Source organism: Bidens hawaiensis, unplaced genomic scaffold (genome assembly GCF_021521415.1).
Source record: "Bidens hawaiensis isolate Kalapana, Puna unplaced genomic scaffold, B.hawaiensis_p1.1 tig00002866_1, whole genome shotgun sequence".
NCBI lineage: Eukaryota > Viridiplantae > Streptophyta > Magnoliopsida > Asterales > Asteraceae > Bidens > Bidens hawaiensis.
This window is the reverse complement of record NW_027491154.1, coordinates 2213645-2285733: the sequence shown is the minus strand read 5'-3', so window position 1 is coordinate 2285733 and position 72089 is coordinate 2213645. Positions and strand designations below refer to the sequence as shown.

The 72089-nt window shown below is 35.2% G+C and overlaps 1 protein-coding gene and 3 pseudogenes across 3 annotated transcripts; 2 read left to right on the top strand and 2 right to left on the bottom strand.

The window, feature by feature from the left end:
* Positions 1-26398: 26398 nt before the first annotated feature.
* On the top strand, positions 26399-30924 carry LOC143621534 (uncharacterized; annotated as a pseudogene). Its single transcript, XR_013151538.1, has 4 exons — positions 26399-26876; positions 26997-28084; positions 28181-28519; positions 28619-30924. The product of XR_013151538.1 is annotated as an uncharacterized LOC143621534 (transcript).
* Positions 30925-41476: 10552 nt separating this feature from the next.
* Positions 41477-46742, bottom strand: LOC143621533 (ABC transporter C family member 3-like; annotated as a pseudogene). Its single transcript, XR_013151537.1, has 9 exons — positions 44397-46742; positions 44195-44281; positions 43412-44021; positions 42877-43330; positions 42570-42779; positions 42154-42458; positions 42004-42067; positions 41663-41882; positions 41477-41575 (listed from the first exon to the last, which is right to left on the bottom strand). The product of XR_013151537.1 is annotated as an ABC transporter C family member 3-like (transcript).
* Positions 46743-54993: 8251 nt separating this feature from the next.
* Positions 54994-59051, top strand: LOC143621475 (universal stress protein PHOS32-like; annotated as a pseudogene).
* Positions 59052-64830: 5779 nt separating this feature from the next.
* Positions 64831-70128, bottom strand: LOC143621532 (ABC transporter C family member 3-like). Its single transcript, XM_077092938.1, has 8 exons — positions 67755-70128; positions 67582-67668; positions 66784-67389; positions 66024-66698; positions 65625-65930; positions 65477-65540; positions 65159-65398; positions 64831-65072 (listed from the first exon to the last, which is right to left on the bottom strand). The coding sequence occupies exons 1-8, from the start codon at positions 70071-70073 to the stop codon at positions 64948-64950; spliced, it is 4422 nt and encodes a 1473-aa protein (XP_076949053.1). The 5' UTR covers positions 70074-70128; the 3' UTR covers positions 64831-64947.
* Positions 70129-72089: the final 1961 nt, after the last annotated feature.

Here is a 72089-nt window from a genome sequence, read left to right as displayed (position 1 = left end):
TCTCTATATATATATATATATATATATATATATATATAGGATCAGGATTATGTGATTATTTTGAAATTGAGAATCATTTTGGACCATAAAAAACCCGAAAATAAAAAAATCATAAAACAAAAAAAAGACAAAAATGAAAAAAGTAAAAAAAAATCAAAATTCTTATTTATCATCCCGGTTTCAAAAAAAAGTGTCAGTTTAGCTAAATTATACACATATGTATAATATGTACATATATGTACATACGTGTTTATGTACATACGTGTTTTTATACACATATGTACAATTTAAGGTAAATGATAATGTACATATGTGTACTAGAAATTAAATAAAATTATACACATGTGTATAATACGAAGGATTTTTTTTTAATATGAATCCGGAATAAAATATAAGAATTTTGGTTTTTTTTACTTTTTTAAACTTTTTTTAGCTCAAAATGGTTCTCAAAGGTCTTAATTTTCAAAGGGTTCCCTTAGAATCCTTATCATATATATATATATATATATATATATATATATATTAAATATTAAAAATTGTTAAAGGTTTAAATAATAAGATTTAAAAAGTTTTTTTTAAGTTTAAAATACATAATTAAAATACTAGTAGAAGAGCCCGCGCGTTGCGGCAGGTGTCTCCATTGATGTTCGACTCAGTTTTGGTGTGTATTACCGGTCAATCCATTTCTAATTATAATCCATCCATCCATCCATCCAAAAATAGCTGCAGTAGTCTGTATGACACATATGAGATTATGTCTAGTATGTTTATTCCATACATAATTAAGCTCTTACGTCATTTGCATATGATTTAGTCGGTATAAAGTTGACGATTTCATTATATACGTCCTATATGAAAAGAAATTCTAAATTTCTAAATGATGAAAATGTAATTTTCATAAGACGTTAATCATGTCTAAGTGCAAAAAAAAATCTATAATATAGTTATTAATAACATCTCATCATAAAGACATGTTTTGTATTGTATAAAAGAAATAATTGAAACATTAAACATGAGGGTTTACAAATTGATTTTGATGGTTTAACGGTCTACAGTCTGTAAACAATAAAACCTCAAATTATAAAACGGTGTCTTGTGGCTCGTGGAATGACTAATGACTGATTTTAACCCAAACTAATTTTATTCAAACGTGTATTGATCCAAACGTTTTTGATCCATCATACCTATCTTCCATTTTGGTATCCTGATACAAAGAGGGACATAACAGTTGTTCCCAGCAGCCTACTTATGCTCGTCACTGCAAAGGAAAGACTATGGTTATCGCTTATCACTATCTTGGGTGTTTGTATGATTCGTCATCCAGATAGTGAAGTTCTAACAATTGCTAAAACAAAGATAAAAACTATTTTGATGCATGAATTGTCTGAACAAAAATCAATGGTATTAATTCAATGCTACTTAATAAACCTAGTAAAAATGAAAATAGTGTTACTAAAAATTACCTTTAGCCCAAAATCGTGCAGAATGATATTAATAATCATAATTTGTAAAAATCTATTACCATATGAGTTACTGTTATACTTCATCTTTATATTGGATACAACCGGTTTCCAAATGAACATTGAATCATTAATCATATTACCTCATGATGGTTTGCATATATTTGGCCTGCAGTGAACTCGGATTTTAGAACAATATCACAAACCAGAACTGTAAATGAAAGCACTAAAAGTCATATAAAACACGGACTGCCAACGCAAAAGCACTCGAACATAAGAGGTAGTTAAATAAATCTGAAAACGAATCTTATGTGATAAGTATTCCTTGTGGCCACATAGCCATGTCAGGTAAAAAAAACTTTTAACATGGCCAACAAGCTTAAATTAACACCCTGAATCACCGTAATCCTTCATTACATGCATAACGAATGTAAAGTAATACTAAAGAATGTTACATGTAAACCAAATAAAGATGCTAATATTCATCAAACGTAGAATATGTGTTGTGGGGGTTAATAATAGCCCTGTAAACGTACCGAACGTCTAGTGACCCAATCGGATTGAAGTTCGTTTACGTTCGTTTATTTAGTAAACTAACAAACATGAACAAAAAAACATTGTTCTTTTACATAAACGATTAACATGTATTCATGTCTTGTTCGTTCATTTAAACTCTTTTTATGTTTGTTAGTTTAATTTCGTCGGATAATATATTTACCCGAGAGTGCTACTGATCGACACAAATCACATGTTGTTCATATCTAGAACAATGTTTCTAATACATTAAGTACAAAATAAGTTAGAATCTAAATGCACACCAAAAGTATTCAGAATTACCTATAAAGAAAGAGTAACCTTGACTGAATCATAGAACCGGTTTGCATTCATTGGCTCACCAACAAGTACTGGTGACAAACTTGAAATCAAAACTGCAGATAGCTAACAAATTGACAACTTGAATATGATAATGCAACATTTACCTTTAGCCCTTACGCACTACAATCTGAAATGGGCCAATCGTGGACTGTGGTTGAAAGTGCCCAGGCGACTTTTGAAATGTGACGGTTCGAATAATTAAGATCACCATGGCAGTTATCACCTTTAACTCCCAAAAAGAAAAAAGAAAAAGATTAGAAAGAAGCAAAAATAACTACATTTGGAAGAAGCAAAGATTACCTATGACTTCTTTACATACACGTGTCCTTTTTTCAACATTTTACCAAAGTCTTCAACAAGATTTGTAGCAATAATCAATGTTTTCAGACCCGGCCCGGACGTCGACCCGGACGCCTTATCGGGTCAAAGGTCAGACCGACCCGGGAGGGCGGACCGGTGTTTGACCCGGATGATGTCATAAATAATTTAAATATATAATTCCATATAAATATAATTCATATACATATAAAAAATAATGATAACCAAAAATAATAATAATAACAAACTTTAGTGTTTATCTATGTTTTATAGATTGTTTTTTAAATATGTATGATTTATGTTTGGTTATTAGAGACATCAATAATGCTTGGTTGGTTGGCTCATGGGTAGTTATTAAAGCTTATATCTTCAAAAAGACCCAAGTTCGAATCCCGGCATGCACATTACATTTTGAATTTAATGAAAAAATAGGTTTTACCGGGTCAACCGCCGAGTCAACCGGTCCAACCGGTCACCCGCAAAACCGGCCGGGTTTTTCGAAAACGGGCCAAATATAGTGACCCGGCCCGGTATAGGGACCGGTCCGACCGGCCGGGCCGGGTTTCAAAACACTGGCAATAATTGCTTGAATGGTGAATGTAATATCCCATAAGGTAACATGGAAAAGTGTCACATCTTCACACATGCATTGCTGTCTTCAGCAACATTTTAGACACAACATATATAGCTCTATTTTCAGTTATGTTGTCCGTTTACTTACTAAACCATTCGTTTCAACTGTTATAGAACAGACATAAACGAACCCAGGCACGCATTTTCTTCCCTAAAACCTTTAAGAATTTGTCCCCTAAATATTCCCAGGTTATAAATTCATCAAATTTAATGAAACAACACAAGATTAACATCAAGGATATGTGGCATAAACTCTGCACCTAGTAAACCTGAAGACGGGTTTTTCCACATAATTAGTAATTCTAATTTGCATTTAGCAACTGCACTAAATAATTAAACTCGAGTATAAGTAAGTCAATAACATAGAAAAATAATTTGATGCACACAAAAAAGATGCTCTAATGATGATGACCAGTGCAGACCACCAATTCAAACATTTCACTATCATTCCTAAAAACCTATTAATCCCCTATAAAAACCGCTAAATAACTATAAGAATGGCTACAAAATACAACAGTCTCAACTTTCATCTTATCAAGTGCTAACAAAAAATTAGATGTGAATTAAACATATGCGGTTCTACGCAATCGTCATATCCGAATTAGATACACATGAACAATGGTTGTTGCCAAATTAGATGCAAATTGAAAATTATTTATGAATTTGAATTGAAAGCTGCATCCGAAAAGCATTGTGATGTACACCTTGTACCAATGTCCTCGAAGTTATCATATTTCCCGGTTTTGTCGCAATATTGTTATTTTAAATTATTTGTATTATAACATATAACAAGTGTATACCTTTACATTGAGAAATAGTACTCCAGGTTAAAAGTCCTTCATCTGCAGTATTTTTAGAAAAAAATTGTTATATTAACGTGAGTGGACATATCTAATTTAAAGTAATAATGTACCTCCAACCAGCGGTGCGGTGTTAGGTTTTTATTTTTTTTCTAGGTGCAGGTTTGACTTGGCTACTTGTTTTTCACCAAAAAGGAAGATGGTGTAGTGGTTAACTGGTTACTGGTTTGTACAAGAGGTTATCAGGTAAAAAAAGAAAGCATATTGCTTATTTGCTTTTAAAAATGGTGTATTTGCTTATCATAGGACAAGATTTGTTAGTTGGACCTTTGTGTATCTTCACACATGCTGATGTTTTGCCTTTGAATCCACCTATAATACACCATAGAGAATAAGATTAAAGTCAACATTAGTATTTTGAAACTCAAAATAGATAAAGTTCATTCACCTTGTTAACATCCAAAACATCTTACAAAACTAAACATTTAGAAGATCAAGAGAGGTAATTTACCGTCAATATTTGATTCATACCAAAAGCATTAATGAGTTTGACCGACCCTTGAAGCACAAACACAAACATAATTATATCACATCAAAAGTAAATTTTTTTCATTAGAAATCAAGTAAAACATAAATACCTCGCAACCTCTTTAGAAGGATGCCCGGATTTTGAACTTTCTGCACACATCAATGAACCGATAACCATTTAACATAAGCCAGTTCTTAAACCCTAAAATAAACACATATTCACCTTGCTAAATAACCCATCACTAAATCAATAAAAATAAAGAAATTGAAAAAAGAAGCTAATCTTGAGACACTAAACTTACCAATCAGGCAATGGACCATATTCACTCTTGTAATCAATCACCTATAGTAAACCCAGATAAATCTGAATAGCAAGAAACAACATTTAATTGATTTTACAAAATCATTTAGAGCACTAACCTTGAGGGGCAAGAGTGGGATTGATGACCTTTGAATAAAGGAATCGATTACGGTTTCATGTGGTGGTCGATTGAGGCCGTTCGAAGAAAAAAAGGATTGCGATCAGGAGTTAACTACGTTATTCTTGGGGCACAGCTACCGTCTCCGGCTGAGCTATGTGGTCGGCCAGCATAAGAGTTTAATTAGTCATTTAATTTAAGAGCACAAGAATGTAGGTTGATGAAAAGTTAGTCTATCTCTATTTTATTATAATGTAATATAATAATTACATGTATGGTCGTTTTCCCTTTTTTTTTTGAGTCACTACATTTTCTTGATTTTTAAACGGAGGCTTCTCATGTATTTGACGCGAATTCATGGATATGGTTCTAATCAAACCCATATATTTCTTAAACGAGTTATAACATCTCATTAAATTAAAAACTAATCCCACTAAATATTTGATATAAAAATCCTATAAAATAGGGATATACTTAAGATTAATATATTATTTATTTTAAAAAAGATATATATTATTTATAAATTATTATTAAAAAACCAGTTTTATAGTGAAAAAAATAAACGGGTCTTGGGTCTCATCAAACTATATATCTTTTAAACCGGGTTATAACATTTCATTTATTTGTGAAACATTTATCATCAAACCATAAATATATTATTAACTTTCATACAATAAAAAAATAAAAATTCAAAACATAAATAAATATTAGAACAAATATTATAAAACAACCCCCGTAAATAAACGAAACATTTAAAAGCTTTATGTTTGTTTCTTACATTTACTCAAGCCACTATATTGTTTTATTTGTAAATGAAGACTTCAAGTGCATTTGACCCGAATTCACGGTATGGGTCTCACCATACCTAGATAACCTTAAACGAGTTATAACATCTCACTGTTTTAAAAATAAATCTCACCAAGTATTTGATATGCAAATCTTATAAAGTAGGGATATACTAAATATTAATATCCAGTTTTTTAAGAAAAATATATTATTTATAATAAGAAACAATTTTATAGTAAACAAAATAAGCGGGTCATGGGTCTCACCAAACCCATATCTTTGAAACGAGTTATAACATGTCATTTTTTGTGAAAACTATTTCATCATCAAACCTAAGTATATTATTAACTTTTTTATAATACATAAAATTAAAATGAAAACAAATATGAATATTAGACACGAAAAAGAAACACAACCCCCGTAAACCATAGATTAAAAGCCCTCAATCAATTTCAAAAGAATTGAGGGATTTAATGTTCAATTTAATCAAAATCAATCTAGGATTTATGTTGGAAACTAATTTGGGGCTTTTCAATTACATTAAGAATTGACCCGAATTAGCTTCGGACTTTTCAATAACTTTTATAATTAAGTTTTGGACGGTTGGATCCGGATTCGACCTCGTAACGACATTCGGATCGGCTACAACCGAACACTCTTTTAAAGTTCGTTTTCTTTAATTTTAAGTTTAAAATCAGATTTTATTATTAATTTTGGTTTGTTTTGGTTTAATTTTAACTTTGGAATATTTAACTAATTTTTAGGAATTCATCAAGTTCCGTTTGGTCAGCTCGCGTAAGTCGGTTTCTTTAATATTCTTATTTCCTTTCACTCGCCAATTTGTAAGGTGAGTAAATCACATCCCCTTTTTGTTTTTATTATTTTGGGGACAACATTTATTGGATAAATCTCAATGATATTATTTCACATCCTCAAATACAATTCTAATATATGTGTTTCGTGTATTACTCAATTAATTGTTAACATGTAAGGTGCTTATTAGTTTACTGTTTTATTACTTTAAATTGTCTTATAACAATGACATATAACGTAGTTAAACAAGTTGTATTCATGTTTGATAATTGTGTTAAGTGCGTCGTTTCTAGCCTGTTAAACATGTTAAGACACAAATTGACATCCCTACTTTTTTGTATGTATTACGGGGTTGTTTTATATTAGTTGTTTTTAACATTTATTTATTTTTTGAATTTTATGAAAGTTATGGTTTGATGATAAATGTTTCACAAATAAATGAGATATCCAGTTTAAAAGCTATATAGGTTTGATGAGACCCAAGACCCGTTTATTTTTTTTTACTATAAAATTGATTTTTTTAATTATAAATAATATATATATATATATATATATATATATATTAAATAAGTCAGATATTAATTTTTAGTATATCTCTATTTTATAGGATTTTTATATCAAATATTTGGTAAGATTAGTTTTTTTTTAATTTAATGAGATGTTATAACCCGTTTAAGGACTGTCTGGGTTTGGTAAGACCCATACCCGTTAATTCGGGTCAAATGCATGAGAAGCCTCCATTTGAAAATCAAGCAAATCTGGTGACTCCAAAAAAGGGGTAGCGACCACATCGCGACACCTAGGATTTTATGTTTTCGTTTATATATATTAAAGATATAATAATTACAGATATAGATTTATCTTATTATTTTACGTGTTAAAATAAACATTGGTCAACTATTTTATAAACAAATATGTATATATTATTACAACTTTAATATTTATAAGTTAAAGGATTTATTTTTATTATTGCCGATAAAAATTTAATAACCTTTATAAAATAAACTTTAAATAAATTATTTTTAACTCTCAAATACCCGTTCATATCTTAAATCTCTATTAGCCATTCATTAATTCGTAGTATTCTTTGTTATTACTCTTACTGAGGATTTGTTCTTGTGTCATGTGATGGAAGTATGGAGCAGTTGAGACGGTTTTTGGGTTTGCCGGTTCCGGTAACACGACTAGTTTTTGTGGTGCTAGTGTCCCCGCAAATGCGGTTGGCAGTTCCGTCTCCAGGGTTGGTGGTGTGGCTATTTTTAGGGCCGGTGAAGGTGATGCGGGGGCGGAAACAGTGGCAGGGGTTGGGAACCGAGGTCGGTTTTTTAGAAGATTGATCATCTCTGCAAGTGTTGACTCGATGCCATCCAGCGACTCGTTTCATTTTTGAGTGTCCATAGAGGGATCAAGACCGCTCTGATACCACTGATACGAACCAAATCATTAATCAAATGCTCCAAAGAAAATAGATATAAACCAGAATAAAAATCATAGATTTTTGGAAAATACTTTGATCGTTAAATCATCATTTTTCATTCATAATTATTGAGAATGCAACTTAGGCTTTATATAGCCTTTACAAATAAACCGACACAACTAAAAATAAGGAAATTACCTCACTAATTACTTGAACATGCAATTTAAAATAAAAGAAAATAAATACATGAAAGATAATGTATAGAAAATAAGAAAGTGGGATTAGTATTGCATGATTAACGTGGGGTTGGGTACATAACAATAAGCCATCTTCCACGGAGTATTTTTAAAATGAAAGGTCTGATTACATTGGGTCAAGCGGCAGCTTGAGTTCGTATGGTTTTACATTTGTGATGAAAATCTGGAGATACACGGCCTTCTGCTACATATAGCTTTGGACAAAAGGTACTTTGTTAATGGTTTAGGTTACTTTTGATTTGAGTTTTGAAATTGACAAGAGATAACTTATTGTCTTTTTTATTTTATTTTTGAAGAATGTGTGTTTATGCAAAAGCCAACCATGAATACAGTACTATTGATTAACAAGGCATGTCGATTTATTGAACAAAAGAATAAAAACACAACTTTCATCTGTTAACAATATTTGGAAACTGTTTTGGATCAAGTAACTTACAAATCGTGAAATGCTTGTGTTTTTTAATTTTTCTTCTAGTTGCATGTAAGAAAAGAAATATGTTAGTCATGAATAACTCAATAAGGTGTCAGAAACAGAGATATACAGATGAACAAAGCAATAGCGACAAAACGGTGATGAAAATGAAATTAAATTTAAATTCAAGCCAAAAATACCACAAGACCCTAGCTAGAATAACTAATACAAACCATGAGCTCTTTAACAATATGAATAATCAACTTATGAACAGTAGATTTTAACAAGCACACAATGAATTGTAACAGAGAAAAACAAAACAAAACAAAACACATGTGACAGTCTAAAACTGTTGTGACTAGAGGTGCACAAATTGGGTATTATGAAAAACCGGGTTCAGGTATGGAATCGGGGTCAGGTATGATCGGGTATTGAAAAATCGGGTATTAACAATAATCGAGTCGGGTATTGGCTTGAAAAACCATACCCTGTGTACCGAGTTCGGGTAGGGTATTGAACCGGGTCTTCAATACCCGGATATTTGAAGACCCTATTTTCGGGTATTGAAAAAAACCCGTTTTATGGGTTTTGAATACCCTATTTTCCAGGTATTAAAAAAAACTCATTTTCTACAGTTTTCTTTTATTAACGGGTCTGCTTCATTTTTTATCTTAACTCCATTTTTTTGCATACTAACTTCAAAGTTCATTCAAACATACATAAACAACTAAACAATGATACAAAAAACATATATTTTATGTGTTTTTAATTGTTGTTTGGTATATCAAAAGGTGTTGCTCTAAACAAGTATTTATATCATATACGTGATCCAAAAAATATCCGTTGGAGAACAACTATAGATCTGTGGATAGCCACACAAAAATATGTGCACAAACACTAATATCCTAGCATGCAAAAAAATCCGGTTCGGGTATGCAAAAAACCCGGGTTTCGGGTATAACTAGAACCGGGTTTCGGGTATAGTTTAAACCGGGTTTCGGGTATACCTAGAACTGGGTTTCGGGTATTATCGGGTTTAGATCGGGTACGGGTTCGGGTTCGGGTTTCAACATTGAAAGTCATACCCTATCCGTACCCTACGGGTAGGGTCGGGTTCGGGTATTAAAAACCCGGGTTTTAGAAAAACCGGTTCCGGGTTTTTTTCGGGTCCGGTTCCGGGTTCGGGTTTTTTGTGCACCTTTAGTTGTGACTTGTGATATGAACAGCCTACAGGCTACAACCGAACTTACTATTAAACTTGATCAGCTAGCCCACGTTGCTTGATAGCCTTAATCTTTGGCCCACAAGACAAACAATTCTCATATACTAAGACCAATTAACCTTGATTTAAAAAAAAAAAACTAAATTATATCAAAATATTTGAAGATTGTGACACCTCAACCTCTCATCTCAACCACTCACATACTCACACATAGATGGCCCAATTCTGAGATTGCATGCTCTACATCAAACGGTCATATCTCACTCATGCAATGATATATATATACGTACACCACGTGACTAACATGCAAATATCTGTTTGATACAAGTGTACGTAATTTTATTAGCATTATTACCAACACCAATTACATGCCATGCAAATATTCTACCACTTTAATTAATACACTATATATTATAATAGTTAAGCAATTGATCGATCTTCACCTACCCAAGCAAACATCCAACGATGATGATCAAACTTTCACTTGTGGCAGCAATGCTAGTCACCCTAGCATTTGCTAGGCCGGTTTACAAAACCACCATCACAACAGATGATAACAGTTGGCTTCTCGATCCTCCAGAAGGCCTAAGAGACAACCCCATAGGCTCAACAAATGCAAACGGCTTTAGACCCCCAGTTATAGACGGCCTCCGTGACAACCCCAAAGGCTCAGCAAACGCTAAAGGCTTTAGACCCCCAGTTGTGGATGGCCTTAGTGACAACCCCAAAAGCTCAGCAAACGCTAACGCCTTTAGACCCTGGCCATATATAGATGGCCTCGGTTACAACCCCAAAGGCTCAGCAGATATATGATAATAATGGACGCTGAAGAATGGAGTAGTGTTGTTAACTTGATAAGTAGAATTAAGATGGAACTGAATGTAATAATAATGGTCGCTTGTTGGGTTGAGATGTTTAGAGACCTTAATTAGCTCCTTATAATAAAACACTTCAGTTCCACTATCAAATGAATTCAGTTGGTCATGATCTTCAGTCGTCAATCTTTTTTTTTTTTGGTTATTAGTTAGGAAGCTGGAAAACCTTTTACACCGACACATATAAAACTTTGAACCCGATCCCATGAAATACTGAAACTCACAAAGATAACTAGATATATAACAATTAACCATAGATATTATTAAATAATAAAATTACAACCCATAGATCATCTTCAATGGTTTAGAACAATCGCGAAGCTTTACTAGAGCTAATTTTAGACGTCATTTTGATCTCGTGGATATCCTCTCGCCTGTCACTTGCCGTCGTCAGTCCTCTCTTCATATTCCTAACAAGTAATTTGATCATCCTAACTCTCAAAGTCAAATTACCGGCGTAGATAAAGCAAAAACTGATTTATACAAACTGTGTATAGATAACTAGAAGTTAATGTTTTATGGAACAAAACTTACACATTCCAAGAGACTTGGGATATCAAAGCTAGCTATGTGAAGACAACATTTGCAATATAATAAACGCGGGTTCTTATGATCCAAAGAAGAAAACAGGAATTTGGTTAACCACAAAAAGTCAAGATGTTATAATTGCTAATGCAAATGCGGAGATGATGAAAGGGGAGATGGCTATCGTGGCTTGTCGAGTTATTTCAGGACGATTATGAATGATACCGATGAAGATGACTATGATTCTATTGATGGTGTAAGGCCAAACTACTTGTTTGTAAAAGACCCAAGTGTTGTACTGCCTTGCTTTGTTATAATTTTGAAATGTAGGTACTTTCGCTGACAAATTTGTTTTAAATCCTGCAAAAAAGTGTGGCAATTTTAATATATATGATATTTTAATTAATAACTTATGATTTCTTCTTGATGAAAGTTTCAAAATGACATCCAAATGGAGCTAATGAATGAAGATAATAGATAAGTTTAAACTTGAGTTAATGAAGGAGATACTGACGTTCGAAACATGTTTTTCGAAATAGAACAAAAAAAGGGGCAAATTCATAAAGCAGCAACCAAGTTTCAAAAATGTTTATTTTTAAAGGAAAAAAAAACTCCCACATCCAACCTTTTATATTTGTTAAAATTGTTTATTTTTAAAAGCAAGTGAAGCAACAGAGGACAATCCACTCGCCTTTTCAGCCTTTAGACTCGGCCCATGTAAATCCGTCTATTGGGTCCGGTCCAATTTTTAACTATTCGAATTGATGTGCTTTTTAACTTAAAAAATATATTATAAATGAATATTTAAATTTATTAATCCACTAGTTTTTATCCCCCGTATTACGGGGGTTGTTTTATATTGTTTGTTCTAATATTTATTTATTTTTTCAATTTATATTTTTTTATTATATAAAAGTTAATAATATACTTATGTTTAATAATAAATTGTTTCACAAATAAATGAGATGTTATAACCCGGTTTAATTATAAATGATATTTGTGGTTTTGATGAGACCCAAGAACCGTTTATTTTTTTACTATAAAATTGGTTTTTTAATTATAAATAATATTTATGAAAGTAAATAATATACTTTTAAAAGCTATATGGTTTTAATAAAACCCAAAACTCATTTATTTTTTTTACTATAAAATTGTTTTTTTAATTATAAATAATATTTGTGAAAGTTAATAATATACTTATGGAGACTCGTTTATTTTTTTTTACTATAAAATTGGTTTTTTAATTTAAATAATATATATATATATTTTTTAAAATAGATAAGATATTAATTTTAGTATATCCTATTTTATAGGATTTTTACATCAATAGTTTGATGAGAATAATTTTTAATTTTATGAAATGTTGTAACCCGTTTAAGGAATATATGGGTTTGGTAAGACCCATACCCATAAATTCGGGTCAAATGCATGAGAAGCCTCCATTTAAAAATCAAGCAAATCTGATGACTCCAAAAAAAGGGGGAGCGACCACATCGCGACACATAGTATTTTTATATTTTCGTTTATATATATTATGGATATCTCTACAATTTAATTAAAAATTATATATTTTCTTCAGATTTCGTAACTTTTCAAAAACCTTCCACATTCAACCTTTTATATTTATCTTTATCTTACTCACAAAGACTTATTTTATTAGTTTTTTGAATTTTTTATACCGTCATAACAAATTATGGAGGGTTGAATATGAGCCTATGAATATAGAGGGTATACTTTAGTAGAGGTGCACAAACCGGTTTTTTTAAAAAAACCGGTTCGGTTATTAACCGGACCGGTTTTTTTGGCCCGAAAAAAACCGGTTCGGTTAATAACCGGACCGGTTAATAACCGGTTTTTTTCTGTCAAAACCCTAACCGGTCTAACCGGTTAGGACCGGTTTAGAAACCGGTTAGGACCGGTTTAGAAACCGGTTAGAACCGGTTAATAAACCGGTTTTTTTATTAACCGGTTTTTTTTATTAACCGGTTTTTTTTATTTTTATTTTTTTAAATTTCGCGATTTCAAATACGAATATTTGTTTTTTATATTTTGTACTTAATGAAGACCATTATTTTTTCACAGTATAAACAAACCGGTAACTACAAGGCAAACCGGTAACTACAAGGCAAAACGGACTGACCGAAGCCATTCTTTGCTTTCGTTGTTAGGGTTCTTTGCTTGGAAGATGAGTATGAGTGTGTGTTGGTGAATGTGTTTTCAACAAACCAAAGATTAAAAACACATAACTTTCATTTATAGTTTTTACATTAAAAATACAAACATTAAATCGTTATTGCATATTCGTAACTCAAAAATACAAACATTAAATCATTAACACTGAAGAAATCTCTGCCAAGAACTGTTGTTCATGATTTAACTCAAAAATACAAACATTAAATCGTGAACTAGCAGATGCTCCTGTTGTTCCCAATCGCAGTTTGTTCATGATTTGCCTCCATGTTTGCTGTTTCTTTAACTAAATTAGAAAAATCCAAATCAACAAGTAAATAAGAGCACATATTAGGAAAAAGAATGCTTAGACACGATTACATGAACAACTTGCTGTTTCTTACTCATGATTTGCCTCCATGTTTGCTGTTTCTTTAACTAATTTTCTTCGCTACCCGATCCCGAGCTATTTCTTAGGTAATCGTCGTACGCGGCTTCTTCATCGGTCATTGGTTGAGTGTGTCCTTCATTGACCTCGTCTTCATACAAGCCCGCTTCATACTCCATTTCCCCCTCGAGTGAGCGTTGATGTTGTGCCCTATCTAAAGAGTCCAAGTAATCCTTGTAGCAAATCGACATCTCTATAGCTGGTGCAGTGAGTCGAGTCCTCCTAATCGATATAACCCTGCCAGAAATAGAAAAAGCAGACTCCGAAGCTACCGTGGAAGCTTGGACCGTTAGTAAATCTTTGGCCATGGCGGCGAGGATCGGAAACTCATCCTCCTTACCTCTCCACCAAGCCAGCAAATCAAGACTTCTAAATTCATCCAGAGTCATGTGTTTCACAAAGTTGGTACCACCATACCTTCCAAGTTCACTGCTTGGGGTGTTTACCCTTTGACGTTTACCGGCTTCTTCCCAAATCATGTAGTACATCCCCATTTCAAGGTCGGTTTGGGATTGGGATTGGGCAACAGCTCTTAACGAGTCATGAATTTGGGAAGACGACCTGTATTTTGTAAGGTAGACATCATACATGTTTGACAAGGTGGTGTTGAAAGCATTCTTTAAAGTTTGGCTATAATAGGGGTTTTGATCGTCGTTTAACCCAAGCTCATCACAAATTTTTCTATTAAAGCTTCAACACCACCAACATTGATGCAAGGGTTTAACGCAGCAGCACATGTCAAAACAGCGGGTAGTTGTTGAAAATATTTTCTAAATTTTTCTTTCATTTTTACACCCATATCAAAATAAGGTGCACCCCTACAATCATGTTCACTCAACTTTGTGCACATGACAGCAATTTTTGGTAAAGCAATGGGGCTTGTTGGATAGTAAACCCCGGATAAACTAGTTGTGCAAGATTTAAAAATTTGAAGGACCTCCGTAACGATCTCAATCAATAACCAGTTTCTAGGATCATATGGTGCACATTTACCCCTACTTGACAAAATTTGATGAAACGCAATTAATGATTCTTTTTGTTGGATGGCTTTCTCAAACATATTACAAGTCGAGTTCCATCTTGTTGGACAATCCCAATTTGGCCCCAACCATTGACAATTAGCTTCTACACAAAATTTTTTGTATCTTGAAAATGTTTTATTGTTGCTAAAAACATCTCGTAACATTCTTTTAAAACTGTTTCTTTGCGTTTCGATCACGTTTAACCCATCTTGCACGGCCAAGTTGATAATATGTGCAATGCATCGGCTATGAAAAAACGCTCCATCACAAATAGGTTTATACTTTAATTTTAAATGGCCAACCGCGGCCGTATTGTTGGACGCGTTATCAAAAGAAATTGAAAAGATTTTATCTTCAATTTTGTATTGTCGAATGACTTTATCCAAGATTTGAAAAATATTTCTACCCGTGTGCGGGTAATCAAACAATTGAAACGCAACGGTTCGTTTCATCATTTGCCACGACTCGGGGTCAACCCAATGAGCCGTCACACAAATGTATGAGTCAGGCGAACCATGAGGTACCGACCAAACATCCGTTGTTAAGTTTACACCAGTTTGTAAGTTTGAAAAGTATGAAATTAATTCGGATTTAGCGTTTTTCCATGCTTTAAGACAATCTCTTCTAAGGGTCGAACGACTTACGTGTTGGTAGCGTGGTTGAACATAGTTTTGCATCATCTCCGTGAATTGAGGGTTGTCGAAGTGGTTGAAAGGAAGTGTTTGTTGAATCACAAAGTTTGAAAACTGTTGACGTACCGCTTCAACGTCGTACGTAAACACCCCTCCTTGATTCGTCATCTCCGGCTGCGAACTACTTCCCGCTTCGTCCTGGAACCTCTATTATAGAAAATCCAATGTAGTAGTGTTTTAGTTGTTTTTTGTATGTTTTCTTTTAGCGTGTATAGAAAATATAAATATAGAGGTTCCAATATGAATGTTGTAGTATTTACGATTATATCAGTTTTCCTCAAGCAATTATTCAAGTGAATAATTAAATAAAAACCTTCAAAATGAATAATGAATAAAATTTTCATATATAATACTTGTCACTTGCTTTAGGCTTCACACGCACACACAAGTGGCTTCAAATAGTAACTAAATGCAAGAAGCCTACAACTTATATATTTCTTAGTTATATTAATACTGTTATTGACTTATTGTACATATTTAGTAGATGTTTAAAAAAATCACCCGCTAAATATAATTTCGTCGATGAATTGAGTTGCTTTACGCGAGAAATATGCAATGTATTTTATAATTAACTAGTATTTTACCCGGTGCAGAAAAACACAAGCGTTGTGAGTCCTGAGTGTTGAGGCGTTAATTTTACGTGAATTCGAACGGTTTCAGTTACGTGTGTTATGATACCGGAACTAAAACAAAAAAAACATATGAAAATTGAGATGGACCAACGGGGTGTCATTGGTTGGTAAAACTTGGGAGTTGGTAAAACCCGAGTGTTGTCGATCCCGAACGTTGAGGCAGTGAGCCTAGGCAAATCCTATAAAACATAGTCGTTACATTTGGTCGGTATCATCTATGTTTGTTGAGTTTCGGAACTAAACCTAAAATATAGTTACGTCAAGTAACATTATTAAGACAAAAACATTGGCGTTAAGGCGACGACTCGATGCGAATTCCATCGGTATCAACTATGTTCATTACCAGTACAAAAACTAAACCTAAAAAATAATTTCGTTATATTTTAAAATAATAAACAAATAAAACATGATTAGAAAACCTAATACAATAATTATACATGAATAATTAAAAAATAAAATAAAAAAAAGTAGAAAAGTTGCTATATAAAGGATACTTAAACTTGGGCATACAATAAAAACAAGACGTAGGAAGATTTTCATCAACCATCAAACCAACTCAACAATTTAAATTGTTCTTGAAACTAAGGTGCTGTTTGTTTTTCAGAGGTAAAATGTCAGAAGACTGCGAAACCACATCTGCCAACATCTGTAGCAGAAGAGGTGGACAAAAACTCTGCAGTCTGCAACAAGAAGACTGTTTGTTTTTTAACATCTGCAGACTGCTAAAATAAGCTGAAATTTAAATAAACTGAAATATAAATAAAAAAGGTCTTCAACATCAAAATTTAAATAATAGTCAACAACACTGAAATAATGTTCATAATACCACAAACATTTTTTAAATCATTTATTCCGTATTTTGCATTAACTGCTCAGCAATTTCATCTCTTAACTGAGTCATATATTCCCGATCTGATGCAGTGCCAAGTGCTTCAACCTCGTCTTCATCAGCATCAATTTGCCCACGACTATTTCCAATCGACACATTGGGTTGATCGTATTGTGTAAACAACTCATCGTCCAAACCTTGATTCCTAATAAAATTATGTAGTGCGAAACATGCAACGGTAACGTTCCTTTGTGTTTCCAATGGAAATGGTGCCATCCTCTTCAATATAGGGAATCTTGCTTTCAAGACACCAAAAGCACGCTCAATGACGTTTCGAAGTTTTGCATGTGCATGATTAAATTTTTCTTTATTGGTTAACGCACGTCTCCGACGAAAATCTCCAAGCCAATACCTCACATTACGATATGGAGCCATAAATCCTCGTATGTGTGCATACGCGGCGTCACAAAGATAGTATTTCTCTGTAAATATTTTCAATTAATTACAATATTAAACTAACATAGAAATAATTAACAAACAATAAAAATACCTGATGGTGGAAATGGGAATGGCGCGTGTGGATCTAATAATGTCTCTGATAATATTCTAGAATCATGTGCTACCCCTTCCCATCCGGCCACAAGAAAAGTAAAAATCATGTTAAAATCACAAATTGCTAATACGTTTTGATAACAATCACCCTTTCCCCTTCCTCTATATAAATCTTGTTGCCTAGTAGGAACAACAGCATGTATCAAGGTCCCATCAAGTGCACCAACCGCTCCTTTAAAAATCTTTCGTAGCCTCTTGTTATGTCCCGGAATGTTTGGATTCGGATTGAAAGAAGTTGGTACTATCATATCTTTGGCGAAAAGCATCATTTTATCCAACACTTCATGAAAGAATTTATGAATTGTTTGCTTTGAGTGTTGAAATCTACGCTTGATAACCACGTAACGTTGGTTATGGCCGATTATCATCAAAAACATAGCCATCTTTTCCTCAACCGAAACATGTTTACTATCCTTTAACGAATAATTTGTTCTAAAATGTGCACATAGTCGAACAAATGATTCACGGGACATGCGTAACAATTCAATGCATTGTTTGGGATTTCCTTGCAATAACTCTAACGTGTATTTATGTCCCGTCATTGACGAATCATTGTCTCGTTTTCGTTTCAAACCCCTCTTCCAAAAAAAGCGGATATACAAGTACATAACAACTACCAGAAGTATTTTCTCATCATTATTCATTATGAACCTGTTAATAAAACATAAACAACCATGTCATAAAGCATAAACAACCATTATCATAAAGCATAAACAACCATGTCACATAGCCATAAAATAACATACAATGTGTTAAACTTAACCAAAAAGCATAGAATGTTTTCAACATAACTAAAAAAACATACACCAAAAACAAATAATGTTTTCAACAAAACAAAAACTACTTCAAAAGTTCTAAATTTTTAGCCGTCATCTCGATCCACCCTTTTAACACGACGGGAACATTTGGCAATGCCATCCACGCCTCTCTCATGTCCGTGGACATTCCAAAAATATGAAAAGCAACCAAATATAGAGGGTCCGTCGGCTCTAACCCAACCAAACTTAACTTCTCAGAACACTCAACAACTGTTGAAACTACCGGGCGTTTTTTTTCAGGTTTTTCCCTAGTCAAATGTAACAAAGCATTTTTCATGTGAAGTGCTAAATCCTCAAAAGTGACGGATGATGATGGTTTTGAGGTTTTAGCCCTTTTGGGGGTAGGCTCGGGAGTAGGCTCAGGAGTAGGCTCAAAAGTAGGCTCAAAAGTAGGCTCGGTAGTAGGCCCGGTAGTAGGACTAGTGCAGGCATCATCTTCTGTGTTGTCTATAATCATCAGTTGTTGGACCGATTGGAGCCGATGACAAGAGGATGATCCAACCACTGATGTTTGGGTTGAGGTCCACTTGCGATTCCCCGTGGTAATGTTCTCATCAAACAGTTGTGCATGAAGTTCAGGAAATGCTAATGGAGTTGTTTTTAAGGATGCCGCTTTCGAATGCCCCTAAAAAATAATGGTAGATGTTAAAAAATAAACTAGGGGTGAACTTTAAGGTAGAGGTAGATGTTAAAAAATAAAAATATATGAACATACCTTCTTAAAGTCTTCCCATTCCTCGTTCGTTAAGGTAAAGGTATTTGTTTGAGGGTTGTAGATGTTGCCGGTTTTGTTTTTTCAAATACAACCATCCTATGTATTTGGCTTTAAGATTATCATAGGCGTTTTTGACTTGTTTTTGACTCAAATCCAATCCAAACTTTTCCTTAAGAACCCGTATTACCTTAGCCCACGATTCTTTGTGCAAACTCAACCCTTTTTTACCCACAGCGTTTTTCTCTTCAATGCATGTTTCTAATAAACATTTTATTTGCTCATTCGACCAATGTTGTTTCTCTACCATTTTTATGATCAACTAACAAGAAACAACAATTCTCATGTTAACCTGATATTATGGACCGATATGTTAACCTATGACTGATAACCGATATATCGGTGATATATCACCGATATATTGACCGATTTAACTGCATAGCTAAAAATATTAATAACTGTTTCTATTTTCTCTCTAGCTTACACTTCTCTTATCCTTTTCAATCATCTTCACTTGTTCTGTTAGATGGTTTAAAAAAAGCTACCATCTCTACTTCTTTACAATGATTAGAAAATTTTAGCACCAAAACAGTTACTATGTTAATTATATTCCTGTTAGACCAAAAGTTCAAAGCTAAAATAGTTTGTGTCTAATAAAAGAACCGTTAGTTGTCCTTTAAAGTTTAAATATGATTGACAAATTTCATACGTATAGGAAACAGTATTGTGAAAACAAGGATGGCCATGTAAACAATCAATGATCCTAACAAACTAGCATTCCCAACTAATGAATAAAAACCAGATATTTATCAATTCTCATTCATGATTATACCCTATGGGGAAGTTCAATGGAGACCATTTAAACGCTAACCAATACCTTGCTAACCAACCAGTGGGACCAGGTAAACCGCAACTTAACCAACGAGTTTGACAAAATAACCTTGACTTTAAAAAAATCCCTGTTCAACCGGTGCTTGACAAATGTTCCTTGGCACAACAGATTTCCATCTGGCACGGTGGATCCATTCTCCTGCGCCAAATGAAAACCTGTTGCACCAGGTCAAATCTGTTGCGCTGCGCTGACACAACAAGGTGTGCCATGTGAAAGTTTCTAGTTGGCTGAAACACTTCTTAACTAAAAACACAAAAGTCAACTGATCCTTTTGTAAAATAAAAGAGTCGTAACTATTTTGTCAAACTTATTGGTCAAAATGGTTAGTTTGGGAATTTTTCTGTTTCATAATCTGTACTCCCTCCATCCCATGAAATCTAAAAGTTTATAAAATCTATTTCAACTATTTGTAAAATATCTAACATACATTATGCATTCAAATCAACAATACTACTTTAGCCATTATATTATAACACCCTAACAGGTAAAAAGATTTATAATAAATTATATTTTAAAATTAAGCTTGAAATCAATAAAATTAACTTAGTTATTGATGATAACAAAAACGCCACACAGAATAAACGTAACCACCACAAGTAACCATCCACTGGTAATGAATCTGCATAAAAATAACCAATAACTAAAATCTTGATAGTTTTCAAATGTTACCAATTCAGCCAATAGAAACTCAAGTACTCAATGGAAAGTAGGCAACACTATAAGGAAAATCACAATATCAAACGAAAATCAACAAAACCTATGAATTCAAAGCAAATAACAGAACTTCACCGAGCAAATTGTCAAATGAATCAGATCAACAAAACAAAAACATATTATTTGAGAAAATGCAGTTGAATTGTATTTAACCAATCCTTCATCCTCTCTGTTTAATTAATCAATCCTTCATCCTCCACTCTGTTTATAGTATTTCATTTACTTTAATTAATCAATAAACTGTTTAATTGTGTTTATAGTATCTCATTCATGTTGAATTGTTTGTGACAGAAGAGGTATATAGAAACTCAACAACCAAATTCAATAACCAACAATCAATCCAATATCAATCCAATATCAACTCAACAACCAAATTCAATAACCAAATTTTACCTAAGAAACCCTAAAATCAACTCAACAACCAACAATCAATCCAATATCAACTCAACAACCAAATTCACAACACGTATATAGAAACCCTAAAATGAAAAGAATAGAAAGAAAGCATAACCCTAAAATGAATCATTACCTTCAAGAAGATGCTGGAGCAGCGGCGGCAGCGTGGTGGATGGAGCGGCGGCGGCGTGTGAGTGGAGCGTCGGCGGTGTGGAGGTAGCCGGCGGGTTGCGGCCGGTGGTGTGGAGGTAGCCGGCTTGGTGAGTGGAGCGGCCGGCGGCAGTGGAGAGGAGGAGGAGTGGAGTTAGGGTTAGGAGGAGGATGATGATCGGTCTCGATAAAATGTGTAGAAGAGGTTAAAGAAGTAATAATACCAACACTTCTGGGAGAAGAGGACGCGCAGACGTTTTTTAATGAAACGTCTTCGAAAAAACAAACACACTGCAGAGCCCAACGTCTGCGCGCCCTCTTCTCAGTGCAGACAAAAGAGGTGGAGAAGTCCTTTTGAGGAAAAACAAACAGCACCTAATTATATAAATAGTCTAAGTCATAAACTTAAAATTTTGTGACATCAAAGTTCTCAATTACACTCATTTATAATATAATGAGCCCAAAAATTTATATTCAACAAGTCAATGAAATATGCCAATAATTACAAGTTTTCCTGGCTATCATAGCCAAAAACAATTAGTAAGAAATGGCTAATATTGTAATTGTTGTATTTAATATAGCAAAATGTAAATCTAGTTTACAATAACGTACGTACTAGAGCCGCTTACAACTCCTGAACTATATCTAGTGGACTAGTGATGCATTCTTGATCTTCTTCCTCACCGACTTTGTCAATGCGGCCACATCTACCCCTTCCCGATCATGTTATTGTCTCCCCCTTGCACCTCCACCGAATTCACACCTACAAACAATTTCAATCTAATTAATTATCAACGATAACACACATACACACACTCAGTTATATATAAGAACATGAACACAAGGTTGTTCGTTTTGTACAATTTCTTTTTCATATAATTTTGCTTTTATTAGTTAAAACACTTGGCGGGCATATACACATTTTAAAGAACATTGTGTATAAATGATCATTCATTGGTGAAAATCTTTCTATTTAAACAGTTTATGAAGTGGTATTTGGTGTACAACTTCTAAATGAGTAAAACTGACACATGTTGGCATGTTAAATCGTCGTTTTTATTCAAAAAACCATAAATATGCCGATGAAACTGAAGCAAAAGATTAAATTTTCTTCATTTTTAGTCCCTTTCAAAGTCAAACAATTACCCAAAGCAAGTAAATGCGCTGATGATCTTGAATGGATGAATCAGATATCATAATGTTCTGACTTCTGTTTATCATCCTTCAGTTGAGGAGTTTGAAGATCACTTACGGTATATTCAGCAAATGGTGCAAATGGCATCAGAACAATCAATATACAGTGAGCTTTGATTTGATTAAATTAATGTTTACTTTATGGTACGTGTCTTGAATTAAGTTAACTATGTATAGGTATACGCAAGATTATTCCTCCTTTAATCTCAACTGCTCCAACTGGTGTTGTAATGAAGAAGGAGAAACCGTGGTTTAGATTTACACCTAAAGTGCAGCCTCTTCGGGTTTCTAAATAGACTATGAATGATAAGAACTCATTCAGTCATTTTTCTTTTGGGGTCATTTTGTGTAGAATATAAAAACGAAAGTAAGAAAGCAAAAGTTCTCTGATATAAGCAAAGGAGAAAATATGTAAGCGATAAGAATGGATTGAAGACATCAAAGCCTATTTATACTCATCGCAATTAATGCGACCGTCTGACAGAGGAAAGAGAAAATGCGGGCCACAGGATGACTGACACGTCAGGCGGGAGATTCGAAAAAGTGCTTGCAGGCTGTCAAACAGACGTTCTACACGTCTTGTCATTGGATTAAATAAAACTTTAATACATATTATAAACACAAGTTTTTATATATATAATAAAACTATGAAGGTTTTCAACTACCTTCATGGGGGTATCACGAATTCTCTCCTGATCTCTAAGCATACCCAAGTAGTTTTATAAGTCCTTGAGTGTGGGCTGGCAACCGTGAATTGCTCTTGTACGGCTGTTTGAATTTGAAGGGGGCTTCAAGCTGTTCCGATACAACCTCGCAACCAGATCAAGTTCATCGCTGGTCATTTTCCGGAGCTGTGCGTACCCGCCTCATAGACAACATGATCGCGGTTGCGTGTCTCGTTTACCAATTCAAGCCTCCAACATTTACCTGACAAGTCGTACATGCCTAGGAGTTTAAATGGACAACATTTTTTTAAAACTACTAGTACGCCACTCAAAAATCTAAAACCAGTTACAAATACATTTTTAAAACATGTTCAAAAACCATAACAATAAATTAAACAAAACATATGGTGTCTTAAAGTATTTGTTATATACGAAACCGTCGGCTCGCGTATATAATCATCATCATAATTATCTTCATCATACGTCCCCAACATCATAATTATCAATATCATTTTCGTTTCCCTCGTTAAACGGTGAAACTTCTACTGGTACGTGGTATGAAGTATGGGTTCCATAATATGGTTGCTCTACTGCTGGTAAGTGGTACGAAGAAGATGATTCGCCTCCATAATCCGACCTGCCAGCAGGTAGCAGGTAACTTGAACATTGGTTGACCGTAAAATTGTTCAAATCTCGTAGCGAAATACTCGTGAAAAACGAAATGGTAACATATATTAGTTAAAAATCAAATAACGACTTTATATTAAATAGATATACAACGAAACCTGGTTCAGATTTGGTCACCCCGGCGCGCTAGTTTGATCATAAGACTGTTTAGCCCGACTATCATAATCGTGATACTCCTGACAACAGTAATGGTAACATATTTTAGTTATAAACAAACTCAAGACTTTATATTGCATATCAATATACAATGAAACCTTGTTCAAATCTGGTAACCCCGACGCGCTAGGCTGATCGTTAGGCGCGTATCTCGGCTCCTCCTCGTTGTCAGGAAACATATTATCAAACCACCACATTTTATTTTTTTGCTTTTGATTCTTGGAAGGTGATGCATGTGTTTATGTATGTTAATATATGTAACATATATATAACAAAAAGAAGATAGGGGATGCGGTGAGCTCAATTATTCAAAATGGACCAATACGTGTGTATAGTGTTATACGCGACGTATAGGGTACGATATAACAACCTATGATTGACAAAAGCAGTCCTAGGTTGTCAGTTGTATCCTATACGCCGCGTATCGGGTACACCCTATAAGATAAACACCCCTTAATACGCGGCGTATAGTGCATGGGGTTCCCAACAGGACCCAAGATATATTGGTTGATGTCAAGGTACATAAAGTTTACATATACTTTAACTTAAGCCGAAGAAAATTAACACATAATAATTAATTTGTTTCAACACCAAGTTCAAGTATCTAGCTACTTTTCTATGACAAGGCATTGAAGCAACAAGATGTCCAAAATTGCATGCGGATGTTGATCCAGTTTTTTTCATGAACGGTCTTAAGAAAATGAACTACGATTTCTTGAAGTGATATGTAGAAGAAAAGCTGAACTTATTTCTGACTTTGATGTTGGTACTGATATTACTACCATGAGGATATCCAATACTTGCCAAATTCTTTACAATATATACATTGGGATGGTTACCCTTTTACTTGTTTACCCAAAAGATTTCAAGCAAATAATCTTGTTAGCCTTCAACTGTCACACAACAGTATCGATCAACTTTGGGAAGGGGGCGAAAAAAGACATTTTTAGTGTTTACTGTTGGTTTGTTATTTTCCGTTTTAGCTGACTAAAAATATGTTTTTTTTTCCTTTTTGTGGATATGATATGTAGAGCAGTTCAATAATCGGTGGGGTTATGAAGATTTGAAGAGATTGGATACCTTGTGGTATACTCCTATATAGATTTAAAATCATCATTGTTTTTTAGCCAAGTGGAACAATGTGATGATTATTTAGAAATTGAAGAAGTGGACAGAGTTGATGTGTTGGTTTGCGCTAGGATTCTTCGTTGCCACAACCTTAAGTTTGTGAGTAGTAACTGCGGAAAGGAACCTATACTGGCGTGCAATTTTTCTATATGGAATGTTGTTTGTTATGAATTGTGACAAGTAGCTATGTTTTCACAATTTGGTTTAAGTGCTGTTGCTTTTGTTGTTGTTGTGACCAAGAGTGGAATATATCAAGATTTTAGCTCATTCGTCTTGTAAACTAGCTGAGTTAGACCTTATTTTATGATTATATGTCAGAATTGGATAAATGTACCGAATACACACTCACACATCTACGTTTTTAGATATTCATGTGTAAATTATTTTTCACGGACCATGGATCCCCTTACACTATTTTGCATCAACCCAAACTCGACCCAACTAAGAACTTTCCGTTGTGGCCCGTTGCATACATATCCAACTCGACCCAACTTAGAAACTTCCTTTTGCTCTTTTTTAATCAAATACTTTTTTTTTACTTAAAATGCAAAGAAAGAATACTTATGTTATTATAGTATCAAACAACCCGTACACCGGACAGGTATAAAACTAGTTGTTTATTATTTGGGATATGATGAACATCTTTTAGATGATTTAGGGTTACGAATAGTGTATGTAATTGTGTTATATCTCTTACAATAAAGTAAAGGTTATATACAAACAACTTAAAATTTACATGGTCCATAAACATTAACTAAACACTCATTTTCATAACTTTATAATGCTTTTTTTTTTAATTTCACAAATATCGTTGTGACGTTTCTTTACATCTAAGTTTCAATATTAAGAACCGTGACATCGCAACGAGCAATAATAACAATATTGTTTATGAAGATGTGTGTTTGTTAAATTTTATTTTCAGGTACAATGATTTTTCATGAAGATATAAGCACCTAAATATCTTCCTTAATTAAAAATGGAATTATAAACCTTATCGTCTGTTTGACCAAATAAGTGGCCTTCCTTTCTCCAATCAGTACGTTGTACCTTTTTTTTCCCGAACATACATCACATGCTAAATATTAACACTGTTCGTCGCTTCCGTGTTTGTTTGCAATACAGGTTTTAAGCATACCATTCAATGGCATCTACTTCAGTTTCTTCGATTCAAAAGAGCTTTAAGTATGATGTGTTTTTAAGTTTTAGGGGTGAAGACACCCGTAAGAAGTTTGTTGATCATCTCTATCACGCTCTTACGCAACAACTCATTAATACTTACAAAGATGATGAAGAAATCAAGAAAGGGAAAAAGATCAGCGTGAACTCATTAGCTCCATTGAGGACTCCAAAGTTCACATTATTGTATTCTCCAAGAACTATGCATCTTCATCGTGGTGCTTAGACGAACTTGTCAAGATTATGGAGTGCCATAAGAAGAACGAGCAGACTGCTTACCCGATATTCTATGATGTGGAACCCACCGAAGTCCGCAACCAAAGTGGGGCAGTTGGAGAGGCCTTCGCAAAACATGTAGACGCAGAGGCCGCAGGGAGATGGATAGATGCTCTGAAAGAAGCAGCAAGTTTGGCTGGACTGGAGTTGAAGAACACCTTTGATAGGTACGTGATTTCGTCTCAATATCACTAGGTTATATATTTACTTTTTATTGTAAGTTATATATTTGAGATTGATTTTTCTTCTGGAGGTTTGAGTAATCTAATTGAAACTTCTACACACAGGCATGAAGCTAAGTTTATCCAAAAAATTGTTGAAGAAATATCGCTAGAGCTGCGTTTCTTTAACTCGAGCGTTGATGGAAAACTAGTAGGCATGGAGAAACGTATAAAAGATGTAGTTTCATCTTTAGAGATTGATATTAAAGATGTTCGCATCATAGGCATCAAGGGTATGGGAGGGGCAGGGAAGACGACTTTAGCGAGAGCTGTTTTTGATCACATATCCATTCTGTTCGAAGGTTCAAGCTTTGTTGAGAATGTCAGGGAAACTTCTAAAAACCCACTATGCGGTATAAAGTCGTTGCAAAAACAAGTACTTTTAGATGTCTTAAATAAACAAGATATCACTGTAAATGGTGTTTATGAAGGAAAAAGGATGATGAAACAGAGGATATTTGGTAGAAAAGTTCTTGTGGTTCTAGATGACGTGGATCATATAAACCAACTTGAGGCATTAGCCGGTGAGCCTAATTGGTTTAAGCCGGGAAGTAGAATTATCATTACAACAAGAGATGAGCACGTGTTGGTAGCACACCGAGTGAACTTGATTCTTGATGTTAGTTTTTTATCATATGAAGAAGCAATTTGCCTATTTCTTAGGCATGCATTTGGGAGAGAGATACCAAATCAAGGTTACAAAAAGTTGGCTGACCAAGTTGTGAGTTATGCTGCTGGTCTTCCTTTGACTATCAAAGTTCTGGGTTCATTTCTATGTGGTAAGGATGAACTTGAATGGACGGATGCATTAGAAAGACTAAAAACAATTCCTTTGAAGGAAACTCTGGAAATATTGGAATTAAGCTATGATTCTCTAGAAGAGGACCACAAGGAGATATTCCTAGATGTTGCATGCGTACTAAAAGGTTGGGAGAAAGAAAAGGCAATCTTTGCTCTTGAAAGCTGCGGATTTCATGCCAAAAGTGGTTTAAAAGTTCTAGAGCAAAAATCTCTTATAACTTTATCTATTTCTGGGTGCTTGGGTATGCATGACCACATAGAAGAAATGGGTAAGAATATTGTTCGTCGTTTTTACCCCAAGGAGCCTTACAGACATAGCCGATTGTGGATTAAAGAGGAAGTTGAAGATATTGGTTGATGACAAGGTACATAAGGTTTACATATACTTTTAACTTAGGTTGGAGAAAACTAACACATAATAATTAATTTGTTTCAAGACCAAGTTCAAGTATCTACTTTTCTATGACAGGGTACTGAAGCAACAAGATGTCTAAAATTGCATGTGGATTTTGATCCATTTATTCTCATGAACGGTCTTAAGAAAGTGAAGGAACTACGATTTCTTGAAGTGATATGTAGAAGAAAAGTTGAGCTTATTTCTGACTTTGATGTTGGTACTGATATTGACTACCATGATATCCAATACTTGCCAAATTCTTTACAATATATGCATTGGGATGGTTACCCTTTTACTTGTTTACCCAAAAGATTTCAAGCAAATAATCTTGTTAGCCTTAAATTGTCACACAGCAATATCGAATCAACTTTGGGAAGGGGGAGAAAAAAAGGTAGAAATATAATTAATTCGTTTTTTCATGATTCATTAAATTGCATATATTATTGGTTTGTTATTAAACCTAGTTCATCTTATTTTTTTCTCATGACAGGTTCTAAAGAAGCTCAGATTTATTAATCTCCATAATTGTAGTTTTAGAACCTTTGATATTGAGCTGATTCCAAATCTTGAGCGGTTAAATCTTACAGAATGTTGGCATCTAGAAGAACTTTACATGCCTGTTAAAAGTTTTAAGCTCAAATATCTTAAGCTTCGCAATTCTTAGCTCAGGACTTTGGATTTTGTGGGGGCTAAGAATCTCAACAATTTAATTGTACAATGTGAGCGTTTGGTAGCGCTTCACATGCCTGTTGAATCTGTAGATCTCATATACCTCTCCCTCCAATGTGGTAAGTTGAAAACCCTTAACCTTACACGGGCTTCGAATCTTAAGAGGTTATATATAAATGGATGTAAGGATTTGGTAGAACTTCACATGCCTATTGAAAACTTTAAGCTAGAAGACCTCTTCCTCAAATGTTGTAAATTGAGAAATCTTAACCTTACGTCTACTTCGAATCTTGAGATATTATATGTTAGCGAATGTGAGGACTTGGTAGAACTTCACTTGCCCACTGAAAGTCTGAAGCTTGAAAGCCTCTCCATTCAATGTTGTAAGTTGAAACCCCTTAACCTTACATGGACTCCGAATCTTGAGACTTTAATCATTGAAGAATGTGAGGATTTGGTAGAACTTCACATGCCCATTGAAAGTTTTAAGCTCAGATTGCTTAACCTTTGTCATTCTAAGCTGAGGGTCTTAGATCTTGCACGCGCTCAGAATCTACGCACATTAAAAGTGGAAAAATGTGAGGATTTAGTAGCACTTCACATGCCCGTTGAAAGTGTTGAACTTGGATTACTTAAACTATGTTGTTCAAAGCTAAGGGCCTTAGATCTTGCAAGTGCACAGAATCTACAAACACTAAAAGTTAAAAATTGTATGGATTTGGTAGAACTTCGCATGCCCGTTGAAAGTTTTGAGCTTGGATTACTTAAGCTATGTTGTTTTAAGATGAGGGCCTTAGATCTTACACGTTCTCAGAATCTACACACACTAAAGGTTGAAAAGTGTGACGATTTGGTAGAACTTCACATGCCCGTTGAAAATTTTAAGTTAAAAACCCTCTTTCTTGAATGTTGTAAATTGAAAACCCTTAACCTTTCGTGTACTCCAAATCTAGAGATGTTATATGTTAGAGCATGTGAGGACTTGCTAGAACTTCACATACCCGCAGAATGTTTTAAGCTCAAATTACTTAACTTATGTTGTTCTAAGCTGAAGACCCTAGATCTTACGCACGCTCAGAATCTACACACATTAAAAGTTGAAAAATGTGAGGATTTAATAGAGCTTCACATGCCCATTGAATATCTTAAACTCAAAAGCCTCTCCCTCCAATATTGTTTTATGTTGAAAACCATTATTAACCTTGAGCTGACTCCAAATCTTGAGCAGCTAGATGTTGAAGATTATTATAACTTGGTAGAAATTCACGCTCCTGTTGGATGCCTAAAACATCTTGTCCACATAAAATTAGGTGGTTGTGTCAGGTTTAAACCTTTTCTGGTTAACCCCTGGTTTCCTGATTTTGGTTCTTCAGCAGAGTTGCATTTAATTGCGAGGTCCTTAGATATATGTCCATTGCACCCTGACAATAATTTGCCTAAGTTCCAGTTTGAATGCATTTATAAGGAACGTCTACCCGTCGATTGGAAATCTTGAAAAGCTTCTTTCTTTTGGTCTATGTGCGTGTACAAACCTAGCGCGTTTCTCAGGAAGTATTTGCAGTTTACAATGTCTGAGGAAGCTTACACTGGAAGGCAGTATTCTTGAGGTGCCAAAAGAGATTGATAGGTTAGAATGTCTAGAGGAGCTAGCTTTGTTGTCAACATGTATTAAACATTTTCCGGATAGCAATTGTATGTTGAAGCATCTTAAAGTTCTTCGGCTTAAATCTTGTTGGCTTCTTGAGCAGTTACCTGAAAATTTTGGCAGATTAGTTCTTAGAAGAGCTGCACTTAACAGAATGAAACGTCTCAGATGCTTCCATCTCCCATATTGTGTTCTAGTTGAGAAATTGCCTGAGGAAATAGGAGGTTTAAAATGTTTGGAAGAGTTGAATATAGAAGGTACAGGCATAAGTCATCTTCCACTAAGCATTTTTCAACTGAAAGGTCTGCTTATTATTGGGTCTAGGTGGCGGCTTGAGTCATATGGTTTTACAACCCTGTTGGAAAAATCAAACTACACCTCCTGCTGCTACATATAACTGTGGATAATACAGACACCCGCAACACACGGAATTACTGTAACGGGTACTTTCTCATTTTTCTATTTATAGTCTTACTTTGAGTTTGCGCAGTGCCGGCCATGGCCTATGGCAGGGTAGTCGACCGTCATAGGCCTGAAATTTTTTTAATTTTTTTATATTATATATATATATATATATATATATATATATATATATAAATTGTTATATAAAAATTTATATTTGAACCTAGACAGAATTACAAATTTTGTCCTTTAAAAAAAGTCAAATTACGGTTCGTGTCCTTTTTTTAGTTTCCTTGCAGGCGGTGTACTTAATTTTTTTTTTCTACACGTTATGTCCTTTACGCTAACTGGGTTAGAAAAACTCAGTTAAATACCCTCACGTGAGGCGCATGTGAGGGCATATTGGTCTTTTCGTCTACCCTGCAACTTCTTCTTCTCCTTCCTTCCTCTTCTTCTTCTTCTTCTTCATCATTTTGCAGATCTCAATCAACTCCACCTACCTTCCCCTCCTTTCTCTCTTATTTCTCTCTCTACACCACCACCATCACCATACCACAACCACTCCGGGCATGGATTTCCTCAAACACCATCACCACCGCCATCACAGCTCCGCCACCAACCACTCCGGCCATGGATTCAGATCTCCGATTTCGATTTTTCAGATCTGGCAGTTCCAAAGTGGGCCCACTTGTTTCCACCTCATCTGCTCCACTTTCATAACCCATTGCTTCAACTCCCATCAACAGGACACAAGAACCTCAAGTCTATTCCACTAATTACAATTCGTTTTTGGACCGTGGCGCATCGAACCCAAACTCGAACCCACTTTTAAATTTTGTTGAGCCGCTTAAACTGGACTGGACCCAACTCTCAATGTCGATTCTTGTGAAGGCATCAGATTTCTCATATAAACCGCAGATCTGAAAAATTGAAATCGGAGATCAGAATCCATGGTCGGAGTGGTTGGTGGCGGAGCTGTGGTGGTGGCGAAGCTGTGACGGAGATGGAGCGGTGGCTGGTGGCGGAGCTGTGGTGGCGGTGGTGATGGTGTTTGAGGATTTAAGGGTTTCTTGGAATAAGTTAGATTGATTCATGGTATTCTAGAATGTTAATTAGGTGACGGAGATGGAGTTTGAGGATCTGAATCCATGATTTATGGGTTTCTTGGAATAAGTTAGATTGATTCATGGTTTCTTGGAAAAAGTTAGATTGATTCATGGTTTCTTGGAATAAGTTAGATTGATGGTGTTTGAGGATTTATGAGATATGCATAATGAAGAAGAAGAAGAAGAAGAAGAAGTTGTAGGGTAGACGAAAAGACCAATATGCCCTCACATGCGCCTTACGTGAGGGTATTTAACTGAGTATTTCTAACCCAGTTAGCGTAAATGACATAACGTGTAGGAAAAAAATGTTTAAAGTACACCGCCTGCAAGGAAACTAAAAAAAGGACACGAACCGTAATTTGTTTTTTTTAAAGGACAAAATTTGTAATTCTGTCTTGAACCTATATTTTGAGTTTTGTTTAGGCCCATTTATAATTTTGTTCACAATCCATACTGCCCAAATTATTTGTAGCCCAATGCCCATAACCTATTTACATTTTTTTATTGTTTAGAAAACTAGATAGAAGATCAGGAGGCAGAAAGACAACTTTTAAATTACAAAGAACAAACCACAACCACCGTACGTACCACAAACCACCGCCGGCTCCAGGCTTCCAGCAGCATGCACCACCACCGCCGGCAGCCGGCTCCGCCTCTAGCCTCCACTCTCAGCCCACTAGCCCAAGCTTCCAGCCTCCTTCTCCGTCCGACTGTCACACCCCGACCAAAGGTGGCGGAACATGCCGGGGTGCAACGAATTACCCAAATACACAAGACATTATTTAAAGTGACAACATTTAATAACTCATTTAATTTCACAAAATCATAACGTCACATAACAATTTCCATACGATAGTCACAACAAAATATAGCAAGTATTATATTGTTCATTTTTACTAATATCCTAATGGTCTTTGATATTGTTTTCTCCAAGTCTCGACTCAACCAAAAGTCAAACCTGTAACATTGCATAAAATAAAGTTTATCAACACAAAGGTTGGTGAGCAATTTATGGTTTTGAACAAATATGTATATAATAAGAATATTCCACAACTTGTATACGAACAATAAATAATAGCAATAATTTGGATAAATGAGATAGCTAATGAGAATACATTAGCGACAGCTCGCTATAAGAGAATACCAAATAGCCTAGGATTTTGTATGAGACTGTTAATAAAAATACATTAACGACACCGTCTATAAGAGAATACCAAATAGATTCGGATTTTATATGAGATCGTTAATAAGAATATATTAACGACACCTTGATATAAAAGAATACCAAATAGCTAAGGATTTATGAATCAACCCTCCAAAACCGGTGAACACATTAGCATATAAGCATGTAAGTATAGAACACCATATCGAGCATTTATTAAAGTAAAATATACAATAAAGTTTGTGGTTTAAGACTCAAGTATAAAGCATTTAGTTTGAATATATATGCAATATCACCCAAAAACGAAAGATGAAAAACGGGGAATGAAAGTACTCACCTTTCAAGTATAAAACTTGATCGGCAAAAGACGAGAAAATTGGAAGGACGGAGTTTAATGAACAAAGCCTAAATAAAAAGGAAAAGCCTTGAATTAGAAATGTTGTTTTAGGAAAACTTTAAAATACAAGATAAGAAATGTAAACAATTAAAGTTTAAGGTTTAAAATGTAAATATTGAAGAAATTTATAACAATAGTCCTTTATAATATAAGTTTGCTTGAAACCGGGTTAAAGCATCTAACCTTAATATTTACTCAACCTATGTTAAGTAATAAGGTTGGTAAAAAGGCAAGAATGCAAGTCCCTTTATAATATAGATACTAAAACGGGTTTTAACGAGTGTTCGGGTTGTTGGTTCGGGTCTTGATAATTGGTCAAACCCCAAGTCAACTTTCCAAAATAATAAATGTTATGAGATAACTCAATAAAATGTAATAAGACTTAGCCAAGTATGTAGTTCTATTGTTTTAGAACTAACAACGTCCGTTAAGCGAGTGTTCGGTTTTGTCGGTCCAAGCTTTGTTATGAGATCAAGTTGGATCCAACATTTCCAAGTACTTAAGAAAATAATTAAAATCAGTTCCTAAATTTTTTTTTAAAGATTTATACAAGTCTTGATAGCTAAAAACACACTTGTGTGTCTTAAGCGAGTGAAAATCGGTTTAGTTCGGTTTGGTTCGGTTTCCATCTCACAATAAGTTCATTGATGGTTTCCACATGTACAAATATCAAGGAACTTGTATAATAATTTAAAATGAAGATACTTAAGTTTTACAACCAAAAAGTTAACAATAAATTCTTTAAACGAAAGTTCGATTTTCGGTTTGGATCTTGTTTCGGGTTAAGACCGAGGTAAGATTCTACAAACCTATAACCATAGAACTTAAATAAATGATTTTAGAAACTTAAATCTAATAATAAGCATGTTTAAACAATTATTTAACAAAGCTAGTAAACAAAGTTCGATTTACGGTTTGGAGCTATTTATGGTTAAACCGAGGCTAGTCTCATCAAACCCATAACCATGGAACTCAATAAATAAGAAAGATGAGTAGAAGTTAAGCATGGTTAGTAAGCAATAATAAAGTTAGATGGTTAGATAGTTAGATATATATCAAGGACCATGAAAGTCCTCCATGAAACCTTGCCTTACGAGGCCCGACACTGCACCGATCGAGACCGGAGAAATGACCACCAAAGGTAACAAGGGGTGTATATTATATATGTGTTGTATAACAAGCTTCTAGTATTAATAAGAGTTAGTAAGTTACTTAAAATGCAAAACTTTATCAGTTTGACTTTTGAAAGTCAAACCTTCAAGAACAATGAAAAACAACCTTAAAGAGCCTTGAATTTGAGTGAGGGAATGATTTATGAGCAGGGATTAAAGTGGGAGAGGGCCTTGTATTTATAGGATAAGCTTAAATGGGTTAAACAGGTGATTTAGGGGGTAAAAACCGGATTTTGGATAATAGAACCAACAACAAAACACAATTCTGCAGGTCTGGTTTGGTGGGGATCGCGATACGCGACCAACGATGGTCTCCCCCCATCGCGCTGGCCAGGAAATCCAAACTTTGAAAATTGACAGTTTTGGCCCCCGAAGTTCGTTTTAAGTGTTTTTAACACGTTTTAAGGACCGAAAAAGATGCTTTTGAGACCCAACAAGTGTAAAACAATATTGTAACATAAAATCCATCATTTTGAATATATAATAAGTTTCGGTTTACAAAACGGGTCGGTTTACATAATAAACGATTACAAAACGAATACAATTTGGACCCGAATTTGACGAATGTCACACCAGCCCTGCTCCAGCAGCCAGCCCGGGTTAGTTGTTTATTTGTTTACTTGTTTAGTACTTTAGTTTTATTGTTTATAGTTTATTGATTGTTTAGTACTTTAGGGTTAGTTGTTCCTTATTTCATGTTTTGATTGTTTATAGGTTATTGAATTTTGTCGATTTGTTGTTTATCAGTTTATGTCAACAGTAAGTTTGATTGTTTGAACTTTGAATGTTTTAGATTTTCAGTTAATAATCAGTTTGTTTGTTACTTCATTGCATTTCGTTTAGGTATTTAAATTAGATTATTTTACTACAATATTTATGTTTTGTGTATTGAAATTACTATTATTATCGTATGATTTACTTTTTTTTATGAGTTATCGAGTTTATATTTTACTTAAGTCCTTAGGCCCGAATTTAGACTTGCCTTTGGCCCAATTTTTTTTTTAGCGTTTCTCGGAGCCGGCCCTGGTTTGCTCTTTGAATTAAGAAAAAATTACAAAATTTGTCCTTTTGAATTACATAGATTATGGAATGGGTCCTTTATCAAAAATAGTTTCACTCTTTGTCCTTTATTTGGATGTTTGCCATGGTTTTTGTCCTTTAAGCTAACACCTGTTAACTTATCCCGTTAAACAACCCCATGTGCATAAAACATGATGGGCATATTTGTCTTTTCCCCTACCTATTCTCTTTTCCTCCTCCTCACATGTTAAACTTCAAACAATAATCATTAACACCCATTATACATCAGAGAAACCCTAATTCCCAAATTAATCCCGACGATTTCGTGTGATCTGAAGCCATGGATGACTACGAACTAAAACTGTTCACAATTCGAGCCGAGTCGAGCCAGGGTGGTTTCGAGCTTGGGCTTGAAATTAAACGAGGCATCTCAGCTAAGGCTCTAGCTTGATTTTGAAGCTAAACGAGATTTAAATCAAGCCAACGAGCCGAGCCATGATCGAGCCGAGCCTAGGTCGAGCCGAGCTTGGTTACAAAAATGAGCCAACTCAAATCAGAATGTTTCAAATCAAGTTTATTTAGCTAGTTTTATTCGAGCTTTTATCGAGCGAGCCATGAGCCCGAGCTTCGAGCCTCGAGCTTTTTGAACAGCCCTACTACGAACTGCCAATATTAGTTTAATATTTATGATAATAATAATAATAATAATAATAATAATAATAATAATAATAATAATAATAACGAGATCTGAACGGAATTGTAACAAACTGTAACAAAATCAAACGAACGAGCAATAACAATAATATGTTACGTGCATCTGTTATCCCGCTCTTGGGCGAATTATCATCAACAACCTCACAACCATCTACCATCAATATTTGCAAACTCCTCAACCGCGGCTGCCGAAACATTCTCGTCGGCAAACTTCAATTTCTCCATATGTTCCACCACTTTCTGAAGCTCTAGAGTGACATCAGTGATTGAGAAAAACGTCTGCATATGTAGGATCGGGATCCAATTCAACCTGCGTCGATGTATAGCCGCAAACACCGATTCGTACTCGGTTCGTCCGCCTTCAAACGACCATAAATGACCGCACAAAGCGTCAATGATCGCGTTTGCGGCCGCAAACTCGCCTCGGAACCATGAGATTATCGCGTCCTTTGCAAATGCCTCCGGCATCATCACCGGCACTTGATTTGGTCGTAGTCATCCATGGCTTCAGATCACACGAAATCATCAGGATTAATTTGGGAATTAGGGTTTCTCTGATGTATAAAGGGTGTTAATAATTATTGTTTGAAGTTTAACAGGCGAGGAGGAGGAAAAAAGAAGGGGCAGGGGAAAAGACAAATATGCCCATCATGTTTTATTCACATGAGGCTGTTTAACGGGATAAGTTAACGGGTGTTAGCTTAAAGGACAAAAACCATGACAAACATCTAAATAAAGGACAAAGAGTGAAACTATTTTTGATAAATGACCCATTCCATAATCTATGTAATTTAAAAGTACAAAATTTGTAATTTTTTCTTGAAATAAAAACTGATTCAGAACTTGCCCTTTGAAATTAATAACTTGAATACGGCTCCTATATCGGCTTCTTGGACCGGGTATGGGATTTATTTTTCGCGGGTATGGTGAAGTATGAGATTGGTGATACCCGGTCCGCCTGAATCATGAACCCAAATTTTAATTTTATATTTTCTAAACCCTTTTCTAGTATATACTTCATAATACTTCATTTTTGCTGATATGGTAAAAAAACAATTGCAAATGGTAATCAAAAGTCCTAAATCTATACTGTTAGTCTGTTCCAGTTGTAGTGAATTCATTGTTCCTAAAGTAAACTAATTTTGTCCAAAAGTTAGTCCTAAAAGTAAATTCTCATATTGAGAAATAACAATTTTACTGTAAAGGTTAAAACATTACTAAATAAAATTATGGTGTACGTTACACTTAACCACCCAGTACAGAAATAACAATTTTATAATGCAATGTAGCATTATATTTTTATATGTAATAGTTGATCTAGCATTATAAATAAAATGTATACATTAGTTGGCAAAAATGTATACTTAAAATCCTAACGGAAATTTTCTTAAGAAACTAATAGGTATACCCCACACCGGCATGCGGGTATGCCCAATACGGGACGGGTAGTTACCCACATATACCTGACGGAATATGGGCCGGGTATAGAAAATGATTTTACAACCAAGTATCCAACCCATTATCATCCCTACAAGAAACTATCACATTGTGAATTGCAGCACGTATTCTCTGGTTGCATGTAAGAATAATAAATATTTGGGAAAATCACCAAAACAACCATGGTTCCACGATTATTTACTGAAATAAATATGGAAAGTCTCCAAAACCTAGAGACTTCACAAAAATTAAGAACCTCAAAACTTGACACATAGGTGAAGCGTCTAGCTAGACTTTAGGGGAACGTCTAGCGGATATGCAACTCATTTTTCCGGCGAGCAAGTCTTAGAAGGAGGATGATTGGCGTTAGTGGACTTTAAAAATAGAACCCGATAAATAAATCAAACCCCAAAATCAAGATCAGGTCTTAATGAAGGAGGTGGACCTGGTGGTGAAACGTGGCCATACTAGGTGTTGAAATTGAAACCACCCTCAAATATATATATATATATATGTATGTATATAATCAGAATTATAAGAGAACCTTTTTGAAATTGAGAACTATGAGAACTATTTTGGATCACAAAAAACTCAAAAATAAAAAAAAACATAAAATAAAAAAAAACACAAAAATAAAAAAAGTATAAAAACCAAAATTCTTATTTTATCATCCCAGTTTCATAAAAAAAACTCGATTTAGCTAAATTATATACACATATGTATAATATATACATATATGTATATTTACATATTGTTTTTGTACACATGTGTATAATTTAAGATAAATGATACTGTACATATGTGTATATTACGTAACTAAAGATTATATAAAATTATATGTGTATAATACGAAGTTTTTTTTTGTATTTTTTATTTTTAATGAAACCGGAATGACATATAAGAATTTTGGTTTTTTTACTTTTTAAAATTTTTTGTTATTTTTTGTTTTATGATTTTTTTAAATATTTTTTAAAGGTGTTTTTAATGGTCCAAAATGGTTCTCAAAGTTCTCAATTTGCAAAGGGTTCTCTTAGGATCCTTACCCTATATATATATATACTATTTATATATATACTATATATAAAGCGTGAGTGAGAGATCTCTTAAATTTTAAGATGTATCAAACTCAATGCTTTATGTACAACACACAATGCATCAAAAATATAAAAATTAAGAGTAATTAAATATTTTCATTCCTTTAAAATATACTTATAACTTTAGTCCCTCAACTTTACTAATTTTTTTTTTGTAAATTTAGATAATAGTTACACATATGCGCCTAATTTAAATTCAACTACCGCTCGACTTTTAATGGCTATATCTTTTCACACGTTAATATTTTTCTTAAAATAACTACATCATAAAAACGAGTATTTCATACTCTTTAATTTGAGTATGGTATTGTTATAGTTTTTTTGTTTTAAAAAGTTAACATGTTACGCGATTACCGTGTAGAACTGGAAACAAGTCGAGTCGGGTGAGCTTGGGTCATTTGTAAAAGTGGATTAGAGTCAGAACAAGTTGATACAAAAAAAATGGTTAATTTGGTTCGGGTTCGAGTAGATAGGTGCCGGGTCAGACCGATGTCGAGTCGGAACGGATTTAGGGCAAAAACGGGTTGGTTTACAAAAGTGATTTATTTCAAAATTACTGTATATTTCGGGTTTGTGTCTTGATTTTCGTCACCGGTTACACAGATGTCGTTGGTTACATGTACCGGGACCGATAAACGCGTGTTTAGCGCCACGTAACGCACATAACAAAATCTTGGTAAGCGCTCAACATAGCACCCTGCACCGGTAATCGTTATGAATTACATGCGTGGTGTTGGTTAAACATGTTTTAATGTCAGTAACATGCATTCTGGGCCGGTTACGCGTGTTCAATCTTTGATTACACGTAACTGGATTTGCACGAGTTACGTGTCAAATTTCAGGCTACGTGCACACTGTCATCTGTTGACGTATGTAGTGACACATACTATACGTTCAATATCGAGTTACGTGCACACCCCGCTGCATTGCGCGGGCACTCAGCTAGTATATATATATATATATACTATTTATATTTAAAATTAAAAAATAGATTTCTAATGACCCAAAAGCTCTCATGTGCATGTGCATAGCACATGTATGACCGTATTTAACAGAAAAAACTAACACCCATTTGTGAAAAGGATGAAATGTGCAAACTTTTTAAAGCATAAAGGAACCCGTTGTAATAACCTTAGTCAAAGGGCACGACCTGAAATTTGATTAAAAAAAAGGAAAGGAAAAAATCAATTCACTGTAAAAAATGTGAATATGTTATTAGAGTTGGTTATTAAGCATGTTTTATTATCAGGACATAATAGAGAGATAAGTTGGGGGCTATTTGGATAACAGAAGTAAGATAGAAGGGTTAGCAGCGACAAGGAGTGAAAGCTTGAGGGTTCTTGTTCATAATTTGCTCATTCTGCAGCTATTTTATATAATTTACTATAAAACGATTACAATAAAGTGGCACGCAGTTTCTTCTGTTATCCAACACGGTCAGTTTCTTCGATTCCTATCTGAGCTCACCCGGTACTCTCATTAATTATATTATTGAGCATGCCTTTTGAACTAAACATTATATTCGAATCAAGATACTAATAAAAAAAATTGGATCTTATATTCTTTGATAACAAAAAGAATTTTAAAACTTTATAATTGATATATAGATGAGTATATTGATCTCATATGTTTAGGAACAGAAAGGATACTGCCATTGTTGTTCTCATATGTTCTACCAAGGAATCACTGTTAAGTTATTTATATGTAGCAAGTTGATACGTCGGTAACGAGCCCTGTGTCTGAAAAAAACATTGAAAGTATTGGCTCTATTTGTTCATGTTTTTGGTTGATACTTGTTATAAGTCAGATTTACAATCACACCAAATGCTAGTATATATATCGAATTTTGTCACACACAAAAAGTTTAACCAAATGTATAACCATTTTTGTAAAAGTGTGTACAATTTTTTATATGTTCTTCTGTATAATCTTATTCATTGGATGAATTTTTTCTTGTTATGTTAATACAAGAGTTTAGGATCCTACAATTTGTATAATACTGTGAGTTTCCAATCTGGTGTTGGTAAATTCCTAATTGTATTTCTTGATTTGTGGTTACAAATTTTTCATTAAGGTCAAGTTAATTCTGATTGTTGTTGACAAACATCAATGGTTTTGCTGCTAGTACAAACACAACTAGGTATTTGTAGTAATTTGTCTGATAGAATGTAAAGAAAATCCTTTTTTCTTCATAATTCCTACTAAAACATTGTGCTATGTATGATATTCAAAGAGGATGACATTAACAGATTATCTATAAACTAAGTAACTCAAAACTTGATCAAAATCTAAACTTTGATTTTAGGTAACTTTGTACGACTTACAAGAAGAAACGAGTTATACTTACAAACACCAAAAGTTCAAAATACTGTGGAAACATAATAAGGTTATTGTAGCATCTATAAACAGCCCATCCCGGCAGTCGAAACTCATATAGCTTCCTATATCAACATACTCATTTGAGCAATCAAGATTCAATCGAGCACCAATTTTGATACAAACAGATTATGTTGCTGCTAATTTTTCATAACTAGCTAGAACTTGATCTCATACTCAGATACAAGCTTTGCATATGAGGATAGTTTATCTTCCAGCAACTTTGTTGGAGAACCATATTCTTCAATCAGACCTGCATATACCAAACAAAAGTAGTTTATTTAGATCAACACTTCAACCCCAAAGATGACATAAACGGCACTAAAGTTAATAAACAAACCTTGTTCTAGAACCAAAACCATGTCACTATCGCGCGATCATTATGACAGTGGAGTTGGTAAAGTGTTTCCTGAGTGTTTGCTGAATCATTCCGTCAGTTGCAGTGTCGACTGATGCGGTAGCCTCGTCAAGTACTAAGACTTTGGTCTTTTTAAGTAGCACACGCCCGAGACACACTAGCTGCCTTTGACCCACACTCCAGTTCTCTCCATTCTCGGTAACTATTAAGTTTAGTTTTTATGTAAACTATTAAAGAAGTATAACCCAAATGGACTTATATATTGAAGGCTATGTGCTGGTAAATATAAAAAAGGTAATTGATGCAAAGACTATGAGCCATACCTGGTGAGTCAAGCTTCCTTTCCTTATTCCTCACTTCATCTCCAAGTTGGCACTTATCAAGAGCCTGAATTAACAAATATTGTTAGATTATCTATTCTAGCACCATAATAGTTTGAATGCATTCAGGTTGATATTTTGTAATTTAGCTACCTCCCAAATTTGATCATCTGTGTACTCTTCGAGGGGATCCAAGTTACTTCGAATAGTTCCTTCAAACATGGTTGGATCTTGAGGAATTATGCTCAATCGTGAACAAAGGTCATGAAGTCCTATCACTGATATATTAACTCCATCTATGAGAATATGTCCACCTGTGGGTTCCACAAGACGGATAGTGTTTGTATTAGAGTCGACTTCCTGCTGCCAGTTCTTCCTACAATTCCAGTTTTCTTTTCTCCACTGAAAGTGCACGTAAGACCTCGCAACACAAGTGGCATGTGTCTTGCATACCGAACCTTATCAAAAGAGACCATTAAATTAAATTTTAGTGCGAGAAAGACTGAACACCAGACCAAAAGTTTATAGATCAAAGAAAAATATGACTAACAGGTGTTTGATTGAGGTACCTGCAGATGGCGTATATAACCTTTTCCCTTTGATGGCCACTGATCAGCAGGCCTATTGGATTCTATAACGAGAGGAGGTTCACTCAGGACGGAAGAATACTGAAATATTAACTGAAATAATTTTGTTTTCGAGGTCGGTTAATATCCATACTACCCAACCTTGTAAGTTGTTCAGAATAAGCCCATAAATAACAGCCAATCCAGCAATACCTTGTTAACGGTAGAAATCAAAGGTCACATCAGTCATATATACTTTAACCTTCACTATCAATTAAAGCACTTTGTAAGAAGAAGAAAGCAGACTTACTTGGATCAAACGTTCCCTCTGGGATAGAAATCAAGAAAATCAAAAACACAGCAAACGTAAGCAAAGACAGCATATCCAAACGTATGCCCAACCATTCCATTGCCCCAGCAGTATGAAATGTCGGCCTTGAGTCATTTAGTTCCAGATTTGTGTCCTGGAATCTGGCTTGTTGATCAAAGCTTCTAATGGTTGCTGATCCTGATATTGTTTCAGCAAAATTCTGTATCACGGGACCTTTGCAAACCCCACCTAGCCGGACGATTTCTCTTGCTGATGGCAAGTAGTATTGCTGTAACCAGATGTATATTCCCGCAACAGGAACAAATATTAAGATCACTTGCCAAGCACATTGTGACATAACAACAATGATGCCAAGAAGTTGAATGATTGCAAACATAAAAGATGCAACTTGGTTAGGAATTTGCAAGTCCACTGCACTTTGGTCTGTAGATGCCTATAAATAATAAGGACAAAAATTAAAACTTAATTAACAAATGACTATTTAGTTTGTTGTAGGGTGAAGACATTTTCTTACTCTATTTAGTATTCGTCCGCTTGGAGTTGAGTCAAAGAAAGACATGGGTGACCGGAAAATGGCCAAGTGCATTTGGTGGAAGAGAATAGTGGCGGCTTTATATGCAACAGTTGCAATAAGCAAGTCTCTTGCAAGTACGCATAAAGCACATCCAGCTGCTAAAGCTACATAAACAATGATCATGGTCGAGCCGGTAACAGGGGCGCGCTGGATCACTTGCTGACACTGGGGATGCCCAAGTCATCCAGTAACTGCTTCCAGTTTGAAGTATTTCTATGAGGATTACTGCCAATATTATAAATGGTACAAGTCCCCCACCGTAAGCTGTTGTTATGTATTTCCAGTAGATTGAGAAACTGACTCTTCCTTTTTCTCGTTCTTCTTCTTGAACAAGTTGCACTTTTAAACCCGGGGTATCGTCTGGTTTACCATTTTGACCATCCTTTTTGTTCGTATTAGAAGTACATGTTTGTTCTTGAAAGGATGTGCCTATATTATCAATGGCTGATAATGCTTCTTTATGTGCACCTACAAGGTCCATAAAGTCGCTTCCAGAATTGAGAATGTCACTGTACTTTCCGGCTTGTGTGATCCTACCACCTCTCAGCACCTATTTGTAATGTTATATATATAAGTTCTTAACTTTTTTAGAGTTCTTAAATGATACTAACCCTATATATATATATATATATATATATATATATATATATATAGTGAGAACTGTGAACAAATGCATGCTCATATGTACAAACTAGATGAAAATCATAGAATTAGTTAACTAACCAGGATGAGATCTGCAACAGGTAAGAACTCTACTTGATGCGTGATGTAAATCACAGTCTTCAAGTCCAAAAATTCTAGCATGCATTCCTGTCATTGGAGAAAAGAAAGACAAAATGCACATTCAAACAAGAAGGCAAACAAACATACCTATTATAATACGCTAAACGTGTGCGCACGCGCACACACACACAAAACTGCTTACTTTGAACAAATGAATTCCTGTATGGGCATCAACTGCGCTAAACGGATCATCAAAAAGATAAATATCAGCATCTTGATAAAGAGCCCGAGCAATTTGTATCCTCTGCTATTGACCCCCGCTCAGATTGATCCCTTGCTCCCCAATTACCGTTTGATCACCAAACGAAAGAATTTCGAGATCTTTCTTTAAAGAACACGCTTCTAGCACCTTCTCATACCTCTCTCTATCCATCTCCTTACCAAAAAAGGAATTATCTTCAATCGTTCCACTCTGTATCCATGGAGATTGAGTAACATATGCCTTTGACCCTTCAACTTTCACGCTTCCTGATATCTTTGACATCTCACCTAATATACAAGACAATAAACTTGACTTCCAGACCCAACGGTCCCACAAACCGCAACCAGCATACCGTGATTCACTATGACGTTTATATCTTTCAAAGTCGGATCAGAAGATGCATCTAAATCCCACAAAAAATAACCATCTATGATTTCAATAGCAGTTTCAGAACTACCTCGCGAAGCCTTGATAATAGCACTAGAATTAATGTCGTTCTGCTGAAGATACGTGACGATTCGATCAAGTGAGACTGATGTCGAGTCAGGAAGATCGTTAATGGCCTGTTGAAGTATCTTGAAAGTTGCAAGTGCAGAAAGCACTTTCCCTGATTCAAGAGGGATGCCAGCAAATAAACATGTTGCAAAAGTGACCACGGCAATAACAATTGGAGCAACCCAGAAAATAAAAGAAGTCATCGATACAGTATACATGTACTTTTTCAATGCACCTTCTTCTTCATCTCTATGTTTGATGATTTTTGACAAAAACAGCATTTCCCAACCTTGAAGTTTGAGAATTCTCATGTTTCTCAAGATTTCATATGTTGATTTCATCCGTTTATCTTTAGATTTCATCAAGTCGTCTTGAAGGTTTTCTTGGATATTTCCGAGTGGAATATTGGCCAGCAACACAAGAACTGTAGTGATTAATGAAGCAATGCCGGCTAGTCCTAAGTTTTTATACAAAAGCCATAACGCAGCCCCAACTTGCACAAAAAGTAGCCAAAAATCATGCATGTACCAAGCGTAATCACCTATTCTTTCTGCATCAATTGCCATGAAGTTGATGATTTCACCACTTGAGTTCCCTTGCGTTGACTGGGCGGAGATGGTTGGACCCTTTTGGTAAATCATGGCAACAATGGCGGACCGCACTCTAATTCCAGCTTGTTGGAGCTTGAAGTACCAATGTCTTTGTGTGAAACACCCTATAATCTTGGAAACAAGGAATGCGGCCACCAAAGCAAAACCTTGGCTCTTGTAATCTCGGTGTCCGTTTAAGTATTCAACAAATGCCTCAATGAGGTAAGGACCGACAAAAGTAGACAATGAAGATGTTAAAGCAAGTAATCCTGTGATTACCACTTCTTTCCACACTACGTACAATAAGGCTTTGGTGAGACGGAATGAAGTGATTTCATCAATCCCATTGCTTAAAGACTTTACCTTGTTTAACAAAACAGGATATACATATCTTGCACTATCAGTACTCGTGAGTTGAGGGAGGTCCTCAAGGTCTAATGTTTTTTTGTTGCCTTTTGCAATCACATAACTCATCCAAGAAAATGTAGCAAACTAAAGAAACTAGCATTTTCATAAGTTGATGCAATTTGACCACTAGAGACACCAGAATTCAAAAGGGGTTCTTCAAGATTATTAGTTTGGGATTCGTCCTCGGTTTTATGGGACAGCCCCACAAAACACAGAAACAAACTCATGATACTAGACACAGAATCAGAGACAACAAACATAGAGATTGAAACATGGGTTCTTTTGTAGTAAACATAGTCTACCACAAGGGAATAACAAGAAACTAAAAAGGAAAATGCCAACCAAACCCTTAAAACAAAAGGGTATTTTCTAGATTCTGGAGACGAATTTGAAATAAGTCTATGCAAATAAACGGAAATAAATAACCAAGCAAGTGTTCCAAGAACAGCATGCAAAAGGGTTACAATCTTTTCATCAGTCCATCCATTTCTATACCAATAAAAATTGTTCAAGAAACACAAAACAAGATTAAAGAGAGAAAGAATAAGAGAACAAAACAGAGTTTGTCTATAAAACTTACACCCACAACTATGTTTCAGAACCAAAGTTTGATCAACTTTGAATCTTTTCCAAACCCAAGAGATTAACATGAAAATCAAGAACAGAAATTGTATGGAAGCCACATACCCATGTAAGACAATAGGATTTAGAAGAGGGTTCGCAGCAGAATTGTAAAACGTACCCATTCTTGAAACACCAAGAATATCAATCTGTATTGTTTATGGAGCAAATGGGTACCGAAAGATGTTCCACTGACTCGTATGACAATGACTTATAAAGCACAAGCTGTGTGCCTGTGTTGGGGTTTGGGTGTGCATTTAATAGTCATTTTCTGTGAGGAAAGGAAGGTGGCGAGACTAAAGGGTCAAATATGGGTTCTTGAAAAATAACTTGGTAGCCAAGAATCAGGAGAGCGAGACAAGAAGTTTGGAGCCAATCTGTGTGGGGTTTCAATTGGTGTATTAAATATTTTCAGTTTGTAATTAGGGAGATTCTTTTAATAAAATATTTGATGTACATTAACAAAGTCTTAACTTTTATAATTTTATATTTCTATGAAATGGCAATATGGCATTTTCTAATTTGTAAGGAAAGTTTGAGTTAAGATTCAGGGATAATATAATACATAAATAAAGGTGATGTAATCGTGCTTCAAAGATAGTACAGAGGGCTTTAGAAATTGTCACTTAGGCTATAAAAGTTATACATTTAGTTGTTTTATTTTTGTACTTCTTTTGTTGTACTTTTTTTAACTGCCTTCCATATATTGGTTACCTTCCACATGGTCTTGCTCTTCATATCGACCTTTCACGCATTGGTTACTTCTGAACTTGTCAATTTAACCCGAAACGTAACATGAAAAAATTCGTACCCGAACTGAAAAACCCAAACCCGAACTGATGTAATTCGGGTTGGTTTTTGGGTTTGATTTATACGTTTCGGGTCAACCCGAAAAACCCTAATAAACTTTTAGTTTTAAAATTAAATATATTTTTAGGTATAACTAGTATTAGCCACTAAAGTTATCAGTTGTTGACCCAAATCGATTGTGTCATTACTATTATGGATCGATTATGTTTTCTGTTTATTACTAATAATATCCGTAATCGAACAACCAAATCACGTTCGATTGAAGAAGATTATGGTTCGAGTTAGTTACTTAGTTTTATTCTTCTTTTGAATTTTTTTGTCAAATTATGTTGGTTTATTATTTGATTATTTGCGTTACAAGCAAAGAAGAATATGTTTTTTAATTTTAGCATTGAAGTTTTTTTTTTTGTTTTTTTTCTAGGATACTTGAAACCCAATTAACCCAACCCGAAAAAACCCGAACCCGAATTACCTAAACCCGAAAAACACATGAGAGATTTGGGTTGGGGTTCGGATTAAGATTTAAAACTTTGAAACCCGAAGAACCCGACCGAAAAAACCCGAAGAACACCCCTAGTTACTTTACAAGTGTAATTTGTAAAGTGAACTAAGCATAAAATCGATAAAAGTTCTGCCACACAGCTTGTTCGGTGGTCGAAAACTCATCTTAATCAAGTGAATCTGGTTGGAGGTTTTAAGGATGTAAGGCCCCGTTATCGGTACCTCACATTTGGATGTTGGATTTACTCATAAACACAGTTCTACATATCAGAGTTAATTAAAACTTTACGCGGAATATAAATCTTTCATAAAACATTACATATCAAATCATAAACATGTCTTAAAACATTCTTATTGTCTTTCGAAATCAAAACACAACTTATAAAACATAGCAGATCTTCAGAGGCCATGCTTTTATTCTTCTGCCATGTGTCCCGCTCACGCCAGCTGTCGCTCCCTACTCACATGCGTGCATACTAAAAGTCAGCTACGCTGAGTGAGTTCTTGTTAATCATAGATCATACAATACATTCACTTACCTTCAATCATGCATCCGAAGATACATAATAATTACTTTACTAATTTACTTTTATTTCATACTTTCATACATACGTACATACTTTATTAAGTTCATACTTTATATTTACTGTCCATTCTATCTCAGATATTATTAGGGTCTGATCCCTTTCTTTTCTATCTCAGATATTATTGGGTCTGATCCCTCTTTCCTTTGTCTATCTCAGATATTATTAGGGTCTGATCCCTTTCTTGTCTATCTCAGATATTATTAGGGTCTGATCCCTTTTTACTTCTCTATCTCAGATATTATTAGGGTCTGATCCCTTTCTTCTCTATCTCAAATATTATTAGGGTCTGATCCCTCTTTCTTCATCTTCGTGCGTACTATCTTTACATACCCATAACATGCATATACTTTCTTTTTATCAATCATACATACTCATATCTTATACGTATATCTAACATACACATTCAACTATCATATACATACCTCCCTTGCCAATACGTGCAATATCCGAAGATCGTTCACGTACCAACAAGCTTTCATCCACATACATAAATAACATATAAATCATACACGGCATACACTTACCATTTAAGGTAAGTGTATTAACTATCACATCGAGTATGCACACAGCCCCGAAAACATAATAAGGAAATGGGGCTAGAAACTCACCTGAATGCGGTTACGTTCACCGTTTATGGTAATCCCTTTCTTGAGCTGTACACGGCTAACTGTATAATATTTACATGTATCAATTAACTATTGCTACTCATATCGTATTTCTATCTTTATATAACCCACAACGAACGGGGTCCGGGGGAAGCGCCCCTGGCAGCGGGGTTCTAGGGGCGGCAGCCCCTAGCGGGGTCCAAGGGGCAGAGCCCCTGGCTGGGGTTAAGCACATTTTCCATTAGGATTTTAATTTATCATTTTAACTCTCCTGAATTGCAAGCGGTCATAATGTAAGCGAACATACGTGTAAGCGAACTTAACCAGTAGCGAACTTAGCTTTAGGCGAACTTAACTTGGCGAATTTAAACATTAAGCGAACTTAGCCTTAGGAGAAGTTAGCATTAAACGAACTTATCAGAGGCGAACTTAACCTGTAGCGAACTTATCAGTGGCGAACATATTTCAAGCGAACTTGGTGGCGAACTTGACAACAAGCGAAGTTATAGCCAGCGAACTTAGTCAGCAGGCGAAGTTATTCAGTTCAGCTACGGGTTTGGTTCTTATCACTCTTAACAAGCATTTTGGCGATTTTAATACCCTTGTTATGGTTCGACATCACCCACTAACGTTCCCTAACCGTTTTCGTTCATATATATTCCGTATATACTATGAAGCTTGGACCTTTAAGCTTAAGAACGTTCAAACAAGTCGTCGTACATAGCCATAGGTTTGTTAAGTTCGTTTCCAACGTCAAGTTTGCTACTTTACGTTTCGTTTAGACCCGATTTACTTTATGTTTAAGTTTCAAAGCTAACCGATCCTAAAAACATAAACTTTAAGGTAAAAGGCATACCTTTATGCGTTCGGTGTGGTCGCGATTTGCTTGGTTATCTCGTATCTAGCTCGTATATTTAAGATCTAATAATGGTTGGCTTGATTTTGGACTCGAATCCCGTTTTCTCTCTCGCGGCCGTATGAGGTGGTGTGTGTGTTTGGAGTGTGTAGAGATTAGGATGAAAGGAAATGAGGATTTAGGGTTTTAGGGTGGCTTAAGGAGGTATTTATATCCCTTAAAGCCCATGGAGCTAAGGCCCATTACCCTTTAATCCATCTTCATTAATCCAAGTCCATGATTCTTTATTAATACTAATTAATTATTTAGGCCCAATAACTAAACGCGTCTTTCTTTTATTAAATATGAATTTTTAGGATGTTACAAAGGAAGAGGTAAGAGCTTAATTTCCAAGTTGTAGATATGAATTTGGAGCAGTAGATAGGGAGATATGATTGTTTCCTATAGGCTAATTTTCTTGACAGAAGCTGAACTGATAAACATGAACTTTGGTGTAAGATTGGTGTGTATTGTGAAGGGCGTAAGGGTTGCTATATAAAGGGAGACTTGATCTATGTCCTTTCACTTTATTGGTGGATCTAAAACTTATCCAAGGTTCGAAAATGCAGTTGATCATGTGTGTTTCTTGGCAGCTCACAATCATGTAAGTGTGTGTGGCTTTGTGTTTGTTTGCTTCTCCCAAGCTTGATAGTAACTTGTCCAGGTTATAAGAGGTATAATGCAGGTCCTTGGGGTGTCCAAATGAAGTGTAAGAGGCCTATTTTGTGACTTCATTTTCTGCACGCATATGCTAGTGTCATAATTTGGATCCATGTTATCTCTTTCTCTTGCTAGATAGCGACGGTTCATGTTCCAGGGAAGGAAAGGTTGCAGCTCGTTTTTGGGTTTGGGAGGGTGTGCATTTTCATTCTATTGCTAGTATTCCTAGGGATTCTTGATAGAAAATTCTTACCATGAATGCCAACCCTAATTTACATGCATATAGTGTCTAGTTGAATAGTGTTCTAGTAAAGTATTCTTGTTCTTTGTTTAAAATGTTTTCTCATGTCTTTTGTCACATAATTGGGTTAGGGAACCAATGTTCAGATTGTACCAGGTAAGACATACATAATAATTAGTGAAGCATTCATGTTCCAACTTCTTTTCCGTAAGTATTAAATTACCAAGCTTGTCGATTATTTCAAGGAAGAGGCTTGTTTCCAAGTTTTCTTTGTATATGTTACCTCCCCTAATCTTGGTCTTGTGGCTGTAAATTACCAAGGACTTATCACGAAACAAAGCTTAGTTATTCTATTTAGCATATGTTGGGTTAGCTAGAACACACTAACATAACATGTTGTTGGCCTAATTTCGTTCGGTTCTAGCATACTCTGGGTCAGGATTGAATTACCATGATTGAATAGTGATTGGAATGCTTGGTTGTTGATGGTTTCCCTCTGTAATTTGAACGAATTGATCTATGAAAGTGTAAAATCAAATAAGGGAACCATCAAATAGGTGGGTTAAAAACGGGTTGGTCCGAAAATTTTTAACACCCGACATAGGCTACGTCGGGCCTAGCATACTCTATGCTCTTTAGGCTCACCGTATTAAGGAATTTGAGTATTGCGTACCCTACGCCCTACCACACGTACCCTCTTATTTTTAGCGGTTTTTGGTTTTCAATCGCATACGCTATATGAGCCTTCCTTGTGCTTCTTTTTTCTCAGTCTTTGCTTAATCTTCACCATATTTTCGCTCTGTGATGATCGTTTAAGCTTCCATTACCTGTATATACATAACTAACCAAAGTAACTGTCGATATGATAAATCAATTAAAAGACGTGATATTAAACATTATAAACGCACCTATTCACTCGTCGGTAAGCCACCACCAACCCTTGGTTAGGGGATTAGGCTTGAAAGTTCAGGCTTGTTGTACATCCTCAAAATTTTGATTCAAACTTGACAATTTAGTAAAGATAAGGGATATGAAATTTCTTCAAAAATAAATAATTGAAAATATAGAATATGAAGATGGAAGCATTCCATATTGAAGAAATGAGAAAAATAGGTTCATCCCAACTGGAAGGAGGAAGAAAGTGGAGTCATTCCACATGAATATAAATAGGAAAAGAAAATCCCACATGAATATAAATAGGAAAAAGAAATCCCTCCCACATTGATAAATTACAAAACTTGAGAGCTCCTTATAAGGAAATGAGTTCATATGATAATATTCTTATGTCGCAAGACACAATCAGTGGTCTTAGCGATGGGGCAAGGCACCCAATGCGCGCGGGCCAGGGCAAGGCGAGGCACTTTGATGGCACACTTTTCAGTCGCGAGCCGCTTAAGAGACGCCTTAGTATTTTTGGACAATTAGAAGTTATACCAATATAGGACAAGCTACCAATATACAAGGACCAAAAATAAAAATTCTAATTTTTTTATCCTTCGTGCTGCGCGACGGATCAGATATAAAAAATTTGCGTTACCCGAAAAACAAAATACAAAACCCAAGAAGGGGAGATGTCGCGCTACGCGAAAAACCAATCCCATGATTCTTCGTGTTATGTGAAGTAGCCTCCACGACATGAGTGGCATGTGGCATCACGTGTCATACCACGTGGCGCCACGTGGCAAACCGATGATGACTCAGTGAATTTTGAAGGACTTCACGCTACGCGAACGACCAGATTCTTTTTCCTTATCGCTACGTGAAGGAACTCAAAATTTTCTAAAATAGGGGTTCACGACACACTCCATCTCACACCAAAACACCTTCATTTACACAAAATTTGTCTCGGGAAGTGTGCCAAACCTTGTAGTGTGTGCCAAGCCCTGAAGTTCCTACGGTTTAAGCTCCAGTACGCGACATAGAGTAGAAGTGTTGCTCGTACAATCTTAAGCGTATAAACTCCGAATACCCGTATAAAGTAGAGGTTCCGCTTAAATTATTATTTCATTATTGTGTTATATGGCTTAGACCTTAGTCAGGGGCATAGCCTAAACATTGATCATATTTATGTTTACATAAGCTTTATACTTATAAAGGTTATAGCTAAATATTGTTTCTTCGTGATTAAGAAACATAAGCTTTTACATACAAAAGAATATAGTCAAATATAGTTTCTTCATGATTAAGAACATAAAGTTTTATATGAAAGTGGTATTGTTAAAATTATTGTTTCTTCATGACTAAGAAACTTAAGATTAATATACAAAGGTTATAGTCAAGTGAGTTTCTTCTTGAATAAGAAACCTATCATAAAATGTTTCTTCATGAAGAAGAAACTCAACACATGATTGGTAAATAAACAGAAAGACTATAGGTCTATATATTTTATTCAAACAAGTGATCCATCAAGGTTTAAAGATATCAAAACCAGACTAAAGGTTTGTAGCCGGATCAAGAGATCCGGGTATTCATGTAGACCTATTTTATTATAGGTTAAGCATCATTAATTCATAAAGGTTTTCAAACGAGATCACCACATCATTTAAAACAAACAATCGCATGTGAATACGTTAAACATTTACAAGCAGACAAAACATTTATACTCAATAAGATAAACGGGTTATTTATCTTTAAAGAGTTAGTCAAATGTTTAGATGAGATTACGTGATCCCTAACATACAAAGATAAAAGGGATTACTAATTAGTGATTTTAGTGTAATTAAGAATTAACTTGATGGTCAAGTTAGTTGTAATACGCATCTAAATAACTCGGGTGCGGGGTGCACACTTATTTGATCTTATTATAATTTATAATCCTATTGGTACTTAGGGGCGAAGCCCCTAAATCATGGGGTTCCAAGGGGGCAACGCCCCCTTGGCGCGGGTCCGGGGGCAGCGCCCCTAGTAGCGGAGTGCGAGGGGCGGCAGCCCCTGGCAGGGTCAAGGGCCGGGGTCGAGCTGCCAGGTCAGCTTGGAAAATTTTTATTTCGGACATATGTTTCTTTATTAAAAACATATTAGAAAATTAATTAATTTTCTTTACAAAGTTTAATATATAAAGGAGCGTATTTTCAGTTATTAATTAGATAACTGTTATGATTTGCAGTTATCATCATCTCTGCTTTTTCAAAACCCTAATATAACGTTGTTTGATCATATGATACGATTACTGGTTCAATAAATTCTCTCATTCTCCGTACTGATTCTTGCACTCAATCTAAGTTTTATCCGGTCAAAACATTTGGGAACCAACAAATAGTTTTGATCTGGAAGTTTTTCACGACTTTCATATTTTCCTAAGATATACGATTGTAGAAATCCCCAATAATTACGTGATCCCTAACTTACAAGATAGAAAATAAAAGCAACTCAGACCGATTACGCATGTGTCTAAATCCAAACATATATGTATAGCCAAGGCTATGTGGCCGCATGCTAGCAGTCATAACCAGCTCTCCAATGGGCATCAGTTCCCGAAGAACCTTTGAATTGTGTGTATGGCAGTGGTACAAATCCCGGAAATAAAAGGCGTTTCCGTTGAGCTTGTATATAAAACTATCTTGTCAAATAAAGAATTATTAAATGTTTTTAGAGTCAATGATTCACCAACATATCACTGACATATGTTTTTAGAGTTAACGTGTTTTAGAGTCAACGAGTCATACACTCTCGCCGTAATTCTCTTAATATACACGTGATAGATGGATGGTAGATATTGTATAATATTGCTTTTTACATAAAGAAAAAAAGAAAGACCAGATATGAAATCGTTAATTCATTATTAGCAAAAGTAGTACATTCATTTAATCTAGCCAACCTTGGTGGTGTGTTTCTGACGTTGCATCGGTCAAAAATACTAACTGTCTTATGGGATAATAACAGGGGTAGGTATAATTAATAAGTTCATTTTCATATGAGACCAAAGAATTTATCTATTACTCCGTATATATCTTCGTATGAAAACCCTTTAAAAAAAGATATATTCTTTTTAACTTTTTTCAGCAAACGCCTCTCAACTTCGTATTAAATTAAATAAAAATATAAAAACGTCCCCGTTTCTGACCAACCTTTAATACTTGTGAAAAGGATTAAGTTTTCAACTGAAATAGCTGAAGTACGTAGACATGGCGAAGTCTAGTACAATAGGGATCGGGATTGATTACTCTACAAGTAGCAAAACCGCATTGAAATGGGCGATCGATCATCTTATTGATTCTGGAGACACAGTCGTTCGTTCTCCTCATTGTGCTGTCGTCGAAGTCTGATTCTGTCGATAGTACTGGATCACGTACGTAAGTTGTTCCGTTTTGTTTCTTGGGCTCCTAGCTTCTCGTTAAGGGTTTCCCGTTTTAGTTTTTCTTTAATCCTAGCCGATTAAAAAAAAAAGAAAAGTGTAAATTAATTTGTTAGTTTTTGTGTACGTCCGTTGCAATAGTTTTATTGATAACTATTACGTTATAAACAATGGATCTTCAGGTTTGATACAATTGGTGGAGTTCAATGATATCCACGTGTGCAGGAAATATGGTGTGACCCTCGATTCCGAGCTTTTTAATGTGCTTGAACTTGTTTCCATGGCTAAAAAGGTAAACATAATCTCCATTGAAACATAGTATTTGTTGAATTTAAGAATTTGTTTATTGATTACTTATTTTGGTTTCAATTTTAATAAATCGGTTCATCCTATTATTTTATTTTTATGAACTCATAGGACCGGTTAATATCATGTTTACACCTCATGCGATTATGGTAACATGGTATCGATCGGGTTGCGGTTTATTCGATTAGAATATGTTTTGGTAATTTAAAAATGAATTCAGGTGGTTTAGAACTGAATACCGAATTCAAATTCAGTTCGATTTCAACTAAATCACCTTTTTTTTCTTATGTTACAGTTTTTACTTATTTTTTTATTTTTAAAATTATTTATTATTGAAACGAGCTGGGCTAAATAAGATTCCAATAAAATTGTAATAAGAGAGTAAATGATAAAAATTAAATAACCATTATTTGTTATGCTGGTTATTCGGTTTGAACAAATTTTAGCTCTTGATAAGCTGAACCAAAAACCAAATTTATAATTCGGTTTGTTTTTCGATATGGTTTTTAGTTTACTAGATCAATGGAATCATGTTTCGAACATGATATATCTTCTAAAGGTGAATCAAGTGTTTATCAATTATCATTGTATATGAACCATATGTGATTATTTTTTAAGGATGGGTTGTTAGGCTATGTGTAATGGGCGAGAAAAGAGGGCGACATTGGGCGATTTTGGTGGAGCACACCGCCCCCTAGGCGAAATTTGGGCGACATTGGGCGGGGGCGGGGAATTATTGTCGCCTGCGAAGATGGAAAAAAAATAATATAATAATAATAATGCCGTTGGGTAACAGCTATATATAAAAAAAATTTAATTTAAAAACTTAATATATATATATCAAACTTTATCTAACCATTTTCACCCTATCACACACAAACACAAACATAAAAATACCAATCATTTTTATTATTTTCATACTTCTTCAAACTCAATGAGTTCCCCGGATTCCACGAACTCTGCCGAGATTTTGGATCAATTAATAAACGAGAGTCGAAGAATTCATCAGATTCACCGACAAGTGGCGGAAGAGCATTTAGAGGTCACGAACGCGGTTCGGGCCGTCGTCAATAACATGGTGTCCGGCTCTACTCCATCTACGGCACGACGTAGACGGTCATATATCATTCGGGATCGTACGCAAGCGAACGCTCGTTTGATGAAGGACTACTTCGACGACACACCTACATTTAACGACGCTATGTTTCGACGTCGTTTTCGGATGTCCAAGCATTTATTTTTGCGCATCGTTGGAGATATGGAGCGGGAGTATGAGTATTTCAACAGAAACCCAATGCAAGAGGATATTTAGGATTCTCCGCCATCCAAAAGTGTACTTCGGCTATACGCATCCTCGCATACGGCAACACGACCGATATCAATGACGAGTATTTAAAGATGGCTGAGAAAACAACGAGAGATGCGTTGGAGAATTTTTGCATCGGTAATATTTAAATTGTTTGTATTAACTATTGTTTTTAATATAAATATTGTTTAATAATTTATTTGTATAGGGATAATACAATTATACTCTCGTCGTTATCTGAGGATTCCTACTTCAAACGACCTAACTTGTATATATGATGTACACGAAAGCAAACATTCTTTTCCAGGCATGATCGGGAGTATAGATTGCATGCATTGGGAGTGGGCCAACTGTCCAACCGCATGGCGAGGTCAATTCACTCGTGGTGACCATGGAGTGTCAACGGTTAGTCTTCAAGCCATTTGTTCACACGACCTCTGGATTTGGTCAGCCTACTTCGGCTCAGTCGAGTCCAACAACGACATAAACGTTCTCAACGCGTCACCCGTGTTAGAGTATTACATCAGCCGTAGCATACCGGTCTTACCGTTTTATGCCAACGATACCTTCTATCGTCACGGATACTATTTGGGAGATGGGATATATCCAGCGTACTCGATCATCGTCAAGACGTTTCAAGACCCCATCGAAGAAAAAAGAGATTATTTTAAGAAGAAGCAAGAGTCCGCGAGAAAGGATATCGAGAGGTGTTTCGGGGTTCTAAAAAAACGTTGGCATTATGTGAAAAACCCTTGTCGTGTATGGACGTTGGCAAAAATGAGCGATGCCATGTATACGTGTATCATATTGCATAATATGATTTTAGAAGACGAGGGAAAAGCAATATGTCAACACTATATACCAGGAAGCGTTCCAGAACAGTTCCCTGAACCAACCCAAGACCAACGAACGTATAACATTCACCAGCTCACATCAAGTGATATACATAACCAATTGAAAGCGGATTTGGTTTAACACGTGTGGGATAATCGTCCCATTGAGGAGGACGAAGACGAGTACGAGGACGACGACGAAGACGAAGACGAGGAGGAGGAAAATGACGACGACGGGGACGAAGACGAAGATGAAGACGAATAGATTAGTTTTTTATGTATATTTTTATTTCGGTGTGTTTTTTTATTATAATTTATTTTTATTATTCGTGTATTTTTTTTAGTTTATGTATTTTTTTTGTATTTATTTTTTAATTTTAATACATTTTTATTTAATTATTTAAATAAATTGGTTTTTATTTAATTAGTTTAGTTATAAAAATAAAATAATAAAAAAACACACTGTGGGCCCAACTTGTAGCCCCTACACCATTACACCCCAAAAACAAATTTCCACTCAATGCTGACTGTACGCCACGTGTCACAATTCGCCCCCAATTGTAGCCCCTTCACTACACATAGCCTTATTGGTTTACTTACTAGTTACATGATTATTCTATTTGTAATTTATAATTAACAATGTTTATTTGATTTGGGCCTAAAGGCTAATGTGGTGGCAAAGGTTTATTGGGGCGATCCGAAGGAGAAATTGTGTGAAGCTGTAATTCATCTCAAGCTTGACGCTATTGTGGTTGGTGGCAGAGGGCAGTGTGAGTCAACTACCACAATAAGGTAATTACGATTCTCAGCATCGACAATCTAAAAATTTTTTATTGTTATTAGAATATCACGAAAATGACCATTTTTAATACCAATAACATTAGGTGTTAACGTTTTTCATTATACACACACATGCATAACTTACATATTCCAAGAATGAAAGAACGAAATATGTGTGTATCACTTATGTGATCATGAGATACACAACATCTCAACCCTTGTTTTAACAACAAATAATCCCACCTAAATCTCCCTAGTCTTACACTTATAAGGATTTAAATTCACTAACTCACTTTTAAAGTCATGAGTCGCCTCTTAGCCCTTGTATGTGCTATGTGCTTTATCTTATCGAATCAACGTAACTTTCTTTAGTTTGCTGACCATAAATCACGTACACATTCGCATTTCTACTTCATAATGGTATTATTATTATTTTCAAACTTTATATGTGATATAGGACTTTACTTGGGAGCATAAGCAGCCACATGGTGCATAACGTCAGATGCCCCGTCACCATTGTAAAGTAGACACCAAATGTCATTGGAATCTTGACGCCGTGAAACTACCTTAATTAATGTATGTGTTACTTGTTATTTGTACGATAAACATGGGACCACAGTGCCACGTGGAGGAATTGAGAATAAAAATTTACACAAGTTGCTTGCTTTTGGGTCAATTAAGTTTTAAAAGTGTTTCAATTAAAGAACCCAACTTTAAAAAGTGTTTTAATTAAGTCACTCAACTTTTATATTTTATTAAATTAAAGGTTTTAACATGTGTTTTTAGCGTTTTCTTTTTTTTTTTCACATAAGAAATCTGTTTATCTTTTTTTTATGTATTTTTATGTTGACGTTGAGTGGCGACTTGAATTTTATTTTTGAATTTTAATACAATTAACGTTTTTTAAAATTTTAAATTTAACTATTTATATTGTAAATTCCGACCCCCACATCTTATCCTCCATTTCTTTGTTGATGAAAAAAAAAATTGGTGTGACTCGATTTGAATATTTAGTGACCCGATTTGAAGAAAATATGTATGAGGGATCAAATTGAAACACTTTTGAAAGATGGTTAATATTCTATGAGATATTCCATTTATTATTATTATTATTATTATTATTATTATTATTATAAAACGATAGCCTATACAAGGTTATTTAATATTTACTTGTGTGTTGTGACGCGATGGTGTGTTTGTATGTGAAAAGGTGATGGATATACGGTTACTTTTCTAGTCTGTGACACACGATTAGAATCAACTAGTGTTCACATCTGCGCGTTGCGACGGGGGTGTAAAGCCGTTTATTACACACCGGCTTCACTTCAAAATATGAAGTCATCACCACCACTATCGCCTTCGGTCACCATCTATTCTCCTGTGGCCAATAACATTTGTGAACCATTAAGAAAACTCAGGTGTTGCAGCGAGGTTATGAACCAAGCCAAGTAGCACCAATGCCATCGAACGCCAACACTGAAAGCTTGTATAAAAAAAAAGAAATAATAAACAAAAAAAGTAAACCGAACGAAATATAGATGTAAACATTGAACCACGTACGCAAAATGTAAACATTGGAAACAATAACTAAGTTGATATAGAACCCGCACGCTGCGACATAGTCCAATCACACACGCACGTTGCTCCATGTTAACTCTCAAAAATTGGACCAAAATGTAAAACGAAAAATTTGTTAAAGATGAAAAGTCAGGGGACCAAAGTTGAAAGTAGAAGAGTATTGATGTTAAATTATAGAGAATTTAAAATTATGAAGGTTAAAATTAATAAAAATTAATTAAATAATAAATAAAACTCCTACATGGTTACAACCATTTAAGGCAAGGTTACAATTAACTATGTGTCTATGCGCAGCAGCTCTCACAATTATGTGTGTATATAAATAACACTAGTTTTTATCTCCCGTATTACAGAGGCTGTTTAACATTACTCGTTTTTAATATTTATGTACTTTTTTTGGTTTAATTTTATTTATTGTAATGAAATCTATAATATACTTAGAGTTTGATGATAAAAAGGTTTCACAAATAACTAAGATGTTATAACCCGGTTTAAAAGTTATGTGGGTTTGGTAAGACCCAAGACCCGCTTATTTTTTTCCTATAAAATAGTTTCTTAATTATAAATAATATTTTTTAAAAAAAATCATATAATAATTTTTAGTATATTCTTTTTTATAGGATTTTCACATCAATAATTTGGTGAGAATAATTTTTAATTTAATGAGATATTATACCCCGTTTAAGGAATATCTAGGTTTGGTAAGACCCGTACCCGTGAATTCGGGTCAAATGCAAGAGAAACCTCCATTTAAAAATCAAGCAAATCTGATGGCTCCAAAAAAAGGGGGAGCGACCACATCAGACACGTAGGATTTTTATGTTTTCGTTTATATATATTATAGATAATTACATACTATAATCTCTTTAATTCAGCCAAATTTAATCATATACATTTTATGTTCTTTGATAGTATACACAAGTACACTAGTACAAATCTTTTTCTATGTGTGGAAAAGAACAAAAACCGCTTCAAATGAGTTTGAAATTTGTTATTTTTTTCCTTTTGTTTATATTAGCGGTGGAACCCAAAAGGGTCGCTCCTAATATAGGGTGCATGGAATGGTATCGGGTTGGGCTCGGCTTGATCTCAGGACTGCTAGGAATACCACCTCGGGTCCTCGGACCAACAAAATTTAGCTGGGTTCGCCACCCCAAAGCTCCCGATTGATGATTCAACGATCATAAGAATCTTAACCTTTTAAAGCTAGGACTTTTAAGCACATCTACCTTTCCTCACCTAGTACTAACCTCAATACCATAATCATATCATTATAACAAAATGGCAAAAGACGTCATTTATGTTTGCACGGTTTTTCAATGGACTCATTTGGCAAACTTAATGACTGAAAACATCCTTTATGTTCAAAAAAACGTTGCCCCGTTCGTCCTTTTCACTAACAAGAGTTAGTTTTTCTCATTAAATCCAGTCATGTGCACCTCATGTGAGGGCAATTTAGTCTTTTTACCCTCTCAGAGGTTATTTGTGTAATTGACTTAAAATCTTGGGCTTTAAATAAATAAATAAATAATTCTTTTTAACCATCATCTTCTTCCCCAAATATTCATAACCCACCATCAACATCACAACCAAACGCCAGCCACCACCCATCATCATCATCCCATCCACACCACTTGCTTATCCCCAACATTCTTCCCCTTAAACAACCCACCACAATCTTTCACAACCTCAATCACCATCCTCCCATACTCTTGTTTCTCACCAACAGCCACAACTCCACCAAGCTTATGCACAATTAACTACAACCCGTAACAAATACCCAACACAAACATGCCAGCTTTCTCGACATACTCAGCAAACCCATCTGGGAAAGAGGGAGCGTGGGGCGCGTGGACGGAGTGGGGGCCACCGGAGAGGATGATTACAGATGGGTTAAAGTCGGTGATGGATTTGAGTGAGGCGGTGCCGGAGATGCAGAAGGAGAAGACGGAGAGGCTACGAATGCGACGGGGTGATTAGGTGGGTGTACTGGGACCCGTAGTCCAGGATCAGAACCATGTTCGATTTCACGGCTTCAGGCTCCATTGATTTGATTGAAATGGAAATGCATGGAGGTGAGGGTTTATATTGTGAATGCTAGGGTTTTGACGATGATTGGCGGGAAGTGAATGCCCTAATTACACAGATGGATAAAAAGAAATTTTTATTTATTTATTTAAAGTCCAATATTTTAAGTCAATTACACAAATAATCCCTGAGAGGATAAATATACTAAATTGCCCTCAAATGAGGTGCACATGACTGAATTTAACGAGAAAAACTAACCCTTGTTAGTAAAAAGGACGAAACGTGCAACGTTTTTTTGAACATAAAGGATGTTTTCTGTCATTAAGTTTGTCAAAGGACGTCCATTGAAAGTCTTTTGCCATTTTGTCTATCATTATTCTACAAAACTTAACGTTTAAAAGCTACCATTCTTGAGTACATTAAATGGGCTCGTTTAGTTATGTTGAGTATTAACTTACGAAGATTCACGATTTATATAGGGTCAGGCTAAACGTACCCCCCCTCCATTGCTAACCATACACCCCCCTGAACTTTCATTTCTCCTTAACATTTGTAATTTACATTATAGTCTCTCTTATTTTATTTTATAATTCTCTTAAAATATCAAATAAAAAACTATTAAGTTTTTATTTTTGTTTTACAATTTTTTTATATGTTTTTGTTATTGATTTGATTATTTTATTTTATTAAGATCTTATTTAAAGTTTGTTTATTTTTTTTACATGTATTAAAAAGTTTTGTATGTTGTCTCTAGCTAGTTTTTTTATTAAATGTATTCAAAATAATTTGATTTTTTTTGTTAGGTTTAGATACATGAGTTAATGTTACTTGAGAAAAGAGCCAAATTTGTTTATCAATGTGTATGTTATTTAATCTTTTTATTTATAAAAACTAATATGATATTTTATAAAAGAATGTAAACTCTCTTAATTTAAAAAGAACACTCTTCAAAAAGATTAAACACTTTCTTAAAATAAGAAAAACAATGTTTATTAGATAAGAAAAAAAAAACGTTTTTCTAAGTAAGAAAAACTATGTTTTTATTAAAGGCTTTTAAATATACATAAAAAGATAAATAAAAAAAAGTTGTTGAATAAAAATAGAATAAAAATGCTTTTATAAAAATAATAATGATAATAAAAGATAACAAAATGACAAAAAAACAACAAAAGATCTAAATTGTATTAATGTAAAACCTAAGAGAGAATGTATGTTTAATAAAAATGGATGGGGGTGGAGTACGTTTAGCAGCACCCTTTATATATGAAATCCGTTTTTGATTTTATGTTGTTTGACATATCACATTCATATTTTCAGTTGTTTGATAAAATCACACTGACTCATATTTATGATTTTCAATTTAATATGTTGAGACTACAAGTTCACATTTACGCTCAAACCTTCATTTGTAATTGATGTTGCTATTTGAATGCAACATTGGAGGTATTACCTGGTCGTTTATGTAAGTGCCACCATCACCACCCTCAGTTACGACGCTTGGAATATGATACAGGGGGCATCGAAACTCACTGAACGAAAACACGCAAATTTACACTACTAACGGTCCACTTTTTATAAATTTGGTTTGTGTATAACACAAGAGGCTAATGGACATTAACCGGATTCGAGGTCGGCGGTCTTCCAAGATTTGACCCTTTGAGTGGGTTAGACTCCAAAGAAATAAGACAAAGAATTAGACATTTCTCTTCACAATTTTCTACTTGTGTTCATTAATAATCAAGGCCTTTTTATATGCAACAAAATAAACGAACTAAAGAAACTAACTAGAGATTATCACCACTAAGCCACTACCTAAAAGAACATACCTAAAACAATACAGTTAAAGTAAATAATGCCATAAAGATTGATGCATTAGCTAGCCCGCGACTCCATATTGTGGATGGTGGACGAGGGTTAAAGTGGTTGGACACGTATCACTAATTGCATTTACATAAAATAAAATCTTACCCTAACTTCCAAGGTGGATAACATGGTCCATAAGACTATTACGTGAGAGAAAAAAATAATATAACACGACTAGGAAATTCATAAATAGAAAGAACCTAAATTTCAAAGTTCAAACCATCATTGCCAACTAGCCAAAGCCCATAGGCCCCATGTTATTACATTAAGGTACCTTAGCCCATATATCAGGCCCAACTTTCGTCATTTAGATTTTTGAGAAGTACGATTTCGACTCTCCCTTTAAGTTCAAATAAAAATTACATCTTTTTCGTTTACTATAAGTTCTACGGTTCTACCCATATTTTTATATATTATTCAATATCCTCATTTGTTTTCATAACTCACGAACTTATTAAGCGAGTATAAGAATAGGTAGCCACTTATGTTCGTATATCTAGTGAGCGAAAATGGACTTTCTGGGATAAGTGAATCTAACAGACATACTCAAATCTGATCATATACCATTTAATAGGAGAAAGAAAAAGAAAACATATTCGTAGGATAAATGACTGTAAAAGATAAACTCAAGTAATTTCTTTGGAACGAAGGTTGACAAGTATCATGTTCAACCCCCATTCGTGTATCGTTGACTTGCTTCAGTTTATAAAGTTGACCTGTTCAGAAGTCAAACTGTGTTATTGTTGACAAACATGGGATTTTCGTATAAGGTTTGATATCATGTTAATATAAGTTTAGTAAGGTTTTATAAGTGACTTAATTTCATAAAGAAGTTGTAATCTGCACATATATTTAAGCTAAGTAACTCAAAACTTGATGGAAAACAATGATTTTAGATTAATTAAGATGACTTACAGCAAGAAACTAGTTATGCTTACAAACATAAAAAATGCAGACAACAGTGATTATATATAACAAGGTTATTGTAGTATCTATAAACGGCTAAACCCGACAGTCAAAAATCATACAGCTTCCCGTATCAAGTTGAGCAATCAAGATTAAATCAAGTACCAATCTTGATACAAACAGATTATGTTGCTGCTAAGTTTTCATAACTTGAACTTGATCTCATACTATACTCAGCGACAAGCTTCGCAAATGAGGACGATTTATCTTCCAGCAACTTTGTTGGAGAATCATATTCGTCAACCAGACCTGCATACCGAACAAAAATAAATTACTTATATCAAGACTTTAACCCTACAGACTATACTACAGACACCGAAGTTTTTACAACAAACCTTGTTCTAGAACCAAGACCATGTCACTATCGAGCACAGAGGTAATACGATGCGCGATCATTATTACAGTTGAGTCGGTGAAGTGTTTCCCGAGTGTTTGCTGAATCATTCCATCAGTTGCAGTGTCGACTGATGCGGTAGCCTCGTCAAGTACTAAGACTTTGGTCTTTTTAAGTAACACACGCCCGAGACAGACCAGTTGCCTTTGACCAACGCTCCAGTTCTCTCCATTCTCGGTAACTATGAAGTTTAATTTTTAGGTAAATTTTTAAAGTTAAATATAAGAAAAAGAACTGATGCAAAGACTATGTGCCATACCTGGTGAGTCAAGCTTCCCTTCCTTACTCCTCACTTCGTCTCCAAGTTGGCACTTATCAAGAGCCTGAATTAACAAATATAGTTAGATTATACTATACCATAATAACAGTTTGAATTCATTCAAATTGATATTTTTTAATTTAACTACCTCCCAAATCTGATCATCTGTGTACTCTTCAAGGGGGTCCAAGTTGCTTCGGATAGTCCCTTCAAACATAGTCGGATCTTGAGGAATTATGCTTAATCGTGAACGAAGGTCATGAAGTCCGATCGTTGATATGTTGATTCCATCTATCAAAATCTGTCCAGCTGTGGGCTCCACAAGACGGAAGAGTGTTTGTATTAGAGTTGACTTCCCACTGCCAGTTCTTCCTACTATTCCAGTTTTCTTTCCACCACTGAAAGTGCATGTAATACCTCGCAACACAAGTGGCATATGTGGTGCATACCGAACCTTTCAAAAAAATTAAAGCCATTAAACTCAATCATTAATACTGAAAAAGTTAAATGGCTAACAAACAAGTGTATGATTTAAGACTTTAAGTACCTCCAAATGCTGTATATCAACTTCACCCTGTGATGGCCATTGATCATCAGGCCTATTTGATTCTATAACAAGAGGAGGCTCACTCGGGATCGAGGAGTACTGGAATATTCTTTCAACTGAAATAATTTTGTTTTCGAGGTTGGTTAAAGTCCATACCACCCATCCTTGTAAGGTGTTCAAAGTAAGCCCATAAGTAGCAGCCAATCCAGCAATACTTGGATCAATGTATCCCTCCGGGATAGAAATCAAGAAAATCAAAAACACAGCAAATGTAAACGAAGACAGCATATCCAAACGTATGCCCAGCCATTCCATAGCCGCAGCAGCATGAAACTTCGGCCTTGAAAAATCATCATTTAGTTTTAGATTTGTTTCCTGGAATCTGGCTTGTTGATCAAAGCTTCTAATGGTTATTGATCCCGATATTGTTTCAGCAAAATTCTGTATAACTGGACCTTTACAAACTCCAACTAGACGAGCCATTTCTCTTGCTGATGGCAAGTAATATTGTTGTAACCATACGCACAGTCCCGCAACAGGAATGAAAATAATGATCACTTGCCAAGCACATTGTGACATAACCGCAATGATGCCAAGAAGTTGAATGATTGCAAACACAAATGATGCAATTTGGTAAGGAATTTGCAAGTCCACCGCACTTTGGTCTGTAGATGCCTATAAATATTAAAAATATATATTAAAACCTTAAAAGCTGTAAAAAGAAGTGTGAATCACGTATATGGAGAAGACGTTTGCTTACTCTATTTAGTATACGTCCGCTTGGAGTCGAGTCAAAGAAAGACATGGGTGAGCGGAAGATGGCCAAGTGCATTTGGTGGAAGAGAATGGTGGCGGATTTATACGCAACGGTTGCAATAAGCAAGCCTCTTGCAAGTACGCATAAAGCACATCCAGCTGCTAAAGCTACATAAACAATGATCAGTGTCGTTCCGGTAACCGGGGCTGGGTCACTTGCTGACACTGGGGACGCCCAAGCCATCCAGTAATTGCTTCCAATTTGAAGTATTTGGAAGAGGATTACTGCAAACACTACAACTGGTGCGAGTGCCCCACCGTAAGCTGTTGTTATGTATTTCCAGTAGACTGAGAACCCGACTCTTCCTTTTTCTCGCTCTTCTTCTTGAACAAGTTGCGCCTTTGAAGCCGAGGAATCGTCTGGTTTACCGTTTTGACCATCGTTTGTAGTCTCCTTCGAGCTATCTGGTTGTTCTTGGACAGTTGTCCCCATGGAATCAATGGCTGATAATGCTTCTTTATGTGCACCTACAAGTTCCATAAAGTCACTTCCAGAATTTAAAATGTCGTTGTACTTTCCGGCTTGTGTGATCCTTCCATCTCTCAACACCTAATTGCAATGTTATATCAAGTGAGATAACTAATTCATATGTACAAATGAAATGAAAAATCAAACTGTAAACAAAGAAGACAGTTTTCTGGTTTCGGGCCAGCAGCAAGCCTAAAATTCATCTCTAAAAGTGTATGTAAAATGGAAGCTCAACTGTGCAAACTAAATGAAGCAAAGAATTAAATGGCTAACCAGGATAAGATCTGCAGCAGGTAAGAACTCTACTTGATGTGTGATGTAAATCACCGTCTTCGAGTCCAAAAATTGCAGCATGCATTCCTGTCATTCCAAAAAATACAGAATGCATATCTAAATAACTGATTAAAATATTTAAATATGCTAAAAACACAAACAAAGCCACTTACTTTGAACAGATGACTTCCTGTATGAGCATCAACAGCACTAAACGGATCATCAAATAGATAGATATCGGCATCTTGATAAAGAGCCCGAGCAATTTGAATTCTCTGCTTCTGACCCCCGCTCAAATTGATTCCTCTCTCCCCAATAACCGTTTGATCACCAAACGAAAGAATTTCAAGATCTTTCTTCAACGAGCAAGCTTCTAGAACCTTCTCATACCTCTCTCTATCCATCTCCCTACCGAACAAGATATTATATTCAATCTTTCCACTTTGAATCCAAGGAGATTGAGCTACATATGCCTTTGATCCTTCAACTTTCACACTTCCTGATATCTTTGATATCTCACCCAAAATACAAGACAGCAAGCTCGACTTCCCTGACCCAACAGTCCCACAAACCGCAACCCGCATACCATGATTCACTCTAAGGTTTATATCTTTCAAAGTCGGGTTAGAAGATGCACTTGGATCCCAAGAAAAACTACCATCTATGATCTCGACAGCGGTTTCAGAACTACTCTGTAAAACCCTATAAACAGCACTAGAATCGATATCGTTGAGGCGAAGATAAGTGGCAATTCGATCAACTGAGACTTTAGTTTGGAAAAACATTGATATCGAGTCGGGAAGATTGTAAATCGGCTCTTGAAGGATTTTGAAAGTTGCGAGTGCAGAAAGTACTTTCCCTGATTCAAGCGGGATACCAAGAAATAAACATGTTGCAAAAGTGGCCACAGCAACAACAATTGGAGCACCCCAGAAGATAAAAGAAGTCATGGATAGAGTATACATGTACTTCTTCAATGCACTTTGTTCTTCATCTCTAACTTTGATAATTTTGGACAAAAACTTCATTTCCCAACCTTGAAGTTTAAGAATCCTCATATTTCTCAAGATTTCAGATGTTGACTTCATCCGTTTATCTTTGGATTTCATCAACTCATCTTGAAGCTTTTCTTGTATGCTCCCGAGTGGAAGATTGGCCAACAACACAACAATTGTGGCGATTAATGAAGCAATGAAGGCTAGTCCTAAGTTTTTATATAGAAGCCATAACGCGACCCCAACTTGAATAAGAACTAGCCAAAAATCATGCATATACCAAGCATATTCGTCTATTCTTCCTGCATCAACAGCCATGAAGTTGATGATTTCGCCACTTGAGTTCCCTTGCTTTGACTGGCCGGAGATGGTCAACCCCTTTTGGTAAATCATGGCAACAATGGCAGACCGCGCTCTCATTCCAGCTTGTTGGAGCTTGAAGTACCAATGTCGTTGTGTGAAACACCCTATAACCTTGGCAACCAGGAATGCAGCCACCAAAACAAAACCTTGGTTTTTGTAATCACGTTGTCCGTTTAAGTATTGAACAAATTCTTCTATGAGGTAAGGACCGACAAAACTAGTCAACGAAGATACTAAAGCGAGTATTCCTGTGATGGCGACTTCTTTCCAAACGATGTACAACAAGGCTTTCGTGAGACGGAATGAAGTGATTTGATTACTCCCGTTGCTTAAAGACTCTACTTTGTTTAACAAAGCAGGATAAACTTCTTTCGCACTATCTATTTTTGCAAGCTGAGGGACATCTTCAAGGTCTAATGCTTTTTTGTTGCCTTTTGCAATTATAGAATTCATCCAAGAAAATGTAACCAAGCTAAAGAAACTTGCATTTTCATAAGTTGATGCAACTTCAGCTCTAGACACACCAGAATTCAAAAGGGGTTCTTCAAGATTATTAGTTTGGGATTCGTCCTCGGTTTTACGGGACAACCCCACAAAACAAAGAAACAAACCCATGATACTAGACACGGAATCAGAAACAAAGAACATAGGAATTGAATCATAGGCTCTTTTGTAGTAAACATAGTCTACCACAACAGAATAACAAGAAACTGTAAAGAAAAACACCCACCAGACCCTTACGACGGCCGGGTATTTTCTAGATATCGTCGACGAATTGGAAACAAGTGTGTGCAAATAAACCGAAACAAATAACCAAACAAGTGTTCCAAGAGCAGCATGCAAAAGGGTTACAATCTTTTCATCAGTCCAGCCATTTCTATACCAATAGAAATTGTTCAAGAAGCACAAAACAAGATTAAAGAGCGAAAGAACAATAGAACAAAACAAAGTTTGTTTGTAAAACAAACACTTAACACTTTGTTTTGGAACTAAAGTTGGATCAATCTTGAATCTTTTCCAAACCCAAGAGATTAACATGAAAATCAAGAACATAAATTGTATGGAAGCCACAAACCCGTGTAGGAAAATAGGGTTAATCAAAGGGTTCATTTCAGAATAATAAGAATAAAACATACCGAATCTTGAAAGATGTTCTTGTGTTTCGGGGACTTTGAGGTAATCAGTTATCACTCACTCGTACGTGCAAAACTTAATGAGTCAGAAAGCAGGAGTGGTGATATGGGGTTTTGGGTTTATGGGTGTGTGTTTTATAGTCAGTCGGTTTTTGAATGATGAAAGTGAAGGTTGAGAGAGTCAAATATGGGTTCTTGAAAATAAGCGTGGTAGCCAAGGATCGGGAGATGGGGACATGGTTGAAGACAATGGGGTTTTTGATTGGTGAATTAAATATTTTAAAGTTTGTAATTCGAAAGATTCTTGTGATAATATTCACTATAAGATAATAAAAAGGTGCCCAGCCGCTTGATATATGTGATGATATCTTTTAGAAGTTTTCAACATGTTCTCAAAAATTAACCCGGAGTATTTAAAGATATTGTGTATTATCTTTTAAGGGCGAATTTATTTTAACTTATGTGGTATGTGAGACTTTTAGATTCAATATTTTTGAAATTTTTTCAACACGGAGTATTTAAAGATTTTTCCTTTGATGTTATATTGTGTTATAAATTGTAATTGTGTTATAAATTGTTATTTCTATTTAAAAAGAGGCTGCGACAGAACTTGTTACCCGTTTGTCTGTCATTTTACTGTAATCTCTTTGTAGCTTTGTAGTAACATTTGGTGAGAAATCAATTATTATTGTGTTATAAATAGAGGTGTTCAAAAAAACCGGTTTGGTCGGTTTAACCGAAAACCGGTTAATAGAAAAACCGGTTATTAAAAAACCGGTTAGACCGGTTATTGAACCGCCGGTTAGTACTTCGGTTACTCATTCGTGGACAAAAACCGGTTATTGAACCGGTTAGTAAAAAAACCGGTTAAATTTAAAAACCGGTTATTAAAAAACCGGTTAACCTAAAAACTGGTTAACCTAAAAACCGGTTAACCGGTTTTTAGGTTAACCGGTTTTTGACCGTTATAAAACGGCCATATGACCGTTTGGGTCCTTTTTTGCCCGTTTTTTCTTGATTTCTAGCCGTTTTTTTTAACATTTTACCCCCACAAACAACTATATATAGTTTAGGTTGGGTAGGTTAGCTCACACTCGATTATACAACTCTACTAGCTCTAAACGTTTATTTCATACGCGATTATTTTGTTATCTCACACTCAATTGAGTGAACTTGATTGTAGGGGTGCACCTTATTTTGATATGGGTATAAAAATGAAAGAAAAATTTAGAAAATATTTTCAACAACTACCCGCTGTTTTGACATGTGCTGCTGCGTTAAACCCTTGCATCAATGTTGGTGGTGTTGAAGCTTTAATAGAAAAAATTTGTGATGAGCTTGGGTTAAACGACGATCAAAACCCCTATTATAGCCAAACTTTAAAGAATGCTTTCAACACCACCTTGTCAAACATGTATGATGTCTACCTTACAAAATACGGGTCGTCTTCCCAAATTCATGACTCGTTAAGAGCTGTTGCCCAATCCCAATCCCAAACCGACCTTGAAATGGGGATGTACTACATGATTTGGGAAGACGCCGGTAAACGTCAAAGGGTAAACACCCCAAGCAGTGAACTTGGAAGGTATGGTGGTACCAACTTTGTGAAACACATGACTCCGGATGAATTTAGAAGTCTTGATTTGCTGGCTTGGTGGAGAGGTAAGGAGGATGAGTTTCCGATCCTCGCCGCCATGGCCAAAGATTTACTAACGGTCCAAGCTTCCACGGTAGCTTCGGAGTCTGCTTTTTCTGTTTCTGGCAGGGTTATATCGATTAGGAGGACTCGACTCACTGCACCAGCTATAGAGATGTCGATTTGCTACAAGGATTACTTGGACTCTTTAGATAGGGCACAACATCAACGCTCACTCGAGGGGGAAATGGAGTATGAAGCGGGCTTGTATGAAGACGAGGTCAATGAAGGACACACTCAACCAATGACCGATGAAGAAGCCGCGTACGACGATTACCTAAGAAATAGCTCGGGATCGGGTAGCGAAGAAAATTAGTTAAA

Bases quoted from the DNA above. Each gene is read 5' to 3' on its own strand.
- LOC143621532 (XM_077092938.1), bottom strand. From the start codon at position 70,073: ATGTTTTATTCTTATTATTCTGAAATGAACCCTTTGATTAACCCTATT. The intron at 67,669-67,754 runs GTAAGTGGCTTT...TTGGAATGACAG, and splicing joins CAGGAAGTCATCTGTTCAAA to GAATGCATGCTGCAATTTTT. The intron at 66,699-66,783 runs GTAAGCAAACGT...TAATATTTATAG, and splicing joins GCGGACGTATACTAAATAGA to GCATCTACAGACCAAAGTGC.